The following is a 71,335-nucleotide window of genomic DNA, read 5'->3' as shown; positions in this document are numbered from 1 at the left end:
ATATTGATATTGCTCGGGTCACCTTTAAGCACCAACAATCTGGACCCAAGCTTCTGGAGACTCAAATCCAAATCCACGTTTTGGTCTGAGTTGCAGCGCAGTGAGAGCACGCTGTTTTTTTTTTTTTTTTGGTTCCATTATGTGCGATGCTCTTTTTTGTTTTGGAGCTGCATACATTTAGACTTGTCTCGATAGAAGCATTCTTGAAATCTGACAATTGAACACACCTGCACCTTTTACCATTCAATAGGTTCGATAAACTTATAGCATGATTGCATGTCAGAGATGCTAGACCATAATTTTGATTCTTGATTGTTCATCTTTTTGCTTGAGAAGTATAGGTCTGGAGGTCATAGACTTTTCCATCCTACCATGAATTTTCTTTAATGGTATATGTTTAGCCAAAACAAAAAAGTGTGTGCTTGCATGGAGCATTTAATCTGTAAGAACTATTGCTGATATTAAAGTTGTTGCTCTATGAAATTATTCTGTTTTGGCTTCTTTTTGGGTCGTTCAGATTCCAAATAGGTTCGACGGGAAAAAAAAAAAAGGCCATCCTTCCTTTTTCTTTTTTTTTTGGTAGTAAAATGGGGACAGAAGGAAAGAAAAAAAGAAAAAAAATTGTATTGCGGGCAATAGAGGTCTGTTAAATGTCTATTGGGAGTCAATAGATGTCTATTGAGGGGTAATAAATGTTTTGAATTAATGTAATCTCCTTGTTTTTTTCCCTTAGAAATTAGTTCCTATTTCGGCGACCGAAAGTTCTATTGGGGGGTAATAGACGTCTATTGGGGGGCAATAGACGTTCTGAATTTATAGTAATCTGCTCTTTTTTTTTTCTTTAATCAAAGTTTTATTTGTCTAATTTTAGGGAGATTAGTTCATATTCCGGCACCGAAAGTTCTATTGGGGGGCAATAGACATCTATTGGGGGCCAATATACGTCTATTGGGGGCAATAGAGCCCCTCCATTAGGGGGCAGTAGACATCTATTGGGGCAATAAACCTTTCCAGAGACCTATGAGATCTCCAACAACCTCTTTTGGGACCTCCAGCAAAGTTTTCTAAAAAGTCCGGTGACCGGAATCTGGCTAAAGTTGGTCGAAATCTAACGACCGGTGACCGGCTCAGGCGAAGTCTCCTATAGTTTCTCTCTCTTCCATTCTCTCTCTCTCTCTCTCTCTCTCTCTCTAAGTAAAAAAGGGTGAGGGTAAAATGGTATTAAAAAAATTAAAAAAAAAATTTAATGGGGTATTAGGGAAGACCTCCTTAGGGTGTTTTAGGTAAGAAAGAATTAAAAAAAACTGAATGGGGTAAGTGGAAAAAAAATCTCTAGAAATGGGGTAAATTGACAAAAACCCTTTCAAAAAATTTCACCTGTGTTTTGTTTTGTTTTTTTTTTTTTTATAAATCAAGGATTAGACGATATTAGCTCCTCTGCAATAGCCGATTTGGAGCGTCAAGCGCCCACCCGCACTCCCGAAGGAGAGGGGGCCATTGCAACCGGGAAGCCACCACCCATCCCTCCATTTATTTAATAAACTAAAAGAAAATACAAATAGAAGGGGGGGCCAAACCAAAACCTTTCCAATCAAAAGAAATGTGAGAAAAAGCAAACAAAACATTAATTAAATCTATACTCTGAAAAACCAGAGAGGTTTCTGCCATAAGAAGCGGCTGCAAAAGAAGGACAATTATCTCACCAATGAGAGCCTACATTCTCCACTCCATAATTAGCTAGCTTGTCTGCTAGTTGATTGCCTTTGCAGTAAATATGTGAGAAACAAACCACCATCAAAGACAATAAAGTACAACAGTTATGCCAGAAGACTGCTAATTTCCAAGGTATCCCTGAATGCGAAGCTGAAAATAAAAAATGAATGGCTAGTGAGGAATCACATTCGATCCAAAGCCGTCGCCAACCCATTTTCCAAGCAATGTCCACCGCATAACAAATGGCATAGAGCTCAGCCTCAAGAGTCGTGGCCACTCCAACTGAAACTGCAAAGCAACCAAGAGAGAGACCCAAATGATCTCTAAAAATCCCCCCAGAGCCTGCTAGACCAGGGGAACCCCTAGCTGCGCCATCAGTGTTCACTTTGACCTCATGAGAAAGCGGAGTCAACCAGTTAATCTCTGTGACTTTTGGTGCACGAGGTAACCTTCCAGGAACTCCAATTGAACGAAGTACACATAGTTCCACTGCCGTGTTATGCATGATACCTTTGCTAAGTGAATTAATATCACCAAGTTGAGAAATCACATCCCGTCCAATAGAAGAAGCAGATATGATAATTTCCCTAAAGCGAAAAGCATTCCGTGCAAACCAAATTTCATACAATACGGCCCCCAACATTCCCCACCATAAAATTCGTAACTGAGAACTAAAATCTTGTTGGATGGGATATAGAAATATAGCTTCCATGTCTCCAAAATTTTGTGAGACCCGAAATAAACTCAGTAAAATTCCCCAAATATGCTTCGCAAAGGAACAATGAATGAAGAGATGGGAGATAGACTCACAGCTACGATGGCAAAGTGAGCATAGAGATGCCAAGTTAAATCCACGAAATTGCAACAAATCATCAGTTAAAATTTTACCATAGAGAAGCTTCCAAAGTGTGACCGAGTTACGAGGCCGGTAACTTGAGTGCCAAACAAATTTAGACCAGCTAACTGTAGGAAATTTGCGCCGCTCCATCTCATAGGCTACTGCCACAAAAAAAAAAAACACCATTATTTGTAACAATAATTATTCTATGCACCGATGGTGTAAGTGACCCAACCCTTATAAAATAATCTCAACCCTTGATATTTATTATCAACTTTATTTTTAATAAACAAAAAGTGTATTTAATGCAATCTAACCATTTATTTATGTTGGTGCAAGTACACGGCGGTGCTCTGAATCCTCCCCCTGTTTGTAAAGCACCATACCAGTTTATCCTCAAACCCAACTGAATTTGGGAGTATAATTTTCTCAATAGATAGCTTGATTGTAGCCCAATTAGCAGATAAAATATTAGGCAACAACCAAGGCCCATTAATAATAGAATCTGAAACTTTAGAGGACAGATGAACATTAATTGAAGGGGGTAGCTGCAGCTGCATTATAATTGGAATATCTAGCCAACGGTCAAGCCAAAAGTTTACTTTCTTGCCCATGCCAATTAACCATTTGGACTCCATAAGAATGTCATTAAAAAGTGGCTTGAAACCTGGCCAAATAGAAGATTTCTTATAATAAGAACATGGTCTTCCCAAGCTATTAACAAAACCACGATGCTATAGAGGAATTGGTAAGAACATCCCAGAACTTTTTCATGAGGAAATCCTTGTTCAGAATTGGCAAATGCTTTATACCCAGTCCACCCTCATCCTTTGGTGCACAACATTTCTTCCATGCAACAGTTGTGTAACCACGAGTAAGAACATTACCGGTCCAAATGAAGTTTCTAGACCAATTCCTTAACTGAGACAAGGTGGAAGATGGCCAAGCATGAACCGCAAAACTGTGTGAAAGCATGCTTGTTATAACTGAGTTAACTAATGTGATCTTGCCGGCAATGGAAAGAGTAGAACCTCGCCATTGAGAGAAACGAGCTTTAACCTTATCTGCTAATCCTTGAAAATAAATCCTCTTAGAACTACCTTGGAATATGGGGACACCCAAATAAGTGAAAGGCAGCTTGGCGGGACGAATCTTCAGACAAGAATAAATTAGAGGACGATGAGCTAAAGCTGACTTTCCAAGAAAAATATTTGATTTTCCTCTACTCACCCGCTGCCCAGAATTAATACCATACTCTTCAATGAAATCCCATAGATTATGCAGACTATTCTTATCACTTTTACAAAAAATCATTATGTCATCTGCATAAAGAACATGACTAGGAGCTGATACTGCACGAGGAGAAGAAATAGAACGAACCTTCTTAGAAGAAACAAGATACGAAATCCCCCGACTTAAAACCTCCTCTGCTACGCAAAAGAAAAGAGGAGAAAGAGGGTCTACTTGTCGAACTCCACGACTACAACCAAAGAAACCTGCAGGAGAGCCATTGAAGAGGATAGAAAGTCTAGCTGATTCCAAAATGTGTTTAATCCAAGTAATGAAAGTTCCATGGAAGCCAAAACAAGAAAGCGCGCACCTGACAAAGAAACCCCCAATGCAAAGTATCAAAATCTTTAGCAACATCCAGCTTAATGGCAACATTACCATCCTTGCATGGGTTGTCAATCAAGTTAATACATTATGAAGTCAACATGATGCAATCAGAAATATTCTTGCCAGGAAGAAAAGAAAATTGGTTTGGCAGGATGATTCTTGCCGCAATTGGTGATAATCGAGTAGCCAAAATACGAGTAATGATTTTGAAACTGAAGTTGGCCATGACTCTGACGGGGAATTCTCCAGTCAGGTAAGACGGTGCCTCACTAGAGAATGGGCCCAAGTACTTGACACGGTCAGGCTCGTACCACGGGCTGCCGGATGAGACAGTCTTGGACTTGGATGCAGGTTTGCGCATTGTGACTCGGCCTTTACCACTAAGGTTAGATGAAGAGGGGTTGAGCTTCACAACTTGGCCAGCTAAATAAGGGGAGCAGAGGGCCATTGTTGAAGAAGCCATTGAAGAAGAAATGAAAGCTAGTGTCTTGGTCTCTTAGATAACATGGGAAGGCCGAGTATATATTTGATTGTTTATGTTTGAGTAGAGGTGCTGGTGTCTATAAATATGCAATAGGTTTGGTCTGTATGGGGAAGTCCTTATCGAAATGATATCTTCATCCACTACTTACTACTAGCATATGTCTTATAAAACACTTTAATTTTTCTGTATCTTTTGCTCTAGAGAATATGGATAACCGTATCAAAAAGTCATTAGGTATGGTGCAGCCACGGAATGAAAAAGGGCATCCTCTATTGCAGGCTCCAGTAACCAAAAGCCACGCTTTTGACTTTGGTATCTCTATTTTTTATTTTATTTTAAATGTTATATTAAAGTTTTTCTTTCTCTCTCTTCATTTTCTTTTAATTTCTATTTATATATTAATCGAAATATAAAAATACTTGTTTTATACGTATACGATACTAAATACCTTAATATTTCATTTAATATTATAAATTTTTATATAATGTTAATTAAGCAAAGCAACGAATCTTCTTCAGTATCTATTATGCGTTGGATACCCTATGACAAAGGTATCATTTGAATTTTTATATTAAAAAAAAATTATTGAAACCTACCATTACCATTAATATTCAAAGCAGATTTAAAAAAAAAAAAATCTGCTATTATGAAAATTCAAATTAGCAATAATCTAACATCTCGTTATCAATTGTTTCATGATTACAACAATTATAACACCTGCAAAGAAGAACCTCAATGAAAATATTCATATTTAAAATCAAATCCACTAACAATTAAATTTTACCATAAGTACATAACTAGTTTTGTTATTTATAAGGTCTACATAATTTGAAATAAATGCCGAATTCAAATCCTAATCTAGTACTGAATTGAAATCTTAACATGACATTGAATTGAAATCCTAATAGTCTTGAAGCAATGACCACCATCTCCACATGATTAGCTCCCGTTCTAGTTGCATAATGGCTGATAGAGGCATGATTCCTAAACAATGGACCAAGTTACTGATCAGAAATAGCATATGTACAAAATGATAATATGTACTGTAAAAAAAGTTCCACATCCAATAAGTATAGTCAAAATGCAAAGATAAATATATACTTACTTGATTAATCAATGATACTCTAAAAGTAAGCGTGCAATTTAACCCTGAAAATGTCATCGTTAATATATGGTAAATAGGGATCGTTCTAACCAGGGATTGAGGGTACACTTGTAATTGCAAAAACAAATAAAGAATTAAAATAAGTACAAAGAATTATTTACAAAAATAAAACAAACAAAAGGGGGTTTTAGGATTATTAAATTAAAAATTAAATAAAGAAAATGTAAAAACATATATACACGAGTGGAACGCAAGGAATAAAGATCAAAACCACAATCATATGCAAGAAATCCAATCACAATTCCTATAGTTGATTTTCAATGTCATGAGAAAGAAGTTGACCATGTGAAACATTAGAAAGCAAACAATTTCCCATTTTTTTCCTTTTCCTTGAATAATTAATCTAAGTGGAAGCACCTAAATCAATCATATTGAACATGCAATCATAGTCTAGAAAGCTAGCTAATCAAGAACACATTCAACGAATTAAGAACAAAGAAATGATGTCAACCAAAGTGCACAACCTAGTTATGAATAAGTTCACCTATTTGCAATTCTCTTTAATTGATTTCGACTTTTGTCCAAAGCCTTTACTACTTAAATCTAGCTCCAATTACATCCATATATCCTAAGTTGGCCACCAAAGAACACATACATACAAAAGTTTTCTATAATCCAAAATCAATCAAGCAATCTCACATAAGCAAGATATCAATCAACATAAAGAAATCGTAACTTTATTTCAAAACATATAAACGAGCTTTAAACTTTGCCCTTAACGTCATGTTAACTAGAATTCAAAACTCTACTAAATCAAACAAATGAAACAAAAGAAAGTATGAAATACACCGTGAAAGATAAATGACATGGCCTTGAGACGAAGAACTCGAAGATCCTTGAAAGCAAGCAACCTTCTAGGGACGACACAAGGGTGGATGGAGGTTAGGATCTTGATGTATTGCATGACTTCTTCTCCTCCTTGGTTGAGATGCAGAGCTTCTGAAGACTAGAGAATGGAGAGAATTTTGTGATGTTTATTTACTGAGGGAGAGAGATGTGTTGTGGTGTGATGATGGTGTGTGAGAAGTGTTTTTTTGTTGTTTTGGTGTCTAGAATGCTCCTATTTATAGAAGGATGGCAACTTGGTTTCCAAGTCTTCAAGATTGATCCACACAGCATTAACCAATCAGATAATGCCACGTCAGCTCTGCTATGTCATCCAACCAAGGAGAAACCTCCAATTTAACACCTTGATTTAGGGAGATTATTTTTTAATTAATTGCATGATTATTTTCTGATTTGTCTCCTCAATTTTGGCCAAGAATGAATGCGGAAATCAAGGAATGTATTTGGACCTGTTTTCAACCTTTCTGCTTGTTGCAATCCCTTGAATTTCTCCTTCCTTATCTGTTGAAATCTCCCTTTGGCAATAATCATGCATTTAGAATTTAATTGAGATGTCATTATCCATATATATTCTTGAAATTCGGCCAAAATCAGTTTGCATCTAATATGGACCCAAAATCTGATTTTTAACCATCTTTTCTTGCCAAAAATGACTCAAATCCATATCACCTTTGTAGAGGACATCTTGACCTTGTTCTTGGGCTCTCCTAGTCCACCCAGGTATCCTATTGTCATCAGGACTCCTCATTTTTTGTCATTTCTCTTCATTTATTCCAATGTATCTAGAAAATAAAAATTAAATTAAAATTTATTTATTTAAGGAAATAACTGAGTAAAATATGAGAAAATAACTATTAAAACATCTCATTAAAATGCTCCTATCAATCAATTTGCATATTGGAGCAATCAGATGGCATTGTAGGACGGTAGACATCATCATCTGGTGAAAAAGCAACAGTCGATGGCCTTTGAGACGTGTCACGAGCAAACTAAGACATCGTTTGCATGACATCTTCTTGTGTATCCACTGATATTCCGCATTGTTTAAACATCTCTCCCATTTTTTTGAGTGCCATCTCTATGCATCTTACTTCAAACATTTGTTCCATCCATTTTGTTTGCTCAGCCATTTTGCTTTGTAGTTCCTCCATCATGTGTGCTTCTCTCTCTTGTGCCTTTTTCGCTTGCTCTTCCAATTGCTCTCGCAACTGTTTCACTTCTCTTTATACTCCTCGCTCTTCAACATCCCAAGTAACCTCTGCTCCAACACCTCTCACTCTGTTCCCCTTCTCCTTACCAAGAACTTCAGCATACATTTCTTCACGGATTTCTAGAGCAGTGATGTCAACATTCATGCTTAGCCTTTTTTGTTCAGCCTCTTCAAAATCCACCGACAATAAATATAATGGATAGACCATAAGCAAAGGAGACACAAAATATCTACAAATGGAATAAAGCTACAGAGGAATTAGCTTACAATTGCCTTTGCAGATGTCCCATCGATTGGTTCTTAGGACCCTTTCCTTTGATGTGTTAATTTAAATAGCTCCCACCTATCTGGCTCTTTACCATGAGAAATTTCATGTGCAACAGATTGTATATTTAAAATATGCACTAGATACACAAGAAGGTGGGCAGGTAAGAGAGAGAAGAGACAAAGATACAAAGTGTTAGAAACAAATTCAAATGTATGCAGGTAATCTCGTTTTTAATAATTGGACTAATAATCTGTAAATAATTCCTGGACGTATTAATTATAGAGTTTGTTATTTAATTATATGCAAGGTAGGTGTTAACTTTTTCACTCAGATTAAACAATTGACTAAATACTGTTTAGTCCTTGAGCTTTTAACCATAAAACACGTCAGTCCCTGACCTTCTAATTTCACACGTTTAGTCCCTGTACTTCAAAATTTTAGACCAATAGGTCCTTGCCATCTAAAAGTCGCGGCGAAATGTCTATTATGCCCTAAGTTCTTTTTTTTTTAGGATAAATTTCAGTTTAGTACCCTGTGGTTTAGGGGTAACATCATGTCAATCCCTGCTCTTTCAATTTGATCAGAAACACCCCTGTGCTTTCAATTTCAATCAGCAGTGACCAAATTTTACTGTTCCGTCCAATTTGAATGTTAACTTTGACTGGATTGACAAAGTAATATTTGGACGGAACAGTAAAATTTGGGCACGGCTGATTGAAATTGAAAGCATAGGGGTGTTGCTGATCAAATTGAAAGAGCAGGGACTGACATGATGTTACCCCCAAACCACAGGGTACTAAACTGAAATTAATCCTTTTTTTAATTAATTAATTATTTTATTTTTTTTAGAAAAGGAGTTTTTTTTTCCCTTTCTTTCTTTTATGTTTTTTTTTTTCCTGTTTTTTTTTTCCTTTCTTTCATTCTGTTTGAAAAAATAAATAAATAAATAAAATAAAGAAAAAAGAATAAATAAATAAAAAAGAGAAAGGAATAAATTTATTTTTAAAAAAAAGAACTGAGGGCATAATAGACATTTCACTGCGATTTTTAGACTGTAAGGACCTATTGGTCTGAAATTTTGAAGTACAATGACTAAACGTGTGAAATTAGAAGGTCAGGGACTGAAATGTTTTATGGTCAAAAACTCAATGACTAAACAGTATTCAGTCCTTAAACAATTACTCAACAATGGAAGAATTTACCAAGCATGCAACAATTAATCTTGCCATACTAACTTCTCAAAAAGCATAGTTGTCCACAAAGTATATATTGTACCAATCTGGAACTCATTCCCTTTATATGTTTCCAATTACCACATTTGGCGTTTTCTTTTTAAGAAGTGGGCAGTTAGTATATATTTGGGGCTGAACCCCAATAGCTAAGCGAATGTCAAAGCAACAAACTGTATTAGTTGAGATACACCTATTAAGGTTGTTGCATTGAAAGCTCAAAGTTAGCTTTGGTCAAGAAAAAATGAGGACATGCTCTAGCAAAAAATCACTTAAACTAAAGATTTTACCTACAGAAACAAAGAAAAATGAATTATTACTGTCCATATATAGTCTTTGATATAGCTCTATCCAGTGTTGATGAATAGACTTGAAGTTGTTCTAACATAACATTTAAGGTATGCACTGAAGTACTGACATTTCACGTACATATTCATGAGCGACATTTGCATATGTTCGAGTCCCTATTAATTGGTTCATCTTCTTTTGAGACCGATTCCTTTTGTTGATGCTTGCTATTCTCTATGTTCCAACATATGAACACCGGTAAGTAATATTAAATCTAGTCTACATGAAGAAGATGAAATAATTGTTTTGTACCTGATGCTTCTTCTTGTCCATGTTTGCAACAAAAATTTTCCATTGACGCTCATTAACACGATCATCATCAGGCTTTTGAAACCTAAGTGGTGTGTTCATGAATGGTTGATACCATTTTTTGAGCAACTAAGACTTCTATTGCTTCCACCGTTCATTTAACTTGCTCTTCACCCTTTTCTTGATTTTACCTTCCAAACTTGCAACCCAAGGATTAGACCAATCAATAGTTTCCTGCACAAATTGTTTACATGCATCAGTATAATGAAAAGTCACATATAAGACAATGTTAACAAAGGATTGAAACATTTAACATTTAGTCAAATAAGACGAGATATAGAGAATGAATTTTCTGATATATAATTCATCTCACTGTGGAGGTATATAAAGAAGATTACAGGAATACAACAAGTAAGTACTAACTATGAAATAATTACAATATCTGTGGTCCTATAGCCTTGCCTTTTTATGTGGTCCTATAGCCAAGATTCGAATGTCTGTATTTTTTGTTAAATCTATTGATGCTCAATCAAATACTCAAAACTGTGGTGTGTTTGTTAAAGCTGGGGTGAGTAGCTATGCTATTGTGGGAGATCGCAGACCAAGGGATGGTGTAAAAGACTACTATGGTGTACTAACATACATCATTGAGCTAGATTATCACCATGGTCGAAAAGTCTTATTATTCGATTGTGATTGGGCAGATAATAGAGTTTGCAATAGAGCCGTCAAAATGGATGAGTATGGTTTCATTTTGGTAAATTTTGATCATCTACTTCCTAAACCGGACACTCTCATTCTTGCATCACAAGCAGTGCAATTTTTCTATGTTCAAGACCCAATTGAATCGAATTGGCACATAGTGATCCGAACCCGACCCCAAAGATTTATTTGATATGGGCATAGACATAGAACCGGAGCCCTATGATGCCCAAAATTTGATTCTAGGGATTAACGATGACGGAATAGCAAGAACAGACGTGGACAGTGTTCTAGTAAATGATGTCATAGAATGAAATTGAAGTAGTTGTTTTTTTTTAACAATTTTTTTTCTGGTAATTATGTTGTTGCAACTTTGGTAGTGTTTTTTTTTTCAATATATTTACACTATCTCACTTTTATCTATTTGTTATAATATCTTTCCTTTTATTAATGCTTGACGACAACGTACTCTTTTATGTGGTCACTGTGGTGCCCTAATTATATACATCTACTGCTTAAAGAGAAAGAAACAAAAGAAGCTCAGTTTCCTATATAATCTATTCCTCATTAAACATATAATATTATTTAGTTTTATTTTATTTTATTTAGAAATCAACTAAATTGAATTATATAAAGAGGCTGTTTAGAGTATGTAGTCAATTAGAAAACCACCACAGCTTCACGTTTTCAATTGGGGCACCTTCACGGTTGCAGAGAGCGGGACAAAATAGAGAGCTGGTGTTTGATATAGAGAGCAAAATGCCTGAAATCAAAAGGGAAACAATGGAAAAAGAGGAATTGAGCTAGACAAAAGATTGTGTTGCCGCCAATTGTGTATTAAAATTCCTTCGAACTTTCATATGGATAAGACATGGTTCTGCTATGATTCGCATATAAAACAACCACGTCTGTAGAAGTGGGGGTCAATTCCCTATCAAGTTTAACAATCAATTCTCCATCTCTCTCATCTCTCTAGTCTCAGTTGGAGAAGGTTTGCTTATCTCTGTTAATTATTATTCATTTGGAGAATGGGTATGATTTTTTTATTGATTTTTGTGGTTTTGACAGATGAGTCACCTATATGAGGATGAAGAGGATTACGAAGAAAATGGATATGACGATAGTGAGACACAAGATGTTGGTGGCGATTTTAATATTCAACAAGACGACAACAGCGAGACACAAGATGTTGGTGGCATGTTTCATCAGCAAGACGACGTCAATGTTTCATCAGAGGCTCTTAAGGGAACAAAGAAGCACCATGGTCCAAACCAAAAGAATTGGGCAATGGACGGTCGGGAAAAGCTCTTGTGGAATCGTTTTGGACTTCTTAAGGGTTCGAAATTGAAGGTGGCAAGATTCTCAAGATTCTTGGGTATTTTGGCAAAAGACTTTACACTTTTTCCAATTAGTACACCTGACTACCGACATTTCAATGCTAGTGACAATCTTGAAAGGGCTTTGAATCGTGTTAAGGTAAATGTTGAATGTTTCAATCCTTTGTTAACTTTGTCTTATATGTGACTTTCCATTATACTAATGGATGTAAACAATTTGTGCAGGAAACTATTGATTGGTCTAATCCTTGGGTTGCAAGTTTGGAAGGTAAAATCAAGAAAAGGGTGAAGATCAAGTTAAATGAACGGTGGAAGCAATTGAAGTCTTAGTTGCGCAAAAAATGGTATCAACCATTCATGACCATACCACTTAGGTTAGAAGCCTGATGATGATCGTGTTAACGAGCGTCAATGGAAAATTTTTGTTGCAAACATGGACAAGAAGAAGCATCAGGTACAAAACAATTATTTCATCTTCTTCATGTAGACTAGATTTAATATTACTTACCGGTGTTCATATGTTGGAACACAAAGAATAGCAAGCATCAACAAAAGGAATCGGTCTCAAAAGAAGATGAACCAATCAACAGGAACTCAAACATATGCAAACGTCGCTCATGAATATGTAAGTGAAACTTCAGTACTTCAGTGCATACCTTAAATGTTATGTTAGAACAACTTCAAGTCTATTCATCAACACTGGACAGAGCTATATCAAAGACTATATATGGACAGTAATAATTCCTTTTTCTTTGTTTCTGTAGGTAAAATCTTTAGTTTAAGTGATTTTTTGCTAGAGTATGTCCTCATTTTTTCTTGACCAATGCTAACTCTGAGCTTTCAATGCGACAACATTAATAGGTGTATCTCAACTAATACAGTTTGTTGCTTTGACATTCGCTTAGCTATTGGGATTCAGCCCCAAATATATACTAACTGCCCACTTCTTAAAAAGAAAACACCAAATGTGGTAATTGCAAACATATAAAGGGAATGAGTTCTAGATTGGTACAATATATACTTTGTAGACAACTATGCTTTTTGAGAAGTTAGTATGGCAAGATTAATTGTTGCATGCTTGGTAAATTCTTCCATTGTTGAGTAATTGTTTAAGGACTAAATACTGTTTAGTCCTTGAGTTTTTTTATCATAAAACACTTCAGTCCCTAACCTTCTAATTTCACACGTTTAGTCCTTGTACTTCAAAATTTCAGACCAATAGGTGCTTACCGTCTAAAAGTTGCGGTGAAATGTCTATTATGCGCTCAGTTCTTTTTTTTTAAAATAAATTTATTCCTTTTTTTTTTTTTTTCAAACAGAAAGAAAGAAAGGGAAAAAAAACTCCTTTTCCAAAAAAAATAAAATATTAAATTAATTTTTAAAAAAACTTAGGGCATAATAGACATTTCGCCGCTACTTTTAGACGGCAAGGACCTAGTGGTCTGAAATTTTAAAGTACAGAGACTAAACGTGTGAAATTAGAAGGCAGAGACTGAAATGTTTTATGGTTAAAAGCTCAATGACTAAACAGTATTTAGTCAATTGTTTAATCTGAGTGAAAAAGTTAACACCTACCTTGCCTATAATTAAATAACAAACTCTATAATTAATACGTCAAGGAATTATTTACAGATTATTAGTCCAATTATTAAAAACGTGATTACCTGCATACATTTGGATTTGTTTCTAACACTTTGTATCTTTGTTTCTTCTCTCTCTTACCTGCCTACCTTCTTGTGTATCTAGTGCATATTTTAAATATACAATCTGTTGCACAGGAAATTTCTCATGGTAAAGAGCCAGATAGGTGGGAGCTATTTAAATTAACACATCAAAGGAAAGGGTCCCAAGAACTAATCGATGTGGCATCTGCAAAGTCAATTGTAAGCTAATTCCTCTGTAGCTTTATTATATTTGTAGATATTTTGTGTCTCCTTTGCTTATGGTCTATCCATTATATTTATTGTAGGCGGATTTTGAAGAGGCTGAACAAAAGATGCTAAGCATGAATGTTGACATCACTGCTCTAGAAATCCGTGAAGAAATGTATGCTGAAGTTCTTGGTAAGGAGAAGGGGAACAGAGTGCGAGGTGTTGGAGCAGGGGTTACTTGGGACGAAGCCCCTGGAATCCATGTTGAAGAGCGAGGAGTATAAAGAGAAGTGAAACAGTTGCGAGAGCAATTGGAAGAGCAAGCGAAAAAGGCACAAGAGAGAGAAGCACACATGATGGAGGAACTACAAAGCAAAATGGCTGAGCAAACAAAACAGATAGAACAAATGTTTGAAGTAAGATGCGTAGAGATGGCACTCCAAAAAAATGGGAGAGATGTTTAAACAATGCGGAATATCAGTGGATACACAAGAAGATGTCATGCAAATGATGTCTCAGTTTGCTCGTGACACGTCTCAAAGGCCATCGACTGTTGCTTTTTCACCAGATGATGATGTCTACCGTCCTACAATGCCATCTGATTGCCCCAATATGCAAATTGATTAATCAAGTAAGTATATATTTATCTTTGCATTTTGACTATACTTATTGGATGTGGAACTTTTTTGCAGTTCATATTATCATTTTGTACATATGCTATTTCGGATCAGTAACTCGACTTTAACTTGGCCATATGTTTAGGAATCATGCCTCTATCAACCATTATGCAACTAGAACGGGAGCTAATCATGTGGAGATGATGCATTGGTTCAAGACTATTAGGATTTCAATCCAATGTCATGATAGGATTTCAATTCAGTACTAGATTAGGATTTGAATTCGGCATTTATTTCAAATTATGTAGACCTTATAAATAACAAAACTAGTTATGTACTTCTGGTAAAATTTAATTGTTAGTGGATTTGATTTTAAATATGAATATTTTCATTGAGGTTCTTCTTTGCCGGTGTTATTATTATTATTATTTTTTTTTTTTGAAATAATATCATGTCCATATATCATTAACTCAGGCCAGAAAGGACCATTACATTTCCTCCATCTACCATCTATGGGTAGATAAAGAGTTTGTGGTAAACCACAACGATAAATAACATAGTAAATAAGCAAGCCCAAAGATAAAACTCATAGTTGCACAATAGACTGCCTAGCTACCTAAAACACTAGGAAATAGTAAGAAAGAAACATAACGAAACAAATAGAAGCCCTAAAGGAACAACCCAAAGAAAATCCAACCCAAACCCAGCCAGGAAGCTTGGCCCAAGCCCAGTCGTCACTCCATCACGCCAAGGATGCGCGCACAGCCCCTCCACCCAACTAGATCGCCATGACAACACCGCGACCTGTGGTACCTCGACCTACACCGCCAAGATCCAGCATCCCTGCAACCCATTCACCCACGAGACCTGCACCATTGACGGAGCGTCGCCACTGCCCAACACCTCACCGCGCCATGGAGACATCGTCCCAGACTACATGCCAAAACCACTGCACTAGAGTCTTGATCAACAAATCCCAGGCATCCCTTCCAAGCAATAGTAGCGAAACTCCCCGCCCGGCAGGACCACGCACCGCTGTGAAGCCGGTGGCCTACCTCAAGCGGGAGCCGGCGGACGAGAACTGGTTTTAGGGTTTTGGTTTCTTTAGAGCGGCCGGACTGGAATCAACCAAGTTTCTTCTAATGAGAACCTACTTTTCTTTGCCGATGTTATAATTGTTGTAATCATGAAACAATTGATAACGAGATGTTAGATTATTGCTTATTTGAATTTTCATAATAGCAGATTTTAAAAAAAAAAAAATTTGCTCTGAATATTAATGGTAGGTTTCAATAATTTTTTTTTTTAATATAAAAATTCAAATGATACCTTTGTCATTGGGTATCCAACGCATAATAGATACTGAAGAAGATTAGTTGCTTTGCTTAATTTACATTATATAAAAATTTATAACATTAAATGAAATATTAAGGTATTTAGTATCGTATACGTATAAAACAAGTATTTTTATATTTCGATTAATATATAAATAGAAATTAAAAGAAAATGAAGAGAGAGAAAGAAAAACATTAATATAACATTTAAAATAAAATAAAAAATAGAGATACCAAAGTCAAAAGCGTGGCTTTTGGTTACCAGAGCCTGCAATAGAGGATACCATTTTTCATTCCGTGGCTGCACCGTACCTAATGACTTTTTGATACAGTTATCCATATTCTCTAGAGCAAAAGATACAGAAAAATTAAATTGTTCTATAAGACATATGCTAGTAGTGATATTAGTTGATTATAGTTCCAATCCCTATTTCAAAAAACAGAGATGAAAGTCATATTGAAGTTGTAAAGAAAAGAAAAGGAAAAAAAGAAGACTATTGAAAAGAAAAGAGAAAAAAAAAAGGTTCAATAGAAGACCGCAACTTTTGCAGACCTAAAGGTTCAAGTAATGTCACTAAAAGAAGAATCAAGTTCCACCAAAAAAAAGCAAAAAAAAAAAAAAAAAAAACTGCTTGCCTGGTTAAGCCAGGGGAGAATGTGGACCAAGAATTAGCGTTGATTTTTAAGGGAACTGGTTTGTTTTTGTCTTCATTTGTATTTTAGTTTTCAACAGGAAAAAACCGTACCAGAAAATCAAATCCCCCTACATCTCGATGACAATTAAGACAAACCATGTGAGGCTTCTTTTGTTCTTTTGTTCTAGGGGAGGTGAGTTAGTATGACACTCTAGATTTTGTTCCAAGATACGATTGTATTTAATTTGTTGGTTGTTAATTAGGGTTGTGATCATTTATCAAGCAATGAATATGATTTAACGATTGAATAACTGAAAAATAGTTATCGTTTAGCCTTTTGCTCAAATTCATTTTCATCTCATATATTCAGATTATGAGAATAATTTTTTTTACTTTAGAGCTGTACATAAAAACGATGCTTATTGTTGTTATAGTTAGAATAAAATTATTTGTACTATCCTAAAAAATTATAGTGAGTATTGAAACCAACCCTACGTCTGTGTACTTTTCTTCTGCCCACCATTAAACCTTGATCAATTCATTGTCTAGTTGAGAGAGGAAAAAATGGGTAGGTGATCCAAGTAAAAGAGCTAAGATAACTATTCTTGGAACCAAACATATAGACAAGATCCAAGTGCAGTGGGGACTTGGGCAGAGAACCCATATATCAAAATGCAAAGAGGCCCTAGCATATTCATACCCTGTACCACAAAGCTACTCTGGATGATTGATTGCTTATTACAAATATAAAGAAAAAGAAAACGATTTCTAACTTAATTTCATTTCCAAAATGGTTGACTAGCTCTTTATCATATGAATAATACTGTAGTTACAGAACAAATTATAGATTATTGTCAAAGGTAGATTAATCTTATGTCACATAATTAGGTATTTAAATACCAACCAGATCCACATGCACCTAGCATCGCGGAGGGACCCAATAATAGGCTTAAGTTTAATTAATTTTACTCAGTTGATTGGGTTGCTGTTTAAGGAAAGCTACTTTTTCTTTTTAATAAGTGAAGAAGAAGCTAGTTTTTTTGTATCTAAATATTTATACTGACTAATTTCTTCCACCAATCCAAGTGAATCAATTGATGAAGTAACAAATAGGTGTCGAAATCACAAAGTACTTAATTTTCAATTTTCATTAAAATCTGTGACTTATTTTATATATTTTTTTCAATTGTTATTTAAAGTGAGAGTGAAATAGCTAACGGCATATCTACGTCTCTATTAGAGGTAATGTGTATATCCTGGTGAGGCTCATGCCCTCATCCACCTCACGACACCCCCTGGTTGTGTATAATGGTGAGTCTTTCTTGTCGAACATCTTTCTTTATATGTAGATCGATCTTGACAACACTCTTTGTTTGGACTTAATAATAGAGCTAGTTCGAATAGTGCTCGGTACGTATATCTCATGTCCAAATTCGTACCCTATATATATATATATATATATATATATATATGTTTTTGGTTCCGTTTAAGTTGTTTGTTGGTATCATTGGGATGAAAAAATAGGCTTTATTAGACCCAATGGAGTTGGTATGGTGAAAACATGCTAAGCAACAAATGAGGTGGACGCTGTAGGGCTTTTCTTCGTAATAGGAGGTCCCTGGTTTGAACCCCAACTTGTGAAAAACATCTCTTGAGTAGGGGTCATACCCAAGTGGCTCTCGGCCAGGAGTGGTAACTCACCCGCCCACCATTTTGAAGAAAAAATAGGTTTTATTGATCATCTTCTTCATGTAGCCACAAACTATTAATCTGCCATCAACAACAACCATAACAACCTAGTTGTAGCAGCAGCTAGGAAACCATAGTCAACTAGGTTGCTTTCCACTTTTTGCTCCAAGCACTATTCCCAAAAGCTCATCGGCAAGTAGTTAATCTGCCTCCGAATATGATGGTAATCACATTCGTATGTCACAACAACAAGGAAACCCAAACCTATCATATTACTTTTGTATCTCTTTTTTTTTATTTTTTTTTACTAATGAAGTGTGTTCATGTGAATTAAATTTAAGACAAGCTTTCAGATAAACAGGAACATAACACCATAAAACACTATTAATTTTGATCCGTCATATATTAAAATTAATTTGTAAATAATGTTTTTGGCAAATTGTTACTTTATATATGCATGTTAATCGATAAGAAATCAAGATATATTACTTAATCTATATATATATTCTAGAAATACATAATCTATATACCTAACTAAAAATGTTGTAAGTTCCTCCATTAGTGTAATTAAATGGAAATTCTCAACTTTATAATTAATTTTTTTAATAATTAAAAAAATTATATTTAATATAATCTAACATAGATATGTAAGTATACCGTACAGATCGGTGCTCTGAGAATTGTTCCGATAATTAAGAAGTGTGGAAATTATTCTACGCACCGACGGTGTAAGTGACCCAACCTTTATAAAATAATCTCAACCCTTGATATTTATTATCAACTTTATTTTTAATAAACAAAAAGTGTATTTAATGCAATCTAACCATTCATTTATGTTGGTGCAAATGCACGGTGGTGCTCTGAATAATCTCTCTAAGAAGTGGAGAGAAAAAAGCATTTAGAAGTGAAGATGAATAATGGCAAGTGATCATGAGTTGTAGTAGTTCGAGTAGGTAATAATTATTGTTCCTCTATTGGGGGTTTGGTGTAGTATATTTTGGCCTTTGGGTTTCTTGCAGCAGCTACCAGGTTCTCTCTCAGACTCTGTCTTTCCCTATTGGATAATCATTAATATTTTATATTTTTACAGTTGTCTCCTACCCACGTCCCCGATTAATCGCCATATAAAACGGTGCAATAATTACCTGCTTCCGCTACTACTCTAAGTCACCAGCTCCCATCAGATTCCTAGCCAATCACTCACCAACAACTTCACATACGGACAATGCTAACCATGCAGCTATTATTAATTTAATTTATTACATACTCACTAGACACAGCTTATTATTATTTATTATCAACAACAACAAAAAACGAGAATCATTGAAAGAAAAAAAATACAAGCTTATTATAATTTTTGACCAAAAAATGAACAGCCAATTTTAAATATGCATATTAACGAAAATTTCATGCACACTATTTTTCATATGTTATGACTCATTCAATTATTGACCAATGTCGCCATCAGTCGCCTAAATGTCTCTGTCTATACTCGGGTCAGTAAGATCGTAAGATGAAAGTACATAATATTCTGTTAGATATTTTGTATTTATGTAGACTCAACGTTGTCAAAAGACGCGTACTTGTCAAAAGTAGATTTGAGATTGGTCTTCACTCCTTCAAAATCTAAGTTTGTATTAAAGATTAATATAGTTCCTTTAGGTGGTGACTAAATGTTACCATTAATGATTATGAAGAGAGGAGACTTTTTATAAGAGGACCCTTAGGGGTGTTATCACTTGTTCTTCAATGTGGAAAGATGTTTGTTTTCAAGTTTTTTGCAAATTTGAGGGGCTTACTTGGAAGTTTTTTGATAATACTTCTTGGTAATTTCCTGATTGATTTTTGTTCAAGGCATTTCCCAAGTTAAATAGAGTGGATCCCAAACTCCACGTTAATGTCCTCGGTGAGACCTCAAATGGCCGGTCCAATCACTGTTTATGCTTGGTACCCTCTAACATGTATAGTGACATCTTCCATATTATACCACATGGTGCCTCTCTCTCTCTTCAATGTGGAGGCCAACTAATACTTAGTTCGGTAATTAATGGAGGAACGCAAAGGGAACTGAATGTGTCGCAATGTTAAACTATTTTTTAAGATTTAAGATTTTAGCCTATCTATTTTATTCATAGAATTACTAAGTTGAGGAGAAAATGTGAATCTAAACTCTTCTATTTATTCCGACTTTAGAGTTGTATCAAAATTAGTTATTATTCTTTGTTTTTTTTTTTTTAAAGAGAGAAAAAAGAACTGAAAAAACAAAACAAAATACAAACAGAGGCACATATATTTTTTGGAGCAATGAATATGGAAGCATTAGGAGTCCACCTTGAAAGTTACGCATCAATAAAATTACGATGTTATCTCCACTCACAAACATGCACACACAGATTATTAACTGTGAGGAATTGAGGATGCGTGTATATAGAGCCAAGACCTGGCTCATCTGTCACTGTCGCTTACTTAAGAGTCCACAGAAGAGAGTCAACGAACGGTGGCCTTATGATACGGGGAGTCGCCGGTAACGAGACGATTCATCGGCGAGTTTTTGAGACATTGGCGCCGTATTCATGGGACCCCAACCAACTGTCCATCTCTTTTGCCAGCTCTTCGCAACTTGTGCCCATCCTTTTCCTAAAACCAGCCTTCATTACAGTTCACTTCCCGTTTTGCCCTTGCTCTTTTTCATTAAAAATTTCTCAAAATCTTTTATATATATATTTTTTTTTATATTTGATATTTGATGTTAAACATATATGAAGAAACACTGTCGAAACTTTTTCATGGTCTGCAATTAGTTTTTTTTTGTTTTTGAAAAAAAAAACCTTAGCTCACTCTACCCTTACATATGTCAATGAGAATCGAACTCATGACCTGAATATCAGTCATCTTGAAGTTGATTCATCTATTTTGGTCAATTTGTTTCAAAGTGATGAGATAAATGTTTACCATTTTAGTACTTTTCTTTTTAAATTACAGCAGTCTAAACTGAAACTTCTAGTGTTTAAGATCTTTAAGTGTAGTTGTAGGAAATATAATATAATGTAGATCTATTTGTTAAAAATAGTGTGAATCAGGATGACATTGTTGGGATTACTAGGCTGAGAAGGGTTTAGCCATGTTGTCTAGGGTTTTTTTTTTCCTCTACTTTTGTTTTGTTCTGTTGCCTACTTTGCCTCCATTGTCCAAAAAACTTAACATATACTAAGAAACTGATTTAGAGTTGGTTCTTGAAACTCTAGAAATTACACTCAACAAATAGAGTTTAAAACTTGATTGACAAAAAACATCATTTTCATTGGTGATAAAAACTTCTCGTCTTTTAACAAACATAAAGACTTTCTATTATAACTAACTTGTTTTGGAAGGACTACTGAATTGCTTAAATTTGTATGTCCAACTACTTCTGTTTGTCATCAAAGCCCCTTGTATATGACAATTTTTGATGAACCATATTTGATATAAAAACGTTCAAATTAGCTACATTACCTTTCATTTTCAGTCTATATCATCTAGCTAGCAATAAAAATCCACCTTAGCTATTATTGTCCACAAAATTGCGTATCAAACATGCAACACCAATTTCTCATATACAGTTAAAGCATTGGTATTCAACATTATCCTCCACATTCACAGTTAAAATCCCCAGATTTTTTTCAATTTTTCACTGATTAAAAATACAAAATCTCTAATTAAGAAGAACTTGTGATTTTTCATGAAGTAAAAAGAAGACAACTTTGATTAGAAAAAGTGGGCAGTTTCAGTGAAAGAAAGAGATGGTCCCCAATACCTCTCCAGGTGGGTGGCTCTCTGCAATGCCCAGTATATGTTTGGCAGTCACTTTCATCTCTTTTTTCACTGTAATAATGTAAGGTATTGCTCTCCCTCTGCAATCAAATTTCACCAAAAGCGAGTCAGTGATACACTCACAAGTCACAAAACACAAATGCTCTGTTTCTGTTTACAGTCACCTCATTCCTTTCACTTCCTGCTTTCCTCCTTCAGACCCCCCTAGTCTTCTTCTTCCTCCCTTCTCTTTCTTCTTTCAGCTCTTTTCTAAACCTGTCACATGCAACCACCATTTCCACACCACCTTCATCTCTCACTCCTCCAATTCCAATCAAAACTCATGCATCATAAGCAATAAGAATAACAACAACAACAACCCCACTAGATTTTTCAGCTGGGTTTGATCACCTGCTTGCTCTTATTTTGTTTTCAGCAAGCATTTAAAGCAGTTTTGTCAGTTCTTGATCTCCTGTCCACCTATCAACCATTTCTTCTCAAAACCCATCAATGGATTGGAGCTCAGTTTGGGTCATCAACTTCCCCAATTCACTCTGCTGAAACCCAAATCAATTTGTCAAATCTTGAGCTACCCAGAATCACCAACTTCACAAATTCCTCACCTTTTTGAATTCTGACAGATTTTCCTGGCCATGAAGCTTCAATGGGCACCTTTAGCAATCCTACTAAGCCTTCTTTTTCTTCAGTTTACCTCAGCAGAGCCAACACCCATGAATTGTACGGACACGACTCGTCTCTGCACATCGTTCCTGGCCTTCAAGCCCGAACCCAATCAGACCCTGCCGGTGATTCAGTCCATGTTCGACGTGTTACCGGAAGACGTCACCGTCGGCGACCGTGGCTACGTCTTCATCAAAAAGAACTGTTCTTGCGCTTCTGGGGTCAACGAGTATTTGACCAACACGACGTTTACGGTGAGATCGAGTGAAGGGTATGTGTCTGACGTGGTGAATGAGGCCTATGGTGGCCTGACTTTCCTGCCCAACTCGACGAGGCGGGCCAGAAACGGCGCCGTTGTGTGGCTGAGGCTGCTGTGCGGGTGTTCGAGTGGGCTGTGGAACTATTTGATGAGCTATGTGATGGGGGAGGGGGATAGCATTGAGTCTTTGGCGAGTCGGTTCGGGGTTAGTATGGATAGTATTGAGAAAGTTAATGGGATTGTTGATCCTGATAATGTCACTGTTGGTGCTCTGTATTATATACCTTTGAATTCAGGTTAGTTTTCGGTTTGTTTTGTGTTTTTGACTACTTTTGGTTAATGGTTATGACTTATGAACTTGTGGTATGAATGAGGTTTGGTTTAGTTGACTTTTGGGTAAGAATGTGGAGAGGTTGACAATCGGACTGAAATGAATGAGTTAAAGTGTTCATAGTTTTCTAGCATAATGTGGCGGCACAATGCATTGCAATCAGAAGCATTGAAAGAAAAACCTTTTAACAAATTTGCTGTTAAGGTTACTTATGATCAATTGAATCGTTTTCGGGATAATTGTGTGGGTGCTATATCAAAACTACAGAGAATAAAAATGGTTACTATTAAATTTTATGCACATCTATCTCTTGTGAAGATGTTATGGTTGGATATGCAAATTTAGCTTGACAGATTGCTTATTGAAAAAGTTTTGTACTAAGTAATCCTCATTTCTATGCTTCTAGTTCCTGGTGATCCTTATCCTTTGGAGACTATTTCTCCTGCTCCTTCTCCTGCTCCTGCTCCACCCGTTGACAATTTGTCAGGTATGCGTGTTGTCTTATGTGAACTTGTAATAGTTTTGTTCGAAACAGGGAACTGCAAGTTTTCCTGCAAATTTCCCGATCAAGAATATCATTGTGCCACACTATTGCCTCTTTAAATTTTAATAATCTGTTTGCTTTTTGTTAACAGCAAATCATGTGAATCATAAGGCGCATTTGCCCTATTTATGGATCGTAGGAAGTCTGGGGTTAGTTCTTGTTGTGATAGTAATAGGTATAGTTCTATATGTTTGCCTGAGGTCATCAAACTGCTGCGGTGAAGCACAAAGAAGTCACTCAAAAGATCCTGATCGTAAGATTAGGTTTCACATTCTTCGGAGCCCCAGTTTCTTTTGTGGTTCAGGAAGGTTCACCTGTTGTACGTCTGCTGATTGGAAGCAAACCAATGGGGATTCTAGCAACCAGCAGATAACTATTCCCAAAGGTCATCTGTCTAACTATTTTCAATTTTTATCCAACTAAAATTGACTTTTTTTATTGTCAGATCAATATCAAGTTGTGGTTTTTTTAAGTATGTTGAGTATTTTGAACTGGGAAATATAATCTAGGAGGCAGGGAATAATTACAACATTTAAATGGGAGCTTCTGTAACAGTTTTTGTGAATAGATCACCTTGTAGTAGAAGCATACATCATTTGTATTCCAATATTCAGTAGTTCTAAATGCACGCAGATGTCTCTTATGTTACTTTTGTTTAGCGGTTTAGAGTGTGTGTCTGCCTCCTCATTAAATCTTCATATACCAAATTGTGATCTTCTCTCGAATCTCGGAATGTCTGACCGGCCCTCCTTTACTTGTTGCAGCTCTTGGCAGTCATGTACTTGACATGGAAAAACCGGTGGTTTTTACATATGAAGAAATCTTTTCCTCAACAGATGGATTCTCTGATTCACGTCTTCTGGGAAATGGAACTTATGGTTCTGTGTATTATGGCTTACTTCATGAGCAGGTTTGGAGCTCTCTACTTTTATTCCCATCATTGACAATCTCTTTTGCCATTTAGAGTTCTTCTCACACCTGTGTGGCTATGCTCATATGGGTTTGAATTCTCTCCAGGAAGTTGCTATTAAAAGAATGACTGTTACAAAAACCAAAGAATTTCTAGCAGAAGTAAAAGTTCTATGCAGGGTTCATCATTCTAATCTGGTAATTCTTTTTCTAGTTTTGGAGCTTGTAGCTTTGTGTGTTTCAGAGCTTTGACTCCTATTTTGGTTTACTTGTGTCAAGGTAGAATTGATTGGTTATGCAGCAACTGAAGATGAGCTCTTCTTAATATATGAGTACGCCCAAAAAGGTTCACTTAAAAGCCATTTGCATGATCCTCAGAACAAGGGTAAGTTACTTGCTTATGCTATGTTGAGAATATGTCCCAAGCTAGTCTAGCAGTTTTTTCTTTTTGGTGTCTTACTTTTGCTCAAAATCTGATCCATGTCAAGGAGTATTACAAATTGCATTTTGGTCTAAGCTGTTACAGCTTCCTTATAGGGTCAGATCCAAGTTCAGCAGAGGTTGTTGAGCCTTGTATTACAAGGCTCAACTTGCCCTGGCCAAGCTGGTTTCCACCCTACCTGTTTAACCGAAATTGGTCCCTAGATACGGAAATATTTCACAAAATTCTCTCTTCAAGTTCCTCGCTGGGGCATACCCTTACTCTAAATATAGTAGTTTGTATCTTTAACGTCAGTTGAGTCATGGACTTTGGACGTATAGTGCTTTATGCTACCTTTTATTCTTGAATCGTGGGTGTGTGTTATTAACCTCATTGTACTGGGTTACAGGTCAAACGTCACTTTCCTGGATCATGAGGCTCCAGATTGCTCTTGATGCTGCTAGAGGTCTTGAGTACATCCATGAGCACACTAAAGCTCATTATGTCCACCGGGATATCAAGACAAGCAACATCTTGCTTGATGGTGCCTTCAGGGGAAAGGTTCTAATACATTCTACTGATTTGATTTGTGCTGTCTATGTAGACATCTGGTGCATGTCACTTATAAAAGTTCTTTTCTTTATAATTTAGATTTCAGATTTTGGATTGGCAAAACTTGTTGGTAAAACAGGTGAAGGAGAAGCTACGGTAACCAAAGTTGTTGGTACATATGGTTATCTGGCTCCAGAGTAAGTAACAATATCTGCAGTTGATTACTCTGTCCTTAACATGCTCAATGAGATTGATTGCTTCTCTCTTGCATCCCTGTAGATACTTGAGCGATGGGCGTGCTACTACAAAAAGTGATATTTATGCTTTTGGAGTTGTTCTCTTCGAGATTTTATCAGGGAAGGAGGCTGTTATACGAACTGAAGGCACAGTTACAAAAAATCCTGAAAGACGCTCACTGGTATCCATTGTAAGTCATATCAATGAGACATAATCTATTTTTTTTATGGGGATAACAAAGCGTCAGTATCCTGTGAACAAAGTTTACAACGAAATTTAAGATATTTGACCTACTTATTATGCTAAAGCTGGAACTTGAGAAGATTAGAGACTAATTTACTGCCTTGAGCAGCAATAAAATTTTAATGCCTGGTTTTAAATTCCAATTAGTTTTTTGTGTGAAGGGGACATCAGTTTCATAAAGAGACTTTATTGTTCTTAAATTTATTATTTATTATTATTTTTTATTTTTATATCGCCCTGTCAAAAGATTTCAAAGATGAATTTTAAAAAGGAAGAATGAGAATGTAATTAAAGGGTGTTGAAATGTATGGATCTGTTGCTAAATTTAAGTTGAGAAACCTTCACATGCATTAAACTCCAAAATCAAAACTTCTCTACAGGAGTACAGGTGTGAAAAGTTGTCACCAAATAAGAATGAAAGTCTAAATTATGTGGTCAATTGAGATATTAAGGCTACTGGGAAGAAGAAGCAAATGATGTTAGTTTTTGTTTATCTGGAAATTTTAGCTGTTGCACAACATTGATTACTTTTCTTGCTGTTTCATTTATGTAAAAATATTGAAACCATCATACTCTCTTCTATCTGGAAACTGGAGGTCTTTACTAAACTAAAGCAATTTAATTGACCAACTTAAATGTTAAATACACAAACGTAACAATAAGTCTTATCTGTTCTTCTCTCATCTCCATTTTGTACTTCGTCTTTGCCTCGTTATGAAAAATAGAATTGTCAATCGTATCGTTTTTTTTTGGGTTTTCTAAATCCCTTTCCTCGTTCTTTTAAATTTATAGTTCACAAGTAGATTATGCTTTCCAAATTTTTCTTCATCTAGCCCACTTGTTTCTGTACCGGTGAAGCATCCTCAATTTTTGTCTGCATTGCAGATGCAAGCAGCTCTTAAAAGCGCACCTGACTCCATGAGTATGTCAAGCTTGAAAGATTACATTGATCCAAATCTGATGGACTTGTATCCCCATGATTGTCTACTCAAGGTAAACTATACTTGACTTTTTAAGTCTGTGTATCCGTTTTGCCAGCTTTTACTAAGAAGATATCTGTAATACAAGAAAGTGCTGGAATTATGAAACATATACGTTTTCATGAGAATTGACATGTAATAACATTTATATAAGAAGGGGGTGAATGTTGTCCTTAGGTTTTGTGCCACACTAGTAAATTAGTAATTATATAATCAAATTAATGAAATGAGAAGAAAGAAAGCAACTATTTGAGTTTGGAGTCATATACGACTAATTGACTGTTGTTCTTATTGCTGTACCTTCATTCCATAGGTGGCCATGATCGCTAAGCAATGTGTAGATGAAGATCCCATCCTACGGCCTGACATGAAACAAATTGTTATTTCCCTGTCACAAATCCTCCTATCCTCGGTCGAGTGGGAAGCTACTCTTGCGGGGAACAGCCAGGTATTCAGTGGCCTTGTTCAGGGAAGGTAGTGAAACAGAGACTTCCTGTTTATACCCAAGTCATTCATATTCTTTTGCCCCTCTTTTATCTGTAGTGTGCTTTGTATTTATAATATAGCACATATAGTGGGAAGATCGTGGTATTTATATGCAAGTTTTGAGTTTGTTCCTCTCGTCTCCCTTTCTAGATGTTTTATTTTTTGTAGTGTCATTTGTGAGAAAATTTTGATTTGATGTAAACTGTGATGGAGGAGTCAAGGAAGGGTTGTTTTCTTGTAATACAAAGTTAGCATTCAGTTTATCAATGTTTTTCAGTATATTTTGATCCTTCCATGAATTTTCTATAGACTATTATCCGACTGGCCCCCTTATTCACTAGTTACCTATAGTATGCACCGACTGTAGTTAACAAATGACAAAATCTCAAAATGGGTCGTTTTTAAGCGTGAATGGAAATGTTAACATGGTTCGGAAACTTGAAGAAATGCTAAACTGATCGTTTATTATATCATCCTGCGGTTTAACATGGGAATTGTACAAAGTCTACATCCATAAAGTTTTAACTGGCACATTAATTAGCATCTCTCCAAGAAGTAGATGGCATGGTAGTGATAGTACATACATACACATACCTAAACTACTTGCAAAGTGAAGCCAGCACCCTGCGAGGTGGAGTGAACGATTTCCTAGAGTGAAGGACAGCCAAATTATCCAACAGCAAAACATCACCCTTCTGCCAAGGAATGGCAACACTTTCCTCCTCAAGAATCTTCAAGCAGTCGTAGATGACATCCGCCGGCAATGGGTTGCCATTGCCAAAGGTAACAGCCTTTACAGGATCATTCCTTGCATCTTCCCAGCCTGTGTATGCAGCTACCATGCTGTTGAACCAAATCTTACGCTGCCTTGTGCTGTCGTATTTGACGGCCGGGATTGGCCCCATTATTGATTTCACTCCATCTTCCAACCATTCCAACTTCATGCCAAGCTTAGCAGCCCTGCCAAAAGTTTTAGTACAACAACATTGTCAACTGTTCATAATCACTAGCTAAGCAACTTACTCCAACGTTGATATGTACTTCTCACTTTGGACCTATACCTCTGCTCAGCTATGTTCTTATCTTTGGTCAAGAATGTAGACTTCCAGCCACGGCCAATCGGAGAAGAAGGGTCATCGCCTTCGCCTAAAACCCGAGTATATAACAATCCATGTTCTTCCAATTTTTCGACAAATTCCGGGTACTTCTCTTTCATCCTCTCATACACAATGTGACTCAGAACAATGGGAGTTTCTCCCCCACTTCCAGGCTCCACTTCACAGAAAAAGAACAACTTGGAGGGAAACTCTGGCACCTGCAACGACATGTCGTACAACAATTATCAACCACTTTACCGGAAAACAAACAGAGAACGACAATTTCGATCATGCGAATATACCTGAGCCATTTCGTGGTGAAACGGAATCTTCTGGTCGGGCGGGGACTCATTGGCGGTAAAAACCCGACCCACGACGTTGGTCCGAGGGGCGGCTCCGCCAACATAGGGAAGCTCCTCGAAGCCGAAGGCCTCAACGACGTCGTTGAAGTCGGAGGCTGAATTGAAGGGAAAGTCCCTGAGGAGTACAGCCCCGGCTTGCCGGAGCTGGGCCTCAAGGTACGGTCTTTGGGCTCCGATGGTTTGGGTCAAAGCAGAGAGAGTGAAGGGAACCGCAGGGCTCGGAGATACAACCGCCGGGAACTGAACTCCGTCGTAGAGCTTTTGCTGTGGGATTTGAGTTTGCACCAGAGTTCCTGCCATGGTTTCGGACGGCGCGTGTGGTTGACGCGTCGGAATTTGGGTATGGGGGGGGAGTGGCAGATAATGTTGTGTTCACCTGGTTAATAAAAATGTCCAGGTTCAACTGATTTAAGTATGTATTGGTCCGGGTCGGGTTGCAATGCGTTTCGGGTAAGGCCCAAATTAACAATGGGTCAACTCGGCCGAGTCAAAAATGAGCGGGCCTTTGGTGAAGATGTAAGTAGGTCTTATTATGCTAAGGCTGGAAATTGAGAAAATTAGAGACTAATTCACTGCATAAAATTTTCCAAAATTTTTAAAAATTTTATGCAGTGAATTAGTCAACAGAAAATTTTCTATCTGGAAAATTATGCTAAGGCTGTAAAATTTTGTCTATCTGGAAATTTTAGCCGTTGTACAACATTGATTACTTTTCTTGCTGACTTTTCCTGTTGTTTCATTTACGTAAAAATATTGAAACCATGATACTCTGTTCTATCTGGAAACTGCAGGTCTTCACTAAACTTAAAGCAATTGAATTGACCAATGTAAACGTTAAATACACAGACGTGAACAATAAGTCTTTGTTGTTCTTCTCATCTGCATTTTGTACTTCGTCTTCGCATCGTTATGAAAAATAGAACAGTGAATCATATGGTTTCTTTTGGGTTTTCCCTTTGGTCGTTCTCTTAAATTTATGGTTCACAAGTAGATTATGCTCTCCAAATTTTTCTTCATCTAGCCTACTTGTTTCTGTACCGGTGAAGCATCCTCAATTTTTTTCTGCATTGCAGATGCAAGCAGCTCTTAAAAGCGCACCTGACTCCATGAGTATGTCGAGCTTGAAAGATTACATTGATCCAAATCTGATGGACTTGTATCCTCATGATTGTCTACTCAAGGAAAACTAGATATGTGGATCCGTTTGCCAGCTTTTACTAAGAGGATATCTGTAATACAAGAAAGTGCTGAAATTATGAAGCATATACGTTTTCATGAGAATTGACATGTATTTATATGAATAGGGGATGAATGTAGCCCTTAGGTTTTGTGCCACACTAGTAATTATATAATCAAATTAATGAAATGAGAAGAAAGAAAGCAACTATTTGAGTTTGAAGTTATATATGACTAATTGATTGTTGTTCTTATTGCTGTACCCTAGTTCCATAGGTGGCCATGATAGCTAAGCAATGTGTAGATGAAGATCCCATCCTACGGCCTGACATGAAACAAAATAACAAATTGTTATTTCCCTGTCACAAATCCTCCTATCCTCGGTTGAGTGGGAAGCTACTGTTGCGGGGAACAGCCAGGTATTCAGTGGTCATGTTCAGGGAAGGTAGTGAAACATAAACTTCCTATTTATACCCTGTTGATGTCATAATTTGGTTCGTCAAATACTTTTGACTTTTCAACCCACTCCACGTAGGACGCGTTGAAATGTCAAAGAGTCCACGCAAGACTCCGACATTTCAACGCACTTAAACCTTTCGTCAAGAAAGAAAAGATAATCCTAAGACGGAAATAACCATGGCTAGTGAAATGCTTCACTTTGATACTCCAAGTCTTCAACCTTAGATCTCCACCTCTTAAGTCTTGGATGGTCATCATATGTTTGATTCAGACTTGGCTTCTCTACTATAATTTATTTTTGCTATGATCTGCTATAATTTGCTATTAAGCTGCCACATCAGCATCAGCCAATCCAACGGCTGATAATAAAGATTTTACAAACTCACATTAGTGGACTTGAAGCACCATATTATGTCCCCTTCTTCTTCCCTTCCCTTCCCTTCACTCTCCCATTCTCTGTAAGAACCCAGAAATGGTGGAGGTGGAGATGGAGCAGGAAGAAGAGAATGAGGGAATGACGATAATCGAAGGAAAAGAAGCTATCAGATTGAGAATCGTAAACATGTTTGTGGCGAATGGCGATTCACTGTGACTTTGATTCTCTTCACTGTGTGCTTCATTCCTATTTCCAAGGCCATATTGTTAGTACTATTTCCCAATTCTCCATTGGTGTTGTAAAGTAATTTGCATTATTTGGGTTTTTATTGTTTTTTTGCTCTGCTACAAAATCTGTATTTTAGGTATTTGGGTTGCTTGTGTTGTTTATGATAATCCCAGTTAATGATAAGAGCAAATAGGAAGAAAAGTCGCCAGGTATGGTGTACCCAAATCTCTTTGGAATTTGAAATTCAAGTTGATTCAAGTTGATTTGATCAAAAACTTGGTTACAGAGAAGGGGAGAGAGAAGGGAAGAAGAAGAGGACACGATATGGTGCTTCAAGTTCCCCAATGTGAGTTTGTAAACTCTTTAATTATTATCAGCTATTGGATTGGATGATGCTGATGTGGCAGCTTAATAGTAAATTAAAGCAGATCATAGCAAAAAGAAATTATAGTAGAGAAGCCAAGTTCGATTGATTCACCATCTTGGATGACAAGACAAAAGCATCGACCTCCAGGTTCACAATTAGTAGTTATCATGAAGAGACATGTAGCACCAATTAAGGCCAAATCTCACCAACCATGCCAAGTGTCGAATTCTGACATGAAGCATGGCCTAAGAGTAATTCAAGGAAAAGGGAAGCTTGGATAGGCGACACCTGTCTCTTGACCCTTCACCAACCAAATCAAACCACAACGTGGGGACACATGTCACCGAATCTATCAAACCCATACCTTGGAGTGTCAGTAAGCAGGAATTACGGGCTGACACCTCGATTTCAGGGAAGAGCCCATACCGTCCCTTTCCACCTCAACTACTCCTTCTCCTATAAATATCAATCCTTCACAAGCAGAATAGGGGACTTCAACTCTCTCTTCTCTGCCAAAGCTATGCCAACATGCATAGTCTCTTACCTCTCTTTCTCTACTGACATGTCAACTTCATTCTCATGTCAAAATGCTTAAGCATTATTCTTTCTTCTCTAATCTCCATAAATGTTCAAACACACTTATCTAACTTAGGCATCGGAGTGTGTTTGGCCGGCCTTAGGCTGGTCCTTTGATAACCTTCCATCTCTTCACATTTGCAGGTCCTTTCCATAGAGGTATGCCAACTCGAGGCAGTGGATGCCCAGCGTCAGGTAGAGGATATTGTATGCCCAAGCCAGATTGGATGCTTAAGAGGAGGTTGATATACGCCCAAGTCACAGATTGGACGCCCAATGTCAGGTGGAGGAATCCCAAGACATCAGGTGAAGAGAGCCTGCGACTAGACTATCAGTTTTACCCAACCAAGGAGCGTGGACGCCCAACACCAGGTGAAGGAAGTTTGAGGCGAGAATATCAGTTTCACCCAACCAAGGAGCGTGGAGGCCCAACATTAGGTGAAGGAATCCCGTGACATCAGGTGAAGGGAATCCGAGACCAAACTATCAGCTTCACCCAACAAAAGAGCTGTTATGATGAACCTCCTCCAACTTCAAGTAGTGGACGTCTAACGTCATGAAGAAGACGATATAAGCCTGAGCCAAACTATCAGTTTCATCCGACAATGGGGCTGGACGCCCAACGTTTGGTGAGGAAACCTGATGCCACACTACTAAATTTACCCTACAAGGGAGCTGGACGCTCAACATCAAGTGGAGGAAGCCCAAGGTATCAATTTCATCCTACAAGGGAGTAGGCAACAAACGGTCATACTTCCATCTATTCTCAAGAAGGAATGATCAAGGCCTTCCCGCCTCACTCAAGAAGAAAAGAGCGGTGTCCAAGGCCAAGTTTCCAATCTTACTCAAGGAGGTCGAAGGAAGAGGACCATCGAGGTCTTACTTTAGTAGTTTAGCTACAAGAGGTGGACGAACAAGAAAAGGCAGAGGACCACCAGGGCATACCTTCAGTCACAAGTGGACAACCAAGGCTGCTCACGTAGTCAAACTAATTGAAGGAAAAGATAGTCCCACCTGAAGAAAACAACCCCACCACTTTACACTTGGATTTCAACGGAACTTCCGTTGACTCGTTGATGCCGAAATTGGCACCAACATACCCAAGTCATTCATATTCTTTTGCCCCTCTTTTATCTGTAGTGTGCTTTGTATTTATAATAGCACATATAGTGGCATGGGAAGATCGTGGTATTTATACGCAAATTTTGAGGTTGTTCCTCTCGTTTTCCTTGATGTTTTATATTTTGTAGTGTCATTTGTGAGAAAATTTTGATTTGATGTAAAATGTGATGGAGGAGCCAAGGAAGGGTTGTTTCCTTGTAATACAAAGTTAATTAGCATTCAATTTATCAATGTTATGAAATTCTTCAGTTTTATTTTTATCCTTGTTCCATGGATTTTCTATACAAAATTCGATTGACCCCCTTATTTCACTAGTTACCTTCATTATGCACTGACTGTAGTTAACTAATGACAACGCTCAAAATGGAATCGCTTTTAAGCGTGAATGGAAATGTTAACATAGTTCGAAAACTTGAAGAAATGCTAAACTGGTCTTATTATATTATTATCCGGTTTAACATGTGAATTATACAAAGTCTATATCCATAATCTTTTAATGGGCACATTTATTAGCATCTCTCCAAGAGAAAAGAGGCATAGTAGTGATGCATACCTAAACTACTTGCCAAGTGAAGCCATCATTCTGCAAGGCGGACTGAATGATTTCCTAGAGTGAAGGACAGCCAAATCATCCAATAGTAAAACATCATCTCTCTGCCAAGGAATGACAACACTTTCCTCTTCAAGAATCTTCAAGCAGTTGTGGATGATATCCATCGGCAATGAAGTGCCATTGCCGAAGGTAACAGCCTTTACATGATCATTCCTTGCATCTTTCCAGCCTATGTATACAGCTACCATGCTGTTGAACCAAATCTTGCGCTGCCTTGTGCTATTGTATTTGACGGCCGAAATTGGCCCCATTATTGATTTCACTCCATCTTCCAAGTTCCAACCATTCCAACTTCATGCTAAGCTTAGCAGGCCTGCCAAAAGTTTGAACACAACAACATTGTCAGCTGTTCATAATTCACTATCTAAGCAAGTTAATGCAACATTTGGATAAGACTATAAGACTAATTCACTATCTAAGCAAGTTAATACAACATTGAAATGTACTTCTCAATTTGGATCTATACCTCTGCTTAGCTATGTCCTTGTCTTTGGTCAAGAATGTAGACTTCCAGCTACGGCCAATTGGAGAAGATGGGTCATCGCCTTCTCCTAAAACCCGAGTACATAACAACCCATGCTCTTCCAATTTGTCCACGAATTCCAGGTACTTCTCTCTCATCCTCTTGTTGATGTCATAATTTGGACATTCGACAAATACTTTTGACTTTTCAACCCATTCCACGTAGAACGCGTTGAAATGTCAAAGAGTCCACATAGGACTATGACATTTCAACGCACTTAAACCTTTCATCTAGAAAGAAAAAGAATCCTTAGACATAAATAACCATGACTAGTGAGATATCTAACCATGGTATGCCAAGTCTTTAACCTTGGACCTCCACCTTTAGGTCTTGGACAGTTACCATGTTATTGACTTGTCATCTTGGATGGCAAGGTTAGAGAATATCGTGACCTGGCTATTAGAATAGAATAGTCCGAAGGAATCAAGAGCCTCAACCCCCAAGGCCAAGAATTCGACCCCCAGGGCTTAGAAACCCCGACCTCTAAGGATCATGGCCATGACTTCCAAGCCTAAAGCCTCGACCTTCAGGCTCACACTTAGGCACAGTCAAGGGACATGGTAGTGACCAACTCTCACCAACTTTTCCACGTGTCAAGCCCCGACACCAAGTATGGCTCTCTTGTCATGTCAACAGTGATTCGAGGACAAAGGATTGTTTATGTGGTGACACCTATCACCAACTTTGTCAAACCCATCTCGGAGTGTCAGTAGGCAGAGAGTGGGGGCTGACACCCCGATTTTATGGGATTGAGCCATTCCTTTCCCTTTCCACGTCAACTCTCTTTTCCTATAAATACCCAGCCTTCACAAGGTTGAAAGGAGGACTTCAGTTCTCTCTTTTCTCCCAACACTATGTTAAAATATCTATGCCATGAAGCTTTGCCAGTTGGAGGCGGATTGGATGGCCAACATCAGGTGAAGGAAGCCCAAGGCGAGGCTATCAGTTTCACCCAAGGAGCTTGGAGGCCCAGCATCAGGTGAAGGAAGCCCGAGGCAAGGCTATCAGTTTCACCCAACAAGGTAGCTTGGAGACCTAACATCAGGTGAAGAAAGTCCGAGACAAGACTAGTTGTTTCACCCAACAAGGAGCTTGGAGGCCCATGATCAGGTGAAGGAAGCCCGAGGCGAGGCTATCAATTTCACCCAATAAGGAGCTTGGAGGCCCATGATCAGGTGAAGGAAGCCCGAGGCGAGGCTATTAGTTTCACCCAACAAGGAGCTTGGAGGCCCATCATCAGGTGAAGGAAGCCCGAGGCGAGGCTATCAATTTCACCCAATAAGGAGCTTGGAGGCCCATCATCAGGTGAAGGAAGCCCGAAGTGAGGCTATCAGTTTCACTTAACAAGGTAGCTTGGAGGCCTAACATCAGGTGAAGGAAACCCGAGACGAGACTATCAGTTTCACCCAATAAGGTAGCTTAGAGGCCCAGCATCAGGTGAAGGAAGCCAAAGACGAGACTATCAGTTTCACTCAACAAGGAGCTTGGAGGCCCAACATTAATCGAAGGAAGCCCGAGGCCATACCTTCAATCATAAGAGATGGACGACCAAGGCCACACATATAATCAAACTAATCGAAGGAAGAGATATGCCCACTTCAAGAAAGCAACCCCACCACTTTACACTTGGATTTCAATGGAACTTCTGTTGACTCATTGATGCTGAAATTGGCACCAACACCTCTTATACACAATGTGACTTAGGAACAATGGAAGTTTCTCCCCCACTTCCAGGCTCTACTTCACAGAAAAAGGGAGGCAAAACTCTGGCACCTATAATGACATGTCGTATAACAATTATCAACCACTTCACGGAAAACAAAGAACCGACAATGCAATGAGCATGCGAATATACCTGAGCCATTTCATGGTGAAATGAAATCTTCTAATGAGGCGGGGACTCAGTGGCAGTAAAAACTCGACCCACAACATTGGTCCGAGAGGCGGCTCTGCCAAAGTAGGGGAGCTCCTTGAAGCCGAAAGCCTCAATGACGTCGTTGAAGTCGGAGGCTGAATTGACCGGAAATCCCCTGAGGAGTACAGCCCTGGATTTTTGAAGCAGGGACTCAAGGTAGGGTGTTTGGGCTTCGATGGCTTCGGTCAAAGCAGAGAGAGTTAAGGGAACCGCATGACTTGGAGATAGAACCGCCGGGAATTGGGCTCCATCGTAGAGCTTCTGTTGTAGGATTTGAGTTTGCACTAGATCGGAGTCCCTGCCATGGTTTCTCTCTCTCTCTCAGCGACAGCTCGTGTTGTTAATGCGTCAGAATAAATCTGAGTGTGAATTTGGGGTTGGGGGAGTAATAGATAAATGTGGAGGGAGATGTTCACCTGGTTTGAAAATTCATCCAAGTTCAGTTCAAGTATGTATTGGGCCGGGTCGGGTTATAATGGGGATAAGGCCGAAATTAACAATCAGGGGGAGTAATAGATAAATGTGGAGGGAGGTGTTCACCTGGTTTGAAAATCCATCTAGGTTCAGTTCAAGTATGTATTGGGCCGGATCAGGTTACAATGGGGGGGGGGGGGTGGGTGATGGATAAATGTGGAGGGAGGTGTTCACCTGGTTTGAAATTCAGTCCAGGTTCGGTTCAAGTATGTATTGGGCCGGGTCGGGTAACAATGGTGTTCGGATAAGGCCAAAATTACTGATGGGTGGGGGGGGGGGAGTGATAGATAAATGTTCACCTGGTTTGAAAATCCGTCCAAATTCAATTCAAGTATGTATTGGGCCGGGTCGGGTTACAATGGGTTTCAGGTAAGGCCCAAATTAACGATGGGGCAACTCGGCCGAGTGGACTCTGTAGAGAAAAATAGACAAAAATGAGCGGGCCTTTGGTGAAATTCAAAAGCAGAGAGTGAGAGCCACAGAGAGAGAGAGAAGAGAGAGATGAGGAACGAAGAGAAATCGAGGCCGGTGAGGAAGGCGTTGAGGGACGTGTCGAATAGCCACGGCGGCGGAAGACCCTCGATATTCTCAACCACGGCGAAGAAGAAAGACAAGGAATTGCAGAGGCCGAGGGTCGAACAAGAAGAACGCAAAGAAGAGGACCAAAACGATGTCGTTTTGGATCGCCTCTTGCTTGTTCAGTCCGATCTATCAGCCCTAATTAATCAGGTACCGTTATTGCTGTCTCTCCATCACGCTAATTTAGCCGGAATCCACAGATTTTTTTTTTTTTTTTCGATTTGGGATTTTTATGGAAGATTTGATGATCTAGGGTTTTTGTCGGAATTTAATTTTGAAGTGAATAGAGGATTAACGAACTAGTTTCCGTTGAGAAATTAGTAATTTTGTGATATTTTATGGTTAATTAGATGATCTCTAGGGTTTTAGTTGGAATTAATTTTGAATTGAATGACAGATTGATCAGCTAGTTGTGGAAGCGTTTAAATGTAAAGCAGGAGCAAGCAAAGAAGTTGAATCCTTCACACATTTCTTATCCGAAATGCATTCGTCGTTGAAGGTAGTTGAATTTCTAGCCACCCTAATGTCATATCCCACCTTTGCATAGTGAAATCAGAGTTGAATTTTATCTCTACTTTATGCAATTGCAGCCATGGGTGCCCAGATTTCAGAAGGCACTTTGTGCTCCGGCAGAAACGGTAGTTGTGAGTGAAGTTGAGAGTGGTGAGATTAAGAGTCCTGAAGTTGAGGGGAAAGGGACTGAGAGCCTGGAAGAGTCTGATTCAGAGTCGTTGATCTCGCCTTCTCCCCTTGTTTCGTGGCGTGCTGACTGCACTATCCAGAGAGGAAGACAGTTGTTTATGCTTACGCCGCTTCCCATATCAAAGTCTCTGTCATCCAAACCCCCAATGCCTTCCAAACCTATGGTGTTTGAGAGGGTTACATCTAATACTACAGATGGGCGACAGTTTTTTGGTACTACTAGTGGTGATGCAAATGATGATTTGCCTGAATTTGTAGCGATAGAGCTGATTCCCTCTAAGCCTTCTGATTCAGTTACTACTGAGACAGGAGGAGTTGTTGAGTCTGGCTTTGTTTCTACACCAGTGTCGAAAATTGGGGGCTCCATGGTTCTGAATTTGATGACTCCATGCTTAAAGTCTCCTCCTAAATCTTGTGTCCTGCTTGAACCCATTTCGGAAAAGGGACATCACCGGGTTTGTAATCGTAAATCTACCCCATATCCTGCTGGAATCAGATATTCTGGTGATTCCTCTAGCAGTGAAACTTCTGACGACATGGATGCCTCACCAGATTGGTGTATGTCACCACCTAAAACTTGTGTTTTACTGGAGCCACGTGATGAAAAGTCTTCAGATGAAGTAGGTCATCTTCAAGATACACAACTGAATGGGCCTCTTTTAAAAGATAATGAGGGTGTAGGAGGCATTCATCAAATCAAGACAGGTATTGGCTATTTATTGTTTGCTTCTTTACTATTTCTTTGGGTGAGCACATAGATATCATACTGACATGTCTTGATTCAAATCCTTTCTTTCTTTGTATCACAGAGCCTGTGGGTGGTGGCAGATGTGCCATAGAAAGCACACCAATCTGGAAACAAGCTGGAAGTGTAGTAGTTCACAAAGGCAAACATCCTGGTGAGAATACTTTAAAGAGGGAGTTGTGGATTAAGTTTGAAGCAGCTTCTACAAATGAGCTCAGTATTGATGACTCTGTAACTCAAAAAAGACTTCTTGACCTATTGGATGAGGCTTCATGACAGTTCAAAGTAGTTGTTGTACAATGTGGTTTTAATATAGCACATGCATGTGATTTCCGGTGTACTTGAACAGTTGATTAAGAAATTCAACTTTTTTGTAAGTCACTGTAGCTCAGTCTCTTGGTTTATGAATCAGCAGTTCCTTGATTACTATGTTCACAGTTCACATCACAATTCTTCTCCATTAAAATCGTATACTTGTTATTGACACAGTTGATGAAGACTTTAGAATCTCCTTCCGCTTGAATCTTTTTAAAACCTTCACTAATAGATTGAAGAAGACCCTCCTTTGTGTAAGGCCACACCATCAAGGAGGACATAGTTGCCTATATTTCTAGCACCAGCTAGAAGAGGGGAGTGTTCGAAGTCAGATATGAACCCTGAAGTTACAGATGATAAATGTGCCTATTTTCCTCGTGCCAGCTAGAATAGGGTAGCATTGAAGTGTAATACCCTCGCTAGATATTTGTCATGTTATTATGCCTGGTATCAATATGGTAATGCACCAAGCAAGATTTCACCTAACAAAATGGCCGAGATTGCCAATAGAAAAATCCTAGCCTCTATGGGAAGAGATCTTCTACCCGCATGAGTACTATTTTTTTTTGCCAAACTCTCTTTTAAATTTCCAGAAAATTCACAAGTGGTGGATTTGATTTTGTCATAGTACGGTGATATTGAAGACAGCACTAAAGCACCCAGGATGACCATGAAATGGTATTGACCATGATATTGAAGACAGCACCAAAGCACCCGACCATGAAATGGTAACCTAGAACACCATTATCGATTTGATCCAAACTTCATTGGACCAGTGGCTGGAGTTCTGGTTGGTTTCATACTCTTCTTAATTTGCTTTAATGTATGCCTATTGCACTGAAATTCCAAACCAGGTAGAATAGTTTTTGTTAAAGGCAGTCATATTACAAAATATCTGCATAAGACCTAAGAATTTGAATATTTCATTATTTTGAAAGTTAAAGGAAGCAATTCTAATAAAAGTTTTGAATGGTTTCTCTAGGAAAGGAAAGAAAGTGGATACATGATTTAATCTATAGTTTAACGGTTTATCCTATAAATACAAGCTTAAATATGTCAATTCTGGTTACATACGATAAATATTTGTCTAACTACAGTTCAAATTAATCAACATTGTATGGTCATAACCCATATTCTCATTTGCTATCCAATACCGTAACTCGTAACGCATATTCTCAATATCTCACTAATTTTTTCATTTTTTTGAAAAGGATGGATGTTTCATTGACATCACTTGGTTATAGCCAAAGCTAAATATACATTAAATTTTAATAGCAAACTACATATACCCCCTTGATAGGATTTCAAAACACAAAAAACTCCACAACATTTGGTTTTCTAAAATATTAATTCTACAAAAACTCAGAAATGCCCATGTTAAATGAAAGTAATCGAAGTGTTTTACTCTTAAATTCATGTTCAATGGTTGTTTTTTTTGCTAAGCTTCATTGTTCTACTCTTAGTTCTCATGGTTTGCTTTGGAAAGATTATTTTGTGTTCATCTGCCGGTTGATATGGAAGTCGAGCCTAATTCAAGCTCAAGTTTGTCCAACATTCAAGCCGAATAAAAAAAATATATATATATATATATATTCAAGCTGAGTTGAATCGAACTCAATAAAAGCAATTAAGTTGAATTTGATCACCTTAATATTTGCTTTGACTCGGCTCATTTACACTGACATTAAATATAGAAGAGTATGGATAGATTCTGAAACCTAGATTACTTTTTTTATTTTTCTGTTATCAGCTTTCAGGCCTCTTTTGTCGTCAATATAACAAATAAATAAATAAAAAATGCGTGTGGAACAAAAACAAAATTGCTTTTCTTTTCAAAAAAAAAAAAAAAAAAAACCAAAAACAAAACAAAATTGTTTTTTTGTTTTTGTTTTTGTTCTATAAACAAAAATTGGTCCGACTCTGAGGTCTGTCAAACTCGGTGTTTCCAGGGTTTAAGGTCTTTCCTTCTTCCCTAAAACCCTAAAAACCTCTCTATTCGCTAACAATGGCGTCAACGAGCGAATTGACTCAGCACCTTGAGTGTTACGTCGACACAGCTCGCCCTCCCGCCGACCAGGTTCGCCCTCCCCCTTTTCAATTTCTACTCCAAAAGTTTATCTCTTTTCATTATTTCTTGACTAGTTTGAGCTCCTTAATGCCATCTTTAATGTTAAAGAATCATACTTTCGTTCTCATAATTCTAATAAGCTATGCACCCCTTTTCCTTTCCGTCATTTCCGAATTCTGGGTTCACTTTTTTCCTATGTGATGATTGATACATAAATAATTGTGGAATATATGTTCAAATTACTGTAATTTTGGCCTATGTATGATTTGGTTTAGAGAGTTTGAGGCCCAAAATGTGTGTGCATTACAGGCTGCGAGCTTGAATTTCATCACTTCTCTTGTGAACAAGGACTTATTGACTATTGAAGTGCTGGTACGATTAACTTTTGATTTTCCATTTATGATGTTGGTTTAATTCAATTGCGCTTTCCGGTCTCTAATGTATGTGTTTCTGAACAGGTGAAGGAGATGAGGATGTATCTGACCATCACGGATAATGTTATTCGTGCTCGTGGTAAGTTTGGTGTCTTTTTGAATATATTAGTTATTTAGTATGGAATGATAAACTCTTTTCTTCTGACGACACCTGAATCTGGTAAATCAGGGTGATAGCTTGAAATCAAGTTTTGTGCACTAGTGTGCAGATGGCTTTTCTTTAGAAAATAAGAATACTTATTTGTTTATGATAGTTCTGATTTTGGATTTAGGGATGATTGTTTTGGCTATGTGCTTGATGATCTCAGAAGCTAGTAAGTTCCTTGAGATTGCTTCCGTTTCTTATTGAATTTTCGGGACTTCTTAATTGGGGGTGTTGGTTATTTTTATCTGATCTAAATTTAGGAGATGTAGGATAGGTTTTAAATTCTTGCCTTCTGATGCCATGTGAAGGAATATTAAACTTTAAGAAACTTGTGACTTGGGCTAGGGGTTCTAGAAAAAGATGTTTAAGGCTTGGTATAACAAATCAAGTTTTGCGTAAGAGGCTTGCCTGCAGGAATTTTCTGACAGTAGATGCACATTCCAAATTTAGGGATGATTCTGAACGCTTTGATAGGGCTAATGGAAAGATACTTGGGTATTGGAATCATTTAAGATGACAGATAGACCAGAGAGGGACAAATTCCCATAAACACTACCTGCATGAACAATGCACAAATAAGAGAGAGACAAAACTAGGTTCACAACTTCAACAACTTGAGTATTCAATTCGTTAAGAGCTCTGTGAATCCCATAGAGTATATAGATGGTTATTGAACTCCTGACTTGGCAAGTAAACTAAACCAAAGGTTGCATGTGAATCTCATTGCTTCAATAGATTGCTATATTGAAATCAAACTCTTGAGTCATGACAGAAACTACCGCCCATAATCCCCCATACATACTCAGAAACTTCATGAAAGTGCAAAGATACTAATGGGATAATAACTGTCATGCTAGATTAAGAAATCTTCCTACGAGCAAGGGGCATAGTCTCGAGCTTCTGTAAATCATCTATAATCTTGCTATGCCAATTCCATCAAGCATTCTTCATTTTCACTCCCCATTATCAAAGTTACCATCTTTCCTTGACGAATATTGTAACTTATCTTTTCCAATTGTATGTTTTCTTGAAAAAAGCATTGTAACTTTTCCAGCACTACCATTCTAGATGTAAATTTTTTCTTGTTACCTAATAAGATAAATTTAAAGACAGAAACAGAAAGTTTCTCACAACATGGTCTCCTTCTTCAGGTATACTTCTTTTGGCAGAAGTTCTTACAGGTCTTTCATCAAAGCCACTAGATAATGCAACTATTCATAGCTTGATAGGATTCTTCACAGACAGGCTGGTGGGTGGGAATTTCTTTCTTTTGTAACATCTGTTTCTGAATCTCTCTCTCTCTCTCTCTCTCTCTCTCTCTCTCTCTTCACAATGTAAATGGGTGATATTGTCCTTCTATCAGTCAGATTGGAGAGCTTTACGTGGTGCACTTGTTGGTTGCTTAGCACTGCTGAGGAGACAAGCTAATGCTGGAACTGTCTCTGCCAGTGATGCAAAAGTTGTTGCTCTGTCTTACAGAGAGAACCTACCGGTGCAATCTTTAGCTCAACAGGACAGAAAGGTACAGTAGCGAATGCTATTCTTAATGCCCAACAAGTTAGAAGAAAAGACATCGGCCTGCTGTATGCACAGCCAATGACTTTGTGTAAACAAAATTGCTTTTTCATGTCCTAATTCTCTTGCAGCTTTGTTTTGAGCTTTTGGAATGCCTTTTACAACGCTATCCCAACGAGGTTGCTTCACTGGTATTAATTCTGTCTCGTTTTCTTGAACTTGTTTGGGTTCTGTCTGTATGGGTGTGTTTTTAATATTCTTTTTCACTGATGTATAGTAAAACTTATGCAAAAGAAAAAAGATTGCTGGTGAACTGTATGGATAATTAAATTGGACTAAATAAACTATGTGAGTTCAATGGATAAGGCTTTTTCAATTGATTTATAAAAGCCCGATTCAAACATGGTACTCACTGTCATGCTCATGTTATAAGTGTCTGTATGGATTCAAATATATGCTTGGCTCTCCTTAAGGAAGTCTATAACTTAATTATATTATAGCATTCAGTCATTCATACTTCAACTCTCTCTCTCTCTCTCTCTCTCTCTTCCCACTCACGTGTGCACATATACTCACATTCCATTTACATATACACACAGACCTAATGCACGTGCTTGTGGGTGTGTATGTACCTTATCCTTATGCTCATTGAGAATTTATCTGATGTCTGTTTACATTGCTCAGAAGTAATCTGTCTCATTTCACAGTGAGTCTGATAACATGTTGATCAGTTTTTTTTTTTCCATTGTCCAGGGTGAAGACCTTTTCTATGCGATCTCTGAAGCCGTTGATGGAGAAAAGGATCCTCATTGCTTAATATTAGCATTTCATATTGTTGAGGTTCTGGTCCAAATATTTCCAGACCCATCGGGGCCACTTGCAAGTTTCTGTGGAGATCTATTTGAATTCTTGGGTTGCTACTTTCCCATTCATTTTACTCATGTAAGCTTATCTTTTACATGTTAGTTGTAGTTTTTGAATCTATACCATATGTTTAAAAGTATTTGTTTTTGTTTTACTGTTGAAGTTACATTCTAGTAAACTAGTTCTTAGAAGTTGGAATAGAAAAATCTGAAATTATTTTCTTTATTGCATTCTTCCCAAGGCTATAGAATTTTGATCACTGATGTAATTATTAAAGATATTCAGGTGACATTGAGAAAGAGTAACATGTAATTGCTGCTTTCTCATCTGCCACCTGCAATTCGTTATCGTCTTTGTAGCACCTATTGACTGTAAAACTGGAATAAAAAGTAGTCTATTTATAGTTAACTTGAATACGACTTTCTATGCAAAAGCTTAATCCTCATTTCCTTACCAAATTTATGATCTCTCCATGTTCCAGTCTCATCGAAGCTGGTATTCAGATGGTTGTTTTCTTTGACGTAGGCTATAAATTGCCCATCTCTTTGTTTGCTTATATACACCCTGCCATTCATTTCTCTACAATCTTATACTCTTTGATTTTCATTGACAAATAATGTGTGGTTTTCTGTATGCATTCTCCAGCTGAAAGATGAGGACGCTGATGTGAGAAGGGATGACCTCTCGAAGGCACTAATGGTACATCTTAACTGAGACCGCTGCCGCCCCTTTCTTCTTGATCTTTTTGCTCTTCTGTTCTATGATTCTCTATTTAACATGGTGCTGCTTTTTTGTTACTTTCTTCTAATTTTAGCAGATTGGTGCATGTCACATTGTTCTTAAAAGAAGAAATCATTCATTGTCACTGGCTATGGCTTTGATTGGACTAGCACTCTGTGCATGTGACATGTCCTTTTTTAGTAACAAGTAGGAAAATGTAACTGGATATACTGTAAAGTAGCTATGGATAGTTTTTCTTTTTAGAAAAGTATGGGTAGCAGCAACACTCTGTTATTAAAAAAAAAAAAAATTAAAATTAAAATTAAAAAAAAAAAAAAAACCTTTACACTTTATAGTGGTTGTTAGTAGTTTTCACCAAGTGTAATCTTGGAGTCTGAAAGCACATTTTTAATATAAGAGTGAGACAAAGAATTGAGTCAATAGGAAAAATTGATCATGGAACGCAGCTTTCTTCTTTGCATTAATGTGTAAATGAGGCTGCAACTGGATCTATAAGAATCCTCGTGATGACCAGGTTTTACAGCTTGCTCTGATGTAGACAATTTGCCGGGTTTTTAAAAGAATTTCACCTTGTAGTTTGGTTACCTGAATGAGAAGTAAATCATTCACAGATGCAACTGCAATGTCTTAATTTATGCTGCAACTGCATTATCTAGTTTGTATAGATGCCACAATTTTTATCCTCTATGCTGGAACTGTACACCTGAGGCTGCATTGATAATACCCTGTTTTATACGAATAACATTTGGCTTTAAAAATTATTTTTGTTTCTCTTAAACATGAAGAGATATGAACCGAGGGAAAACTGTACTCTGTGTTTGTACGATAAACATTGCCATTTATCCTTTATGTGCATTAGTTTAGTGACTAACTCTTTCAATGAGGCAATTGAGTAAGATAGCAACAGAGTAATGTGATATTGGAAGTTATTTGCTACTTCTATATATAACATCATCATTTATCCTTTATATGCAGTAGTTTATTACGCAATCTTTATTGTTTCATTTGCACAATTTTAAATTAAGATGTTTCTTTCTGCAGTCAGCATTCTCGTCCACAGCTTTATTTGAGCCATTTGTTATTCCGTTGCTTCTTGAGAAACTTTCTTCTTCTCTGCCATTAGCAAAGGTTTGGCTACTTTGTATGTTTTACTTTTCTGTTCCTTGTGTACTAATTTTCACTGCATGTGGAAATGCTTCATTATTAAAGCTGTTTTTTGGCTGCTTGCTCTGTATGCCTGCAGGTTGATTCTTTGAAGTATATTAACTACTGTGCATCTAGATATGGAGCTGAAAGAATGGCAAAACATGCTGAAACTATCTGGATTTCTATAAAACGTGCAATAAGTAATTCATTGGAAGTGCCTGCTAAATCCTTTACTTCAGAACCACTACTTGGTCTTGGCTTTCAAGAGAATGAAATTGCAACAGAAGCACTTATTCTTCTACAAAAGGTCACCATGCAAAATGAAGCTTTGTTTCTAAATTTGGTTGTTCGGGATGAAGATATAAACAATGTTTTCAATTCCATAGCTAGTCATGAAAGTTACACTAATATTCCCTTGCAAGGCAGGCAGAGTTTACATGCAGTTGGTCGCATCCTTTGTATCATAACCAAGACTTCCATGGCTTCCTGTAATAGGGTATTCGAAAGTTTCTTCCCTTGCCTAATGAACACTCTGGAGATTTCAATGGGGAATTCATCTAAGGATTTTACTCTTAATGAGAATTCTTTTTCCTCTAAAAGATTTAATTTTGGAGCTCTTTATCTCTGCGTGGAATTCATTGCTGCATGCAGAGATTTAATCATGAGAACCAATGAACATGCTGAGAAGTTTGGTACTGCAGATGAGACATGTTGCTACATGCTTCAAAGCTCTGCGCCTACACTAATCACTACCTTAGCAAAAAGTTCTAATGATGTTGTTGATGATGCAGATATTTATTTCAAAGGTGAAGCTTTAGATTTCCAGTACAAAGCTTTTTTGTTCAAACATGCATTATCTAATTGCATGTGGTTAATGTGTTTGTAACAGAAGATTCTTACCCTGTTATGTTATAATTCTAACAATCTGAGTTTTGTGAACCTAGGCAGACCTTAGGTAGGAATTTGTGTCTAGGTATGACCTTTATTATATTTCAAAATTTGAAATAAGGGCTTTATTATATTTCAAAATTTGAAATAAGGGAGCTCGATGACTTCTTATGATTCTACCTCTCACTTGTTTATAGTTTACACTGACTTAGGTATCTCAGTAGGCTGTAGGTGACCATTTTTGGAATACTTGTGACATCGGTCACTTCCTCAAATTGTATGGTTCCTAGAGTTGTGTCAAACATGACCATTTTTTGATAGATATCTACCATGTGCACTTGTTTGAGATATTAAAAATGCCTGATCCGTCTGTTTGTGTTTGTTTTTAATAAGTGTAAGCAAGAGTCCTGCTCTTTTCAATTACTTCAGTTCCAGGCTGTGACATTTTATTTGGACTCTTCTATTATTATCGTTATTTTTTTTTCTCTTGTCCTTGCAACATCTCACCAAAAGTAATAAGAGGTTTATTGAGATGTTAATCAGCATTGGATTCAATTGTTTTAACTGCTACCAACAAAACCTTCTTTTATATTGCATAAACAAATAGCAAAGATGATACTCCTAGTGCCAAATTACTCATCTCAATGTATCATTTGTAGTCACTTTCTGTTCCTTTCGTTTGCTGAAATTTGAACAAAATGTTATTTGCCCTTCCTTTAGAATGAGTTGGTTTGGTCTTCCAATTGAGTCATCATTAGATACTTTATATCAATTGCTAGTTACAACCATATTGATTCTGTTATACCTTTTAATGTGATATGCAGTGAAGGGTTTACAAATGTTGGTTACATTCCCTGGATATTTCTTACAAACACCAACAGCTATGTTTGAGAATGTTCTGAAGACTCTCATGTCAATCATCTTGGTGGATTTTGACAAGTCGTTGTTATGGAAGCTAGCATTGAAGGCTTTAGTGCACATTGGCTCATTTGTGGATATGGATCATGAGTCAGAGAAGGCACAAATCTATATAAGTTTTGTTGTTGAAAAGACTATTTCATTGGTGTCTCAAGATGATTTTAATGTGCCTTTCCCTCTAAAACTGGAAGCAGTATCTGAGATTGGTGCAAGTAGGCCAAATCATATGCTAAAAATTGTCCAAGGGCTGGAAGATGCAATAGTTGCCAATTTATCCAAAATTTATGTATGTATTTCTGTGTCATATTGAGACTACTTTATTTTAAATTTTGCACTGTGGATTTGTTTTATGGCAAGTAAATTTTCTCTTTAATTTGTGCTTGAGCATGGTTTTCCGGTTTTCTAACGATCTTGTCTTTGCGTTTGATTGCATAGGTCCATGGAGATTTGAAGTCAGCTGAAAAAACAATTCAACTTTTTGAATGCTACTCCAATAAGATTATTTCATGGTACATTTTCTTCCCAAGTGTTTTAGTTTTTATATTTAAATTCAATTTGATTATTCTGATTGCTGAAAATTTGGCTTTAGGATTTTAACCTATGAGTTCTAAAACTTCAATCCTACACAGTTCACAAATTTGCTGTTACTTGTTTACTTGGCATGCTATAGGCTGATTAGATTGCCCAGCGAATTCTAGATATTTCAAGAGTCATCATTTATTTCATTCTAGATTTATTTAAAGTGTCCTGGGTTTATTGTTAGCTAAAAGTAAATTAACTGGTCATTCATATATATTGTTCGGAACATTAATAGACTGCTTCAGGTATTCTGAATGTTAGAAATAACTATTATGAAAGGAAAATCCCCTCTGTGCCTCTCACCTAATCATGCTTAAATCATCAAATTTGAAGTATCATTGTTTGTTACGTTTGGCTTTCACTTAAAACATCTTGGCTCATAAGGTAGAGTATTGACAATCTTTTGTAATATCAGTAAGTGGATTGTGTTGTGCCTCGTCTGTGATGGTTCAGGCCATATGTGCCTGAACAAAATTTCCGAGTAGCATGATGTTCAGGCATATCAAAAGATAGTTTTTAATGCATTTTCTTTTGTTTTCTCTTTTATGGATTCCCAACTTACCTAGTATAATACATATGATTCCAGCAATATTTTTCTTAATGCTTTCCTGTTACTTATTTGTGGTGAATATTTAAACAATCTGCATATATTTTTATTCTTTTGTTGTAATGTTTGTGGTAGGGAATCTATATAACTATGTTTGACCCTCTTTTCCTTCTTTTGCACATGACCAGTGCAACCAAAACTGCACCTCACTTTTGTATTCCATATTTGTGTTTTTATTCTATCAACATTGTATTGCAAACATGTGTTTTGTTGCTGGAGTGTTTGTGCTTCCAGCGTATTTTTTTCTCCTCGTCTTTGTGCCATTGCTGTTGTTGATATGAAGTGTTTTTGTTGAGATGACTCAGGATTGATGAAACTGGAGGCCTTGAGGAAGTTCTGTATCGATTCGTCATTAGTATTTGGAATTGCGTTGATAGGTGCAAAGATTCTAGCAATCAAGTCCAAGACAAAGTGTGTAAAGCTGTTCTTATTTCTTTGTATATTTTAATAAAAGTAATTAATTTGTGTTATGATGCTTAGCCATTATGCTGACATCTTTCAGTTCGCACACCGCTGAAAAAGATAAATTTAAAACGATGCACTGAGAAGTTCAATAATATCTGCATCTTTTACTTCAGGGACTTCTTGATGCAACAATGATGGCAATGAAGCTTGCTGTTGGGAGTTGTTCAGAGGAAAGTCAAAACATTATAATCCAAAAGGCCTATGGAGCTCTTTCATCGGGCATATCTATTCCTTTTAAGGACTCCATGGATGACAGTTCTTCAGTTAAGCTTGAAAACTTGCACCTCTCCGAACAGCTAGACAAGTTTTCACTTAGAGATGAATGGATTCTTTCACTATTTGCATCAGTAATCATAGCGATGCGTCCAAGAACTCATATTGCAAATGCAAAAGGAATATTGCATTTATTTATGACTGCCCTTGTCAAAGGTTGTACTCCAGCAGCTCAGGCATTGGGTTCTGTGATTAACAAATTTGGTACACCATCCAATGAAGTAGCAACTTCAACAGGCTGTACGTTGGAAGAAGCAATGGAAATTATTTTTAGGTCAAAACTATGGAATATCACTGAGGATGGAGTTTTAAGGGGATCTGGAACAAGCCACAGCAGTAAAGTGGGGCTCACTGAATTATGCCTTGGGTTTTCGAGCAATAAATTGCTTCAAGTCCATGCCATCACTGGACTAGCATGGATAGGGAAAGGTTTGCTTCTAATTGGTCATGAACAAGTAAAAGATGTTACTAAAATCATCTTGGAGTGCCTATTGGCAGATGACAGAATAGGTGACTCTGAGTTGAGGCAAGGTCTGCTAGAAACCAGTCGCGAGCTGCCTTCTGTGATGAGAAGTGCAGCAGATGCATTTCATATTCTTATGAGTGATTCTGATGTTTGTTTGAACCGTAAGTTTCATGCAAAAATACGACCACTCTACAAGCAGCGGTTTTTCTCTACAGTGATGCCAATTTTGCATTCCTTGATAGTGAAATCTGATTCATCATTATCTAGGTACATACACGATTGTATATTTATTTATTGCACTGAGTAAAAGACTTGTTGACGTTTTGACAATAGAACTTCAAGGCCTGATTAGAGTCATCCTTGTACTTCATACATGCCCAAACTAATGCTTTTTATTTTATTTTTATTTTTATTTTTTTATATAAATATTTTCAGATCTATGCTGTTTCGGGCATCAGCGCACCTCATCTCCAATGCTCCATTAATTGTTATCTTGAGTGATGCCAAGAAGGTAACTAAAAAACCCAGTTACATTTTTTGCCTCTGGCTCTATCTCAATATGTTTGGAATACATTTATGACATTACCTTCTCCATTTTGCAGCTCATGAAAGTACTGTTGGATGGATTGTCCATACTAAGTGAAGATATTCTGGATAAAGATAAGCTTTACAGTCTTTTGCTAGTTCTATCTGGGATATTGACAGATAAATGCGGTAAGCCAACTGTATAGGCTGCTGTCTTACTGGATTAACTAAATATATTTATTTATTTTCTTTTGATATATGACTTCTACATACTTGCCTTGTTTACGTAACTCCTCACATTTATTACTTTGTAACATTTATTTTTCTGCTTGTCCATGTAGGAGAAGAAGCTGTCCTAGAGAATGCACATATATTAATTGATTGTCTCACCAGACTAATTGCCTACCCTCATATGATGGTACCATATCTTTCTCTTCACTTTTTCAGACCAAAAAAAATGAACTTCACTTTTTTGCTGACTTACTAAAACTGCTGCCACTAATTTTCTATTTCATTCTCGCATCTAGTTATCGATTCCATGTGTCAATTTCAGTTCACCACCCCTCTTTCTCCGAATATTTAACTCTGTAAATTTAAATATTTGTTATCTGGGTATTGTGGCCTTTGCCACTGTGAACAAAGCCAGTATTGACATGTTCAATGGCTAGAATGCTTTTATAATTTTTGGCTGATATATCTTTTCTTCACTTGTTTAGCTTGTTCGAGAGACAGCAATTCAATGCCTTCTTGCCATGTCTGAGCTGCCCCGTCCTAGAATCTTTCCCCTGAAAACACAGGTTAGTTGTTCTATCATAACATATGTTGGTGAGCAATACACTGTGGATCCTGAAATCCTTTTACTTATTGAGGCTGTCTGGCGAATGAAACTTGCTTCTATTATAATTTGTGTGCATGCATTGCTTGTTTCTTACTTGTATCCTATATACAGGTTCTGCAAGCAATATTCAAGGCTCTTGATGATCCAAAAAGAGCTGTTCGTCAGGAAGCTGTTAGATGTCTACATGCATGGTTAGTGTTTTCGGTTCTAATAGAGTTTTGCTCTTATAATTATATCTGTATACTTCCACTGATCTCCATTTTTAATGAACAGGACATCGATTGCATAAAGTCGCTGTTTACGGAGGAAACCAGAGTTATCCCAAGGCAAGCCAGCAACACAAATTAAACCGTGTGATGCTTTTAGCTTTTGCTGTGTTTTATCGCTTATGATTGTACGTAAATTGTGGTAAGCAGTCATCGTTGTCAGGTCGTGTTTGTAAATTATTCGAATGCATAACAAATATCTGTACTGTTTGTAAATGCTCTTTTCACCCTGTATTACTTCTCAAGTTCTCATCCTACCTTGGATGGTATATTGGTTCTTGCATTTATACTATTGACAAAGAAAACAATAGTCGCGACTTGTTACGACAAAGAAAACAACGTTCTAAGCTCTCTACATGTAGGGTTATACACTAGGCACCAACTCTTTTAAGATGATGGGAGTAATACCCGAGAGCTTCAGCATTGGTTCTACTCGAGGCAGAGTTTTTGTTCAGTTGATTATATCATTTAGTCATTTTGTTATTGGATAGGTGAAGGGAGAAAGGTTATAGTCACAAGGAGAATTGCACGCTTGTTTGATCCCCATCAGCAATGCTTTGCTTACTAAAAGAAGAAAAGAAATAACATAAAATAAAATTAAAGAAGTGAAGAGAAAAAAAAACGTTGTTTCCCAATGAGGCGTTCGTCGTCTATAGTCCCCGATGTAATCTTTCGAATTTGAGAAAATTAGAACAAACAAGTAATGGAACAAAGAGCATCTGGAGTAACATTAGTAGTTACATTTGTGGGGGAGAAATGTTTAGGAGTCTGATTTTCAGTTCAGCTCGTGTTAAGCATGCAAAAAGCGACACAAATCTTCTTATTACAGCCTTTGCTTTTTGTGTGGAAATAATTTTATAGTCCCAAGAAATCGAAGCACGTGCTAGTTTGATCCTGGATTCCTGGGAATGGATGATTTGTTCTAGAGAGAGAGAGAGAGAGAGAGAGAGAGAGAGAGACAGGAAGGAATTGAGCATGTCATTTTTTTTTTTAATATGATATGCATGTTTTCTCTTGTAACGGCTTCCACACATAAAAAAGTGCAGCCATGAGGTCATGACTAGGGCTGCCACTTAGTTTGGTAATTACCAATCTGATCAAATACTTACCGATGTTTTAGATTTGGTAAACCGACTTTTTGGTAACCAAGACCGATAAAACTGAAATCGAAAATTACTGAAAAAGTTAGTTTGGTTTTGGTAAATACCGAATCTACTGATTATCTAAATATTAGATTTATATACTACAATTTTCAATACACATACATGTATATTAAGAAATAAACATAAATTTTTTTATAATAGTATGAACATTACTACATATACTACATTAATAGTATATGTATTTTAAGGAACCTAGTCAACGATGGTTAAAATAACCTAGTGTTATTGAAAATTGCTAAAACTTGATGTCATATATACAAAAGAACGCTATAATTAGTAGATGAATACAAAGTTTATGACTATAAAATTCAAAAACCTAGTTTTGTTCATTCTAATTTATATTATAAAGAATTAGTTGTTCTAAAGTTGGTAATACCGAAAACCGAAATACAGAATTTGGTAGATATAATTAACAACCGAAAATTTTGGTTGGTAATTAGTAGCTCAATTTTGAAACCGAAAGCTTTGGTTTTGAAGTTGGTAATACCTATAACCGATTCGAACCGACCGAGTGACAGCCCTATCCATGACCATCTCGACAACCCGTGGATTTTAACAATCTGACTGTTATGGTGAAAGTGCATCACGATGGACTGAAGTTCCAAACTAACCTTGCAAAAGTGCATCTAAAGTGCAAAACATGACCAGACCATTCCTTCACCTACACCAACAGGCCAGTATAAACATATATGTGATTTCAGCAAGATCAGAATAGCACAAGTATGCCACTATACCCCATCAGCCGTTGACAGTTCAGCCGATGATTAAGGTGACAGATAAAATTGTTATGATAAATGGAATATTTCTATGAGTTGCAATTCCAATAATAGGAGCTAAAATGGAAATTACCCCAATACATTTAATTACCTGAACGTAGCAGTTACAATGGCTGTGAAAACCTATTCTTTTCTGGATAAACTTGACAGCACCTTACTCAACATGTCTAACTTCTTTACAAGGTTTCCTTTTTCATCTTTCCCTTTTGATGGTATTTGAACAAAGATGAGTTATGCCTAAAGATATATGTTGATAATTTAAGGTTCAAACGGACATCCAAATAACTGACTGCAAACTAGTTCAGACAGAACTAGTTCACCTTTACTTCACAGCAAGATCCGATCACAATTTGGAAACAATCCCAAATGAGTTGGCACCAGTCTGCAAGCCTTCATGACAATCCGCAACATTTAGACCAACAATGACATCAATCAGATAAATCATCGTCACCACCACTATATTCATCAACATCTTGGTGTCGCACCCTCTTCTGTGGTCTTTCAAGGGCATCTTCATTATCAAACCCTCTTCTTTTCGAATTTGATAGAGCTCCCCTTGAATAATCCTGAGTGGCAGCAAAGTCAATGCAAACATTAAATTATTATAATCATCCAATAACTAATTTAGTTATTTAGTGAAAGAAGAAACTGTAGCTTATTTCACAGAAGTTGGCTAAACCAAGCATTTAGAAGCAGCATCTGGATTTAAAAAAAAATAAAAATGAGTCTTCATCATGCTCATATGCTGTGCCTTTCCAGTTCCTCTATTTCCCTCTATCTTTCCAAATAAGGGTTCTAGCAAGCTATTACCCTATTGGTTGGTTAATGCTGCTAGTTGAATATATATAATAATTAAGATTTAAGAGCAACCAAGAATCAATGTAAGTTCATGTTTAAGTTGAACATGTTTTGAAGCTCAGTTGTTAAGTCAAAACCTCATATAAAATGCGTGCAGTTTAGTGAAACAAAAGTATATATCGAAATGAACATAATCTTAATTTCTTTTTTTGAACCAAAAATATTCAGGCAATATCTATTTCAGTAATTTTCTATAGTGACAGCACTTTTATGCTAACTAAGTTACCAAACACTCTTAACTGCTTATTAAACTCACAGCACTTTTAAAAGCATAATTTACCAAACATTCAGCTGATTATTGTAACCCAAAAATAAAAGTTCAAAGCTGATTATTGTAACCAAAAATAAATAAATTCACAGCTGATTATTGTAACCAAAAAACAAGAAAGTTCCCAGCTGATTTTTCTAACAGCACAGCAGAAGTCACTTTTTTTTATTAGCACAGCTATATCAAACTGGGCCAAGAGAAATTTAGAATTCAATAAATAGCTCTATCATCATACCCCTGCATCCTTTAGTTCAATTGCAGAAACAGTTGACCTCCGCCTGACAGTCACTCTTGAAGGTGCAGGAAAATGTTCGACCTCATCAGTGGATCTTCCCTCTTTGGCCCTTTTTTTCCTCAAAACAAGCTTTGCTGGAAGAGGCTGTGTTGTGAACGGAAAACATATCCCAACAGTTATATGTCATCTTTGGTGAGCACTTATATGAAGAAAACCACAAACAATAGACAATCTGAAATGAGTAATAAGAGGAAAGATAAAAATTTAGATTGAGGTGGATACCGCATAACGTGCTTCATCTTCATCAAATGATACAAGGTATGTGGTGAGATCATCAACATCGTCACCTCTTACCTGTTGAGGCATCAAAAGCATAAGTATTACATTAGTGATCAAAAGCTAGTGTATAGAGTAACTTTCCAAAAATATGCACATTGTACGTACATCATACTGATACTCGCGAACCCAAGAATATGAAACATCTTCAGATTCATCATATGGATCCTTTGATAGCTGCCACATCAAAGTCAATAAACAATATATGAGGCATAAGAACAGCTTATGAACCATTAATCTGAGATGCTTTAGATATAGAACTGGAAACCAGCACATCTACCTCGTTTGGAGAAGGGACCATGTACGCCAAAAATTTGTCTGGATTAGCTGGGTCTGCACCTGTTACCTTATAACTTTTCATAATTGCCTGCAATGCATGATGACGGATGAGTTCTTAATTCGGTAGCTCACATATAAGTGAACAAAACTTATAAATTCCAAACAATATTTGAAGTTCAACATATTAAGACTTAAGAGGCAGATTAAGTGTGATGCAAGTGACAATCCAACATAACCAAAATCATCCCATATTAAAACTGTTATGTTAAAGGCATGCATTATTTCTAACTGTTTTTGAAAATAAAAGAGCACAAAAACAAAATAGTGGAAATAAAGTAGCATAATTATCTACTTCAAAGCTTAATAGTGACCTACATGAACACTTGATTCACCATATTGCAACCATTTAACAAACACTAAGAGGCAGTGGAGGAATACTGATTCAATTAGACAGGACAGCAAACTCTAATACTGTTTTCTTCTTTTCTTTTTCTTTTTGGGCTATTAAACCTGATAATTTTAAGGTGAGACATGCATCTACAAGGAAATATTATTACCAATCCTTTCACCCAATTTAATGATGTAATTTCCTACTATATATTTTTTTTCTTTAAGGGATTCAATCATACTTCACTCAATGTTGGACTTGCAGTTTTATTTATGTGATGTGAAAAGAGTCCTCGCAATTGATATTTTTTTTCTTTCAGTTGGGCATTTACATGTGTATGAGCAAAACTGGTTGCCTGCATAGTAACATAACCCATACTCACCCTTGATTCACAGACATCATGATCAGACTGATCCAACTTGCTGTAGATTTCTGAATCAGCAGTGGGAGCACCATCAAATGCAGCAAGGACGAATTGGTCATCATACCTATTATAAAAGCATCATCAAAAACAGCCTTGAGTTTATGAGAATATTCTGGAATACAATATGATTTTCATAATCAAACATTTCAGGTTTTCAATTAATCATCCCCCGGCAAATTCCTTCATTCTTGCAAGTGAATTGTAAAATATCTAAAATCTGTATGTACGCCTGCTCACGCATGAATTTAGATGTTTTACATGTCTGGTTAATTACTATTCCTGACTTAAACCATCAGTCTACCACAGTATAAAATAAGTACCAATCAAAATCAGCACATAGGTTTAAAAAAATAATAAAATAAAAATGACAACCAAATTCAGCACATCTTTACTTGTGTACCATACCGCTCAAAATCAGGCAAAAGAGGTAGAATCTCAACAGGGTATAGATTTTTATTGGTTGCATGAACAGGGCGCGACTTGCAGGCCTCAAAGGATGCCTCAATTTCCTTTATCTGCCTCTCCCTGAAAAATTCGTGACAATTAGTTGAATGAAATAGCGGATATAAATATCACGTTCGCAAGGGTAGGTAGGCACAGAACAAACCTATCATTAAGGTTGTCCAAAAGATTGCGTCCTCCCTTCATTTCCCGCAGTTCTTTTGCTTGTTTTTCTGTTAGAGACTGCAGTTGACAATGCACCAAGTTATAACACCTTGCCAGTATATTTCGAGGATCGCTCATCTAAAATGTAGTACAAACCAACTACCTGTTTTGCTGAATCCATGCTAATAGGAGAAATATATTGTGTTTTAACCAGCCATGCAACTCCTTTATCCGTAGGTCGCTCTTTTCTTCTGATGCCATCTTTTTTAACAGGGGTCACTGCTACATCATCACGCAATAATTCCTCGTCTTCTGGTGCAAGTGGTGGTCTAGGACCGGGAGGAGGACTGATTCAACGAACAAAAAAAAAGATGCTCAGAGTTGTCGTTGGATAAAACCTTGTTGATGTCTTTAAAAATGTGAGGGTTGTTAAGTAATCATACTTGTACACACTGAGGTCAAGCAGGTCAAGAGGTATCCCAAGATCTGGCTCAACAAAAAGCTTGGGCTTGTAATTTTTCTCTAACGATGTAATCGTGTATTTTGTATATCTGGGGCAGGGAGGGAAGGAGTCAGTACTCAATAATAATTGCATTCAATCATGAAATATAATACAGATAACAATGAACAATAATTATGCTCCTGAATGATGTCATACAGCCATTCTTTCAAAAGTCAAATTAATTGATTTCCTTAGTGAGTTTTTCAACAAAAAACAAAAACATAACTCCTCAGTTCCAGATAATGTTTTGGGGGGGGGGGGGGGGGGGGGGGAACAATAGTATGAATAGTATGAATCATGAGAAACAAGAAAAAGAACCACACACTTTTAAATCATGCAATGAACCACAAAATCACCATACACACCAACACTTCTAGAATTTAATACCAATCTCTAACTTTTCCATGTTCAAAATGTTACAAGAGTTGTGCACCAATAAACAAAATTCAAAGGCATAGACAAGTCTAAATGAGGATGTTTAAAAGCTTGAGCAACAGAACAGATTACTTACTGATCTTTGTCTTTCTTCATGGACATGAGCTTGGGTTGTGCACTTGGATCTGGAAGTTCGTTCCGGAATCTGTGAAGAGAATAAATTGATATTAGAATCATACTGTAAAATGTAAACACTTGACACACAAAGAGATGCGCAAACATTATTTCAACTAAGCATGTTCAGCCATCTAGAATATATTCCTGTGACATGGCATTGCACAACAAGATAAAAAGAAAAAGGTAGAAGCGAAAAGGTTGGAGTGTTATCCACTTATTAACAGGTGCAGCATGCCATCACTAATTTTAGATCAATACAACAATTTATATTACTCGAATGATTTGCACTTTTAAATCATTACTAAGCTATACGGACTAGTTCAGATTCTAGGATTGAGATCCAAAAGCAACTAAATCTATAGAGTAGCATAAGTAACACGTTAGATTTTAGACTAGCACTTTATTCGAAAAAAATGTTTGGGAGTAAGTCAAATAATCTATAGCCATGCGCTAACACCCCACACACCTGCACCCACATCCAGCATGTGGGTATACAAACAGAAGAGGCGTCTGTTACCAAGTAACTAAGGGATGAGAGGTTGCTAGGACCTCTACGAATCACAACTCAGATATAGCAAAGCTAAGATTAGCATATATTTCTAAGACTTTCTGCATATACCTGCCACCTGCACCTTTTCGCAAATGAATTGCAAAAATATACGGGTGGTTGGTCGATATATTTTCCCAAACACAAAAACTACAAACTATATAAAAGTGTTTGATCCAAATTTTGAATGAATAGAAGTCTATCAGACATATTCTTGACCTATGTGCTACTACACCCCTTCCCTTGAATTCTCTACTCCCAGTCAACCAGAACTTAGTAGTTATCATATAAAACTATTGCAGTATCAAGAAGGTTCCAAACTCAATTTTAGTTGGAAACAGGAAAAAATTATGTTCAAATAAAACTGAGCAATTGCTATTCAAACAAGGAGAAGTAATTGTCAACATACTCACTTCAACTTACACACAAATGTTGTTGGCTTCTTTAGCCTATTTTCAGCCCTCTCACCACTCAAGAATGGAGTGGCCCTCCTTTCCCCCATTCGTGACCCTGCAATCGATCCATGTCCCTTCCCAGACGACAACATATGTGTCTTCTGCAAAACCGAATTTTGGGACTCCTTCAGCTGCTGCCTATGCTTCTCCTCTTGTCTTTGCTTCTCAAACTCCCTCTTCTTCCTCAACCTCCTCTCTTCCTCCGTCTCCACTCTCCCCGGCGGCCCATTAGACTTCTTCACCGGCACCAACGGAACAGGGGGCTTGTGTTTATGGGGAATCCCATGATGGTTCGAATGCCCATGTTCCCGCTTGGCAGCAGAAGCTCCCACATCCTTGGAAGCCCCTTTGTAGTCTGGCCCCTTATCGAAACCACTCTCCCTCTCCCTACTCTGCGGCGGCGGGGGAGGTGGTGGAGAATTTGGAGGCGGGGGCGGCGGTGGAATAGACGAACTAGGAGACAAAGGTGGCGGTAGGGGCGGCGGTGGCTGCATTGCCTGGTGACTATACTGAGCATATTGAGAGTTAGACTGGTAGTACATTGGGGCTTGTGGAGGCTGTAGGGGCATATTTTTCCCCGGAGGAGCTTGAGGAGGCGGTGGAGGTGGGTATGAAGAGTCCGGCGGAGGAGGCGGTGGCGGCGGGTACGAGTATTGCGGTGGTGGGTGAGGATGCTGAGCTCTAGGAGGACCATAATTACTATGAGGGTGGTGAATGTAGTTTTGGGGGTATGAAGAAGGAGCAGCCGGCACGGCCCCATCGCCGCCGCCGCCACCGGCATTATAACCCCAATTCTGGTTATACTGATTGCCACGTGGCGGCGGCGCTATGGGGTTTTGATTCGGCGGCGGTGGCGGAAACGCCGGTTGAGGCGGGAATGGCCGGTAAGAAGCCATAGGGAAGGTGATTCTCAAACACCCAGAAACCTCACACAGCCAAATTCCCCAATTTGCTAGTGACCAACTGATCAGAACCCTAAAGCAGCAATCTTTACCAAATCTCGGTAGTAACCCAGAAGACGAATTGGAACCCAAAATTGTGCGCTGCGATATGTAATCACGTACTGAACAAGATGAGGAATCGGAAAGAAAAACAATTGGAAACCCTAGGATTGGAATGGGAGAGAGTTCGTATCGCTGAAGCAGAACCCTTGAGAGAAAAAGCCAGCTTTGAGGTTCAATACCCTAATAAAGGCTCGGCCTTTGGGAGCAAGAGAGAGATAGAGAGAGTAATTGGAAGAACCCTAGAAAGAATAGGATATGCGGAGAGAGATGGAGGGGGAGTTGAGTGACCGGAGAGGGAGATCGGAGAAGGGGGGGAAGCTCTTGTTCTTCCTCTTGGTAATTTTAATGTTAATTTATACGATACACAGAGTTTGGATTTAAACACCACGTCAGTCAAATACTCTGTTGTTTTCACTTGAACAGCTTATGGGGCAATAATTTCGACCCTAACTATTTTGGCCCAAAACAAGAATTATATCTACCTCATGTTCTGTGGTAATTTTGGTAGAGTTAACATTAAGGGGACAGCAAAGATCTAAGATCAACACGAGTGATTTGGATTGTATGCAATGGTTTCAATTTGAAAGAAATAAATTGACAAAAGGGTATGATGAACCACTATTAATATACAAAGTAATATCATACGTTCTCATTACATATTTTGGTTGTAGATTGACCAACTAAGCACGGTCATGAATTTTATATGAACATGTGTGATAGATAACTCTTCTCTTAATTTAGTTACATTTAAAACAAATTTATTAGTAACATAGATGAGTTTCGATCTAATAATGATCAGATTGGTGCGGGATTAATGATTAAATATGGGATTGATGAGTGGATAAATGGGTTTATAGATAATATAGGAGTTGAGGAAGTTATTCAAATTGAAGCTTACGGTCTGTTTCATGGTTTCCAGCTTACTACTTTTGTTAATCTTAGTAATCTAGAGATTAAAACTTATTCTTCTTGTCTCGTGAATATTTTACAAGGTCAGCATGTAGAGTTGCATCCTCTTGGCACTCTGCACCTGAATTGCAAGAGTCTAATTAATCATTTCATGTCGTGTAAATTAAGCACATAGGCAATGAAGAAAATATGGTGGCAAATATTTATTTTATTATATATATATATATATATATATATATATATTTTACCACTCTAGGGCAGGAGCAACTTGAGTATGGCCTCTTCTCAAAGGATATTTTTCACAAACTAGGGTTCGAACCAGAGGCCTCTGATTACCAAGAGAAGCCCAGCAACCTCCCCCCACTTGCAGCATATCATGCTTCCACTAAACCAATTACATTGAGAGAGTGCTTCATTTTGAGAGTGTGTGTAGTTTCCATACTCCTCCTAGCTTGGTGCTCGAAATCTTACTTGATGACATCTTAGGTGTAGTTAGGCCTAGAAAAGTTTGTAACAGCCAATCGGGAAAATTATTAGTTATGGTGTTTTCTCTGAACTTTTACCTCTTTTGTACCCAAAAAAAAAAAAATTTGCTGCCACCTTAAAGGTCATAAGTTCAAATCTTATTGGTATCATGGAATGGATAGGGTGGGAAAACAATGGTCATTTCTATAGGAAAAATAAAATCTCTAAATATTGACATTCCTAGCTATTTTTATCACTAGGGTCCCTTATTACTATTTATGTTTTTCAAGCTAATCGATGAAAATAAAGACCACAACAATTTTTTTTTTTTCATTTTTCGTTTCCAATTTAGGTTATGTGCATAAGTATGCATGTGTTATTTTGGAAGAATAGAAAATGTATGTGCTATGTGTTCATTTTTTCTTCAAATCTTAATAACCAATTTCTTTTAATCAATCATCTGATGGCTTCTCTATTTCTCTACAGCGGCCTCCAAGGGAAAACCTCAGGCTTCAAGCCTTCAACTGGAATTCCAATCAATCTTTAAGGAAACAAATCTAAGAGGATTCTTTTCATCATCTAGTACAAGGAATGCCCAAGCTTCTTAATATGTCTAATTTTCATGGTAATTTCTACCATTTTTAAAGCTATTATAAATTGTAGTGTATAGGTTGAAGACAAAATTTAAAAAAATATATATATATATTTGGTCTTGAAATGACCATTTTAGCCCTCAAATGTCAAAGTTAATGTCCAATTTGGATGGAATAGCAGAAATTGGACAAGGCTGATTGAAATTGGAAAGTGCAAGGGGTAAAAAAGTGAAATGATGACACCCCCAAACCTCAGGAGGGTAAATTGAAATTAATCCAAAAAAAAAGTTAGACGTGAGAAATCAATTTCAAAAACCTCACCAATAAGTACCAACCGCACATATCAACAAACACCAAAAAAAATAAGAACTCAAACAAGAAATCAAAGTCGACAAAAACCACACTAATAACTACTAACCCCACATCATCAAATTTAAGCATGATCCTTAGATAACTTCATAAAACGCAACAACCTAAATAACAAGATAACTAAGGACCATAAATCATGATGATCATTATGAACTGAAGGAACAGTAGCACAAAACTCACCGCATTTTCGAGAACATATTGCAGGACAGGTCGGAAATGAGAACCACTCTTTCTCCAATGATTCAGCTATAAATCAAACTCAATCTAAATAACGAGAATATGAAAACGATGACGATTGCAAACTCGCAGAAGATATGAATTCAGAGAATCAAGCCACCACAAGAGCCCTGCTACCAATCACAATAGATTAAATTTAAAGGAGAAAAGAAGGAAAGTGGGAGGAGGGAAAGATGGAAAGCATATATATGTGTTTATTCTATCTTTTCTCACCCTCATTTTTTAGTGATGCATACGTGAGCTTTTCAATTGTCAATAATTGGTAATTTTGCGCCATATTATTGATGACAAAATTTGAAATTTAATTCATGAATTAAAAAAAAAAGTCAAAAAGTACGAAAAGGATCTCATGTTTCTTTCTTTGGATGTACGTCATTAGAAGCATAAAACGATTTAAACTTGTGGCTTAGGATGTAAAATATATAACACAAATACTCCCCCGAGGGATCCAGCCATCCAGGCCAATCTAATTTCTCCTCCTACACGAGTGCCAGCGTAACTTTAGTGATTCTGTGAGTCTGTGACACGATAATGGTTTGTGGTCAAGTGTAGTTGTCTAGGGTGGTGTGGCCAAGTGTCAAGCCTCAGCTTTAATTTTAGTGGTTAGTGGTTAGACATTGGCTTTGCGAACGGACTTTGCAAATGTGATCAACCATTGTATCGGTTTCGACTGTTGGATTTTTGTCTGTATAAGAATCTGTGGTGTTAGTCATGGCAGATGGAGTTTTTCCGATCGAGATTGATGGAGGCGGTCTACTATTGGTTTTAGCGACCTTCTAGTTGGATATGGTATTCTAGAACGGTCAGCCACATGAGGTCATAGAGGCTACGTTAGCGGTGTGGAAGGTGAAATGCTCTTGGTCTCTTTTCCGTCTCTTAGACTTGAGCCTCTGGGCTTTGGTTAAGTTTTGTAGGGTTTAGGCTTTGTTAGACTAGTCCAATCTAGACTCATTTGATTGATTCCTGAGGATCGTATATGTACATCAAGAGAGTGCCTTGCCATACTCGCTTATTATTAGTGATTTGAGTTTGCCTATTCTAAGGCTAGACCTCCTTGGGCGGTTGGATCTATATAGGGTCTTCAAATGTCATCATCTATAAATTCATATCATATATTTAGTTAGAATTGGTATGTATCTCGGATTTGAGCAGTGATTTCAAGTGTCTTTTTTTTGAAAGGGGTGATTTCAAGTGTCTTATTGATGAGAAGTTGCTTCTATTTGTTTGTTAGAATGTGACATTTTATTCATATCAGGTGTACATACTAGCAGTTACTTAACTGCCACAAGGTTTGGTACCACCCTCAGATCCCGCATGGCTTCTCAAATGCTGTATCAGGGGCCGGTCATTAACCACCATGTCGGTCCTTACAATGGGCGACACCATGGGTGACAAAGGCATTAGGCCTGCCTAGTGAAGCTCAGTGAAGAATACACCACAAACTGCTATAACCACAAATTGATGAACTGCATCCCACATCGAGTGAAATGGGAAACATCTTTCTTGTACTATTACTCTGTCAAAATATACATAGAGCCTTACTCAAGCATCGGAGAGGCATAAACCGTCCGGAGAATAATCCGCTTGGGGGGAGGGGGGTTGGACAGCCAACATGGCATTGCAACCCCCCCGACCACGTTTATAATTAAGTAAATAATACTAAATAACCAGCCTACCGTTCGAACATAGGACGTGAGAGTCTCACATCTTGAACGTTCCAGTGGTAGGACCTAATGCATCTATTGAACCACTTGTCGTTGGTTATTTTGCCTCCAATTTCTTAGCCATGTATATATATGATCTTCTAGCCATGATTCATAATGCAATTATTGTTCTGTTAAAAAAACATAAACATATAATATTAGATATTAAATGATAGAGTAAGATTATAATCCTACATGAGCCTAGCTACACACATATAGCTATCACATAAATATTTGTCAAGGATTTAGGACTTAAGAGCATCTCCAACAGTGATAGCTATCTTGATAGCTAAAAGTAGCTAAAATTAGAATATAGCTAGTTGAATATTGAGTTATGCTCCAGCAAATACCTAAAACTCAAGTTAAATTTAACTTTTAGTTAAATTCTCTCTCCTCTCTAGCTAAATATAGCTAGGTCTTTTAGCTAAAGCTAAATGTAGCTTTTGTTTAGCTAGTCTGTTGGAGATCAAACTTAGCATAAAACTAGTTAAATTTCAAATTTTTTTTGAAATAAGTATTCTGTTGGAGATGCTCTAAGTTTATGACTAATATGTTTTTGGATTAATTTCAGTTTACCCCCTGAGGTTTGGGGGTGTCATCATTTCACCCCCTGTACTTTCAATTTTGAATTTTTACCCCCTAAACTTTCCAATTTCAATCAACCGTATCCAATTTCTACTATTCCGTCCAAATTGGACGTTAAGTTTGACTTTTGAGGGCTAAAATGGTCATTTCAACATAAAAATTTTAAAAAATTTAAAAATAATTTATTTATTTTTTTCTGTTTTTTCTTTTCTTTTCTGTTTCTTCATTTTTTTTTAATTTTTAATTTTTTTATGTATTTTGTCTTCAACCTATACACCACAAGTTATAATAGGTTTATAAAACAAAAAAAATACTCTACGTGGTTGAAAGCCGCTCACTGGTCTATGATATTTGTGATATATCTCTGATAAAGTGAAGAATTTTAGGATATATCCCCAATAAAGTGAAGAAATATTTGTAAAAAATAATTTTACACTTTATCTGTAAATAAATATATGTATATCCCCAATAAAGTGAAGAAATATCTGTGTAAAATCATTTTTGGTCTACGATATTTGTGATATATCTCCAATAAATTGAAGAATTTTATGATATATCCCCAATAAAGTGAAGAAATATCTGTAAAAAATGATTTTACACTTTATCTATAAATATCTGTATATCCCCAATAAAGTGAAGAAATATCTGTGTAAAATCATTTTTTACAGATATTTATTTACAGACAAAGTGTAAAATTATTTTTTACAGATATTTCTTCACTTTGTTGGGGATATATCCTAAATTCTTCACTTTATCGGAGATATGTCACAAATATCGTAGACCAGCGAGCGGCTTTCAACTACCTAGAGTATTTTTTTGTTTTCATAAACTTATTATAACTTGTGGTGTATAGGTTGAAGACAAAATAAAATAAAATAATAATAAATAAATAAATAAAACGAAGAAACAGAAAAAAAAGCGAAGAAAAAAAAAAGCGAAGAAACCAAAAAAAAACTAAAAAACAGAAAAAAAATAATTTTTTATTTTATTTTTTTATGTTGAAATGACCATTTTAGCCCTCAAAAGTCAAACTTAACTTAACGTCCAATTTGGACGGAATAGTAGAAATTGGACACGGTTGATTGAAATTGGAAAGTTTAGGGGGTAAAAATTCAAAATTGAAAGTACAGGGGGTGAAATGATGACACCCCCAAACCTCAGGAGGGTAAACTGAAATTAATCCTATGTTTTTATATTCTTAGAGTTTAAACTGACTAAATGGTGAAGACTTTTTTTTTTTTTTATATATTTACCAAAATATGAAACAATATTAATGTTAGTGGAGTGGTTACAATGAAAATACTTAACGTTCTGCTATGGTTGGGAGAGCGCCGCTCTTGGCCTCTCTGTACCTTCCTTCATCATCGATTGAGTACTTTTCCGGCACCACTGCCTTTGCGCACGGCTTATACCATGCCTCCTCACAAGTTTCAGCAAGCATGCTTCCCGGCAATAACCTTTTGTTCCTCGCCTCTATCTGATCGCATTTTAGGGGGGGAGATGATGGGGTTATGTCACCTTGTTGGATTGGGATGGCAACGAATGTTTACTGCCTCTGACCATGTCGGGCATGGCTGAAATTGGATTTGTTGGATAGATCGATTTTGGTGGAAGTGCAGCTAGGTGAAAGGCTTAAGATGAGCCGTTGCTTGACCGTGATTACAGGAGGTGGGAGGATGGCAGACCGGCTGCGAGAATCTGGGCTTGGCTTTGGTGTTTGTTGCCCCATAACTTTGAGTAGAGGGGGTTGGGTCGGGCTGAGAAACAACTTACCTCTATTTCTTATTGGGAACCGCCCCAAGACTGGTGGGGTTGGCGGCTTATTGAATCGAGCGACCGGAACTGGGTCCGGGTTTCTCCGACTATGGATGGCGGAACAAGGGAGGTCAGGGCAAGTTTGGGTGCCCATAGAGTTTTTGGGTGCCCAACTGTGGACCTGGGCTTCTTTTTGTTTGGGCTATTCGCAATTGGCCTTTGTTGCGCCTTGTATTCTGTTTGGATTCGCATCTGGGATCCAAGAGACTTTTTTGGGACTCTTTTTTCTGCAACACTTTGGAATTGGAATTTCGGCTACTTAGGTAGAAGATTGCTCTCTACTCGACGTATTATTTTGCGTGGGGTGGGCAAGGTCGGTCACACTTGCGTGGAAGTATGGTTGACCATACTATTGGTACAGTTTTACATAGCTTGGCGTCTGTCCGGTGCCTCATCAAATTTTTTTAGCATCCCTTACTATCCTCGCTAGGTTTTATATTCGATGCCTTGTTGCATCTTGTATTGTTTTTGTTATTTTTCATTTTGATGTAGTCTCTACATCTATAAGTTGTAATCTTTCTTATTATTATTATTAATAAAGTAGTTGACTATTACTTTCAAAAAAATGTTAGTGGAGTGGTTAAATTAATGGTAGTATATAATTTTGTTGTTATAATTTATTTGTTTTTGTAAATGGCATAAGACGTAATTGTAATAACTTTAATCCGTATTTGTTGATGAAGAGAGTGTTGATTTTTATCTTGGTACATAATCTAAATTTGACAAAATTGTATTGTAGAATGACATTTTGACATTTCTAGTACTGATTTAAAAAAATTACATTTTGTTAGAATAAAAGTGGACCTATCATCATCTATAATCAGTTTACAAATTGGATTTGAACCTTGATCATTAATAGGAGATGTATGTTTAGTACAACACCTAGAAACCTATAGAGACAATTATTTCAGCTCATAGGTTAGGAATCCATTAGTTCGATTGCAATTGTAATCCGAATTAGTGTTGCATTAGGCTTCTTGTTATTGGTGACTTGGTTTCTAAGAAACACCTTTATGGGAGGATTCTTAGGATAATTAACCAATATATATATATATATATATATATATAGATATATGGTTTTGGTCCCTGCTCTCTCTGTAACAAAGAGTAAAGTACTGCCCCATAGAAAGGAGCTTGAATCCAGAGTAGAGGAGAAGATCAATTGTGCTCGTTGTCAAAGTCAATCCGTGCAGCTCCAATGGCTCCCAACACTGAAGAAGGTTAGCAAACAAATCTTGAGTTTTGGTTCATGTGGCTTTGATTAATATTAAGTGTGTTTATGTTCTTGTGAATTGATCTTGAGATTTTGATTTGCTCATTCAGTTTAACAAATGGTATCAGAGCATTCAGGTTTTCACAAACATAAATCAATTTTGATTAATCAAATTTTGGAAGAACCAAAATTTTGTTTTCAACAAAAAACCTATAAAATTTTACTCTAAACACCTTGTAAAGAAACAGGCCACGAGTGGGCCAAATTTTTAGAAAAATCTTTTCCGCCCAAACCAGCAGAAACGCTTACCCGGATCCTATCCTATTCAGAACCCCTGCAAGACAACAAGAAACTTTACTTGTTGAAAATAACAATAACACATCAAGTACAAATACCATTACTGGTGTAAAAAGAATTATGCATAATGAAAAATCTGCATACTTGTGGCACAGGAAACTTGGCCACATATCAAAAGATAGATTGAAAATACTCATGAAAAATAAAACACTTTTAGAATTGAACTTTGATGATCTTGAAAATTGTATTGAATGCTATAAAGGAAAAATGACAAACTTAAGAAAGAAAAATGCCAACAGAGGCAAGACATTGTTGGAATTAATCCACACAGATATATGTGGACCATTTAGACATAAGACAATATGTGGAAATATTTACTTCATTACCTTTAGAGACGATTTTTCCAGGTATAGCTACATCTACTTACTGTCAGAAAAATCACAATCACTTGAGGCTTTTAAAATTTTCAAAACTGAGGTTGAACATCAACTGAACTTGAAAATTAAAGTTGTGAGGTTTGATAGGGGGGAGAGTTTTATGGCAAATATACTGAGCACGGAAAACAAAAGGGTCCTTTGCATTATATCTACAAAGAGTAGGCATAAAGGCTCAGTATACAACACCATATAATCCCCAACAAAATGGGGTAGCTGAGAGGAAAAATAGAATCCTATTAAACATGGTAAGAAGTATGATGTGTACTTCTGGATTGCCAAAGATGCTTTGGGGAGAAGCCTTAAGAACTGCAAATTACCTTTGCAACAGATCCCCTAGCAAAGCTGTAGATAAAACACCATTTGAATTATAGTGTGGTAGGCAACCAAGTTTACACCATTGTCATGTCTAGGGATGTAAAGCTGAAGCAAGGATTTATAATCCAAATTTAGGAAAGCTTGGTCCAAAGTCTGTAACTTGTCATTTTATTGGCTATTGTGAAAAGTCTAAAGGCTATAAACTTTATTCACCTTATCATTCACCCAAAGTTTTTGAAACTCATCAAGTTAAATTTTTAGGTGAAGGTGTCTGCAATACAAATTTTGAGGACTTGTCTTTAGATTTTCAAGAAATTATAGAACATGTGGATAATATAGCAGTTATGCCAAGCATTCAAAATAATTCATTAAGTTCAGGATTAGTTCAAAGCCAAAATCTAGTCGAAGATCAAAATGCAGTAGAAAATGTCTTAGAGGCTAGTGACCATGATTCTGAAATGGCTTAACCAAATTTAGATCAGGAGCAAGTACAAGAAATTCCAACTGAACCTCAAACTGAACCACAACCTTAGCCTCAGCCTGAACCTCAACTTCAACCTGAGCCACAACAAAATCAAGTTGTGGTACCTAGAAGATCACATAGAGTTAGAAAACCAAGGTTTGGAGGGGAGGATGATATTTATGAAGTTTATTTGAAGGGTTAAATACTGCTTACTCCCTATACTTATAGAGTTTCATCGTTTCAATCCCTGACCTTCGAATTTCATCTAAAAAGTCCCTGAACTCCCAATTTCCTCCCCATTGGTCCCTGCCGTCAAGCATCCGTCAAAAACTCCGTTATCTTCCCCTAAAAAGTCTATTATACCCTCAATTACTTTAAATATATATATATTTTCTCTTCCTCTTTTTTTTTCTTTTTTCTTTTTTTTTCTTTTTACCTCTTCTTCTTCCGGCTCTCCCGCCTCCTTCTTTTCATCTCCTCATCAAGATAGTTCCAATCCACAGACCTTCAAGAGGTGAAGTGAAAAAAAGAAATAAAAGAGAGAGTTAAAAAAATAAAAATAAGTAAGGGCATAATAGACATTTTTAGCAACTTTAACAGAAAATTTTGACGGCAGGAACCAATTGGAAGGAAATTTAGAGTTCAGAGATTTTTTAGGTAAAATTCAAAGGTCAGTGACTGAAACGATGAAACCCTATAAGTATATGGAGTAAACAGTATTTAATCCTTATTTGAATGAAGTTAAGTCTGCATTAATTGATGAAAATGATCCAATTAGTTTTAAACAAGCAACTGATAGTAATGATTTTGATGCTTGGACTCAAGCAATGATTGCAGAGCTTGACTCAATGTATAAAAATGGTGTTTGGGAGCTTGTGAAGCCGAAAGAAAATCATAAGCCTATTGGCTGCAACTGGGTTTTTAAAACCAAGAGAGATGCCAGTGGGAACATAGAAAGACATAAAGCTAGACTAGTTGCTAAGGGTTTCACACAAAAGGAAGGGATAGATTTTACAGAAACTTTCTCACCTGTTTCAACTAAAGATTCATTCAGAATCATAATGGCTTTAGTGGCTTATTATGATATGGAATTATATCAAATGGATGTTAAAATAGCCTTCTTAAATGGAGAGCTGGATGAGGAAATTTTCATGGCACAGCCTGAGGGTTTCATTGAACCAGGAAAAGAATTTATGGTCTGTAAGATTAAGAAATCTATTTATGGACTCAAACAAGCTAGTAGGCAGTGGTATAAGAAATTTGACTCAGTGGTTTCATCTTTTGGATTTTCTGAAAATCTTGTCGATGAGTGTGTTTATCTTAAAGTTGTTGGAAATAATTTTATCTTTCTTATCCTGTATGTTGATGACATTCTTCTTGCTAGAATAATATGAAATTGCTGAAAGATACTAAAGCTTTCTTGTCAAGTAATTTTGACATGAAGGATCTGGGAGAAGCATCATATGTACTACGAATTGAGATTAAGAGAGATAGGAAGCAGGGATTGTTGGGATTGTCTCAACAAAATTATATTTCAAAAATTCTGAAAAGATTTGGAATGGAAACATGTGCTAATTGTGAAGTTCCAAT

General features: G+C 37.0%; 5 protein-coding genes and 1 pseudogene across 5 annotated transcripts; 3 read left to right on the top strand and 3 right to left on the bottom strand.

Annotated features, from left to right (window-relative positions):
- The first annotated feature begins 22,051 nt into the window (after positions 1 to 22,051).
- Positions 22,052 to 27,865, top strand: LOC112186582 (lysM domain receptor-like kinase 3). The gene is made up of 11 exons (XM_024325048.2): positions 22,052 to 23,177; positions 23,619 to 23,699; positions 23,848 to 24,141; positions 24,521 to 24,666; positions 24,774 to 24,863; positions 24,945 to 25,050; positions 25,496 to 25,647; positions 25,738 to 25,835; positions 25,918 to 26,065; positions 27,004 to 27,111; positions 27,412 to 27,865. Exons 1-11 carry the CDS (start codon positions 22,595 to 22,597, stop codon positions 27,574 to 27,576), a joined length of 1,971 nt encoding a protein of 656 aa, XP_024180816.1. The 5' UTR covers positions 22,052 to 22,594; the 3' UTR covers positions 27,577 to 27,865.
- Positions 27,866 to 28,022: 157 nt separating this feature from the next.
- On the bottom strand, positions 28,023 to 29,434 carry LOC112186583 (clavaminate synthase-like protein At3g21360). The gene is made up of 3 exons (XM_024325049.2): positions 28,984 to 29,434; positions 28,646 to 28,899; positions 28,023 to 28,544 (listed from the first exon to the last, which is right to left on the bottom strand). The coding sequence occupies exons 1-3, from the start codon at positions 29,341 to 29,343 to the stop codon at positions 28,184 to 28,186; spliced, it is 975 nt and encodes a 324-aa protein (XP_024180817.1). The 5' UTR covers positions 29,344 to 29,434; the 3' UTR covers positions 28,023 to 28,183.
- A 4,471-nt stretch (positions 29,435 to 33,905) lies between these two features.
- LOC112184616 lies at positions 33,906 to 36,955 on the bottom strand (annotated as a pseudogene).
- Positions 36,956 to 37,341: 386 nt separating this feature from the next.
- Positions 37,342 to 39,437, top strand: LOC112189401. The gene is made up of 4 exons (XM_024328737.2): positions 37,342 to 37,601; positions 37,849 to 37,950; positions 38,042 to 38,858; positions 38,963 to 39,437. Exons 1-4 carry the CDS (start codon positions 37,374 to 37,376, stop codon positions 39,172 to 39,174), a joined length of 1,359 nt encoding a protein of 452 aa, XP_024184505.1. The 5' UTR covers positions 37,342 to 37,373; the 3' UTR covers positions 39,175 to 39,437.
- Positions 39,438 to 41,097: 1,660 nt separating this feature from the next.
- LOC112189311 (MMS19 nucleotide excision repair protein homolog) lies at positions 41,098 to 52,220 on the top strand. Its single transcript, XM_024328613.2, has 20 exons — positions 41,098 to 41,290; positions 41,591 to 41,653; positions 41,740 to 41,794; positions 43,012 to 43,109; positions 43,224 to 43,382; positions 43,507 to 43,566; positions 44,129 to 44,317; positions 44,885 to 44,938; positions 46,022 to 46,108; positions 46,224 to 46,932; positions 47,839 to 48,218; positions 48,368 to 48,441; positions 49,424 to 49,529; positions 49,697 to 50,589; positions 50,758 to 50,833; positions 50,925 to 51,036; positions 51,189 to 51,265; positions 51,564 to 51,644; positions 51,797 to 51,876; positions 51,959 to 52,220. Exons 1-20 carry the CDS (start codon positions 41,219 to 41,221, stop codon positions 51,972 to 51,974), a joined length of 3,441 nt encoding a protein of 1,146 aa, XP_024184381.1. The 5' UTR covers positions 41,098 to 41,218; the 3' UTR covers positions 51,975 to 52,220.
- Positions 52,221 to 53,884: 1,664 nt separating this feature from the next.
- LOC112187248 (protein PAF1 homolog) lies at positions 53,885 to 60,688 on the bottom strand. Its single transcript, XM_024325963.2, has 12 exons — positions 59,299 to 60,688; positions 58,298 to 58,366; positions 57,728 to 57,835; positions 57,448 to 57,631; positions 57,286 to 57,362; positions 57,084 to 57,203; positions 56,637 to 56,742; positions 55,868 to 55,954; positions 55,696 to 55,764; positions 55,534 to 55,605; positions 55,252 to 55,395; positions 53,885 to 54,456 (listed from the first exon to the last, which is right to left on the bottom strand). The coding sequence occupies exons 1-12, from the start codon at positions 60,234 to 60,236 to the stop codon at positions 54,319 to 54,321; spliced, it is 2,112 nt and encodes a 703-aa protein (XP_024181731.1). The 5' UTR covers positions 60,237 to 60,688; the 3' UTR covers positions 53,885 to 54,318.
- Between the last annotated feature and the right edge of the window lie 10,647 nt (positions 60,689 to 71,335).

This window comes from Rosa chinensis, chromosome 2, assembly GCF_002994745.2.
Source record: "Rosa chinensis cultivar Old Blush chromosome 2, RchiOBHm-V2, whole genome shotgun sequence".
In the NCBI taxonomy this organism is placed as follows: domain Eukaryota; kingdom Viridiplantae; phylum Streptophyta; class Magnoliopsida; order Rosales; family Rosaceae; genus Rosa; species Rosa chinensis.
This window is presented reverse-complemented; position numbering and strand designations above follow the sequence as displayed.

Coding starts and splice junctions, on each gene's coding strand:
- LOC112186582 (XM_024325048.2), top strand. CDS start 22,595: ATGAAGCTTCAATGGGCACCTTTAGCAATCCTACTAAGCCTTCTTTTT. Junction 23,700..23,847: donor ACCCGTTGACAATTTGTCAG/GTATGCGTGTTG, acceptor TTTTGTTAACAG/CAAATCATGTGAATCATAAG. Junction 25,648..25,737: donor ATGGTGCCTTCAGGGGAAAG/GTTCTAATACAT, acceptor TTTATAATTTAG/ATTTCAGATTTTGGATTGGC.
- LOC112186583 (XM_024325049.2), bottom strand. CDS start 29,343: ATGGCAGGAACTCTGGTGCAAACTCAAATCCCACAGCAAAAGCTCTAC. Junction 28,900..28,983: donor TTCACCACGAAATGGCTCAG/GTATATTCGCAT, acceptor ATGTCGTTGCAG/GTGCCAGAGTTTCCCTCCAA. Junction 28,545..28,645: donor AAGAACATAGCTGAGCAGAG/GTATAGGTCCAA, acceptor AACTTTTGGCAG/GGCTGCTAAGCTTGGCATGA.
- LOC112189401 (XM_024328737.2), top strand. CDS start 37,374: ATGAGGAACGAAGAGAAATCGAGGCCGGTGAGGAAGGCGTTGAGGGAC. Junction 37,602..37,848: donor TATCAGCCCTAATTAATCAG/GTACCGTTATTG, acceptor ATTGAATGACAG/ATTGATCAGCTAGTTGTGGA. Junction 37,951..38,041: donor AAATGCATTCGTCGTTGAAG/GTAGTTGAATTT, acceptor ATGCAATTGCAG/CCATGGGTGCCCAGATTTCA.
- LOC112189311 (XM_024328613.2), top strand. CDS start 41,219: ATGGCGTCAACGAGCGAATTGACTCAGCACCTTGAGTGTTACGTCGAC. Junction 41,795..43,011: donor TAATGTTATTCGTGCTCGTG/GTAAGTTTGGTG, acceptor CTCCTTCTTCAG/GTATACTTCTTTTGGCAGAA. Junction 48,442..49,423: donor TCCAATAAGATTATTTCATG/GTACATTTTCTT, acceptor GAGATGACTCAG/GATTGATGAAACTGGAGGCC.
- LOC112187248 (XM_024325963.2), bottom strand. CDS start 60,236: ATGGCTTCTTACCGGCCATTCCCGCCTCAACCGGCGTTTCCGCCACCG. Junction 57,836..58,297: donor ATGAAGAAAGACAAAGATCA/GTAAGTAATCTG, acceptor TCCCTGCCCCAG/ATATACAAAATACACGATTA. Junction 55,606..55,695: donor TTCGCGAGTATCAGTATGAT/GTACGTACAATG, acceptor ATGCCTCAACAG/GTAAGAGGTGACGATGTTGA.